We start from the raw sequence: 72,089 nt of genomic DNA, 5'->3' as shown, positions 1-72,089 counted from the left end.
GTTTCCAGCACCTTGCATATTTTTTTATCTTTAATTTTATTTTTGAAACTACAATTGAGACCTTGAGGCACCCACAAGAGTAGTCATTTTTGCTCCTTGAATTAAGATTGTGAAACAAAACTCAAAAGTTATTAATTTATTTGTTATTAACAATGGAACCAAAAATCGAGTAAAACAAATTTGCACATCCGGTGGGACATTGTCAATAAATAGTTGTTTTGTCAAAAAAATTTCAAACTTGCAAGAAGTTACGTAGTGGTAAAATTGTTTGATACTGGAAAAATAGCAACAATTGATACGTCAAATTTATCTGCACCATATTTTTTTACTTCCAGTGATGAAAGAGGAAAAGTAGTTGAAAATATTTCCATCTGTCACACCACAGAGACTACCTTATTGTCGGTGAGGCATGATGGCGTTGTCCATGCCCATCATGGGTTAAATGCATCTCTACAAACACTATGGGGTGACCTTCTAATGGCTTGCCATTGGGGTTTGTCCCCTCCAGAGTAACACAAGATTTGATTAATCATGTATACTCACAAATTGCAAACCATGCCTACTAAAACTCATGTGTCAGTTCTACCACGAAAAAATTTGCAACTTTAGGCTCACAAACTTTACTTGGTATATTGCCTACTCTTTCAAATGTGAGCACAAGGGATAATTATTCTTACATTACACAATACAAGTCTAGTTTTTTCTAATACATCAAATACATTTGCCATCAAAAAATCCTATGGTTATAGTTGATACATTGGCAGAATGTCATCAACAGATAAATGAAAATCATTATAATTTGGCTAATATATTGACTCGTCATATGACAAAAATACTTAATCCTTTTATTGAGTCAACAAATACTAAGTATGAGCAATTAATCTATAAAGTAAACCAAATTGTTAAAATAATTAGTATGAAGGAAAATCAAAATGATTTCATTGAAGTACAATGGAGAAATACAAAACAAAATTCTCCTGAACATGATATGCATTTGGGTAAAGAAGATTAAAATGATGGTAATATAATAAAAGATGATACTGAACTACAACAAAGTGTTAATAAATTTGTTGAACAAAATAATATTGGGGCAAGAGGTCAATCAAGTGGTTGAACAAATACTGAAAACATTGGGATTTAGAGTTGGATTTGCAAATCAATCTTAGTTTATGTCTCATTTTCCTAAAATTATCCAAGAAACTGAATTTCCTGAGGGATAAAATTTTTCTAAGTCATTAACTACATTCTCTGGGGAAGATGAAAAATTGTCAGTAGAACACATTGCTCGTTATACTGTCAAAATCAATAAGGTAGCGTCAAATGAGTATTTAAAGATGAAATTATTTCCCCCTCATTGACAAGAAATGCCTTTACATGGTTTTCTAACCTAAAACCAAATTCAATTCACTCTTAGATGCAGTTAGAAAGAGATTTTCATAAACAATTTTTTTGTAGTGAATTAAGAATATAATCCATTTAAGTGATTTGTTCTTGATTAAACGCAAGATAAAGGAATCAATTGATGAGTATTTAGCTAGATTCAGAAACATGAGAAATAGATGCTTTACTCTAGTTCCAGAATCTGAAGTTGTCAAAATGACCATAAATTGATTGAAATTTGAAATTAGGAAGAAGTTTGTAAACCAACAATATTATGACATGACTGAACTTGCTAAAAATATTAGACGAATTGAACTGTTGGAAGCTGAGAAAGAAAAAAGTATAAAGAGATGATAAAAGAAAGATTAAATGATCATCAAATGTCTACATCTCATTGAATAAACCATGTAAACGATGATCGGAAAAAAATTTCTGAAGTACAAGGTAAATAACTTTTCTACAAATAAGGGATAATTTATTACAAAAGATTATCTCATTTTCTTTGTTTTTCTATTGTCTTTCCATATTTTTCTCATTCTTAATTTTATTTTTTCTTTTCTCTCTTCTTTCTCTATTTCTCTATCTCTTTTTTCTTTCTTATTCACCATAATCTTTTTTTTCATTTTTTTTTCTCTGTTTCTCTATCTCTTTTTGTTTTCTTATTCATCCTAAGCTTCTTTGCTTTCTCTTTTTCATTTTTTTATCTTTTAAATTTCTACTTTTTTGTCTTTTAGTTCTAATTATTTTATTTATATTGTTATAGTTTTATTTTTAAAAAATAATATGCATTAAGTTTAAAATTATGAAAAAAAAATTTCTCATTAACATTTGGGTATGTAATTCATAAGTACAAAAGTCTAATTGACTTAGAAATTCTGTTGAGGCTATTGGTGCTTGGAGTCAAAACTATTAGAATGTTAGTGTGGAGATTTTATAGGATTAGAATTTTTATCAAATCTAATTGACACTTAGAGCTTAACATATAAAAGAAATTAAACGACTTCACGAAGTTAAGATTCTGTTACTTATGAAGTTAGAAAAATTGTGTCAATTAATAATGTCAATTGGAATAATGAAAGGGTATGTGTCAAAAACTCTCAACTAAAATGTCAAAAGTTAAGACAAAGGTCAATTGACATATATTTAATGTTGCCAAAAGTTAGAACATATACCATTTGATATGTTTAGAAGCTTCATATAGAAAGAACAAATTCCATTAACAGATAGATATTCAACTATCAATGTAAAAACTTTTATAGACTTAGGAATTTTGTTAAGTCTATTAATGGCTAGCATTTAATTTTTCAAGCAAATATGTGATAAAGGTATCAACTTAAAGGCACTTGACACTCTTAATGTCAATAGGTCAAAAGATAAGATAAATATTAATTGATACCCTCAACTTGTCAAAAGTAAGATAAATGTCAATAGGAGCTGTCAATAAATAACTAAGTTTTCACACTTTCAATCATTACATTATGTTAGGCAAAAAAAATATTATCTAAGAAGAAATTTTGAATAATGCAAGGAACGTTGTAACTGATACGATATTATTGGGCATATTTGGTCAAAGGCGTAATTGACAGAGGCAGCAATGCAAAGCGTCAAGGAAACAAGTGTGGAACGGTTATTAATTCGAATTTTGAAAACCGGCGAAGATATTTGATGAGGAAAAAATGATTCCACACAAACTCATCGACAAGTGTATCGGGTCGCATCAAGTAGTAAAACTCACAGAAGTGAGGTCGATCCCACAGGGATTGATGGATCAAACAATTTTAGTGAGGTAATTAGTCTAGTTAAGCTAACAGTGGTGAATTGGGTAAAATTGTATTCACATAATGTAAATTGCAGAAGGTATAAAGTGCATAAGGTAAATTGGCAAAAACTTAAAGAGCAAGAAACGTAAATTACAGCAAATGTAAAGGGAATTGGGTGCTGAAAAATTAAATGAAGCAGAAAATCAAAACTCAAAACAATTGCAGAAGATTAAAATTACGTGAAAGAAATTTGAAAGCAATAGGAACAGAAAGGTAAAATTGGCAGAAATGAAAATTGCAGAAGAGTAGAGATGCAGGAAATTGAAATTACAATAAAAGTGAACTGAATTCAATATAGATGAAATATGAAAATGCAGAAAAGGAAAAAGTGTATCAGAGAGCCTTCTATTCTACTCCTACTCCTACTCCTACTGCTGCCTACCACTAATGCATCCTACTGTCCGTGAAGCCTTTTCACTAGCTGTGAACCAAATCCTTTTTATAGGCATTCCTAAATTACAAATGAAATTGAAATTGAAAACAAATTACAATTCAAATAAAATTTCTATTCTAACTGTTTCTTGTGCTTTTGAGTGATGTCAATGGGCTTTGCTTGCTTTGAAGTTTCAATGGGCTTGGAATCAGATCAATTGAGCCAGAATTGCACTTCTAGGAGAGCGTAGCGTTCAAATAGAGAACGGAGCACTTTTATACCCACGCGTACGCGTCCTCTACGCGTGCGCGTCCTTTTTGCATTTTGTCCCATCCACGCATACGCGTCACCTATGCATACGCGTGACCTTCAGATTTTGAGCTTGTGACGCGTACGTGTGCTATACGCTTGCGCGTCCCTTGTAGCGCTTTCCAAACGAGCGTAGCGTTCGCAATATGAGCGCTCCCCACGCGTACACGTCCCCTACGCATACGCGTGGTTCTTCAGAAATGTCATATCAACGCGTGCGCATCATGTACGCGTGCGCGTCATGTATGCGTGCGCGACGGTCGCAAAACTTCAATTCCAACTTTAAATTTGCTCGAAAATGCTCATTCAGATAACTTAGCGCTCTCTTTGCAACTGAGTGCTGATCACATCCACGCGTACGCGTCATGCACGCGTACGCGTGGGTCTTCAAAATTCCTTGCCCGACGCGTGTGCGTTCTGTACACGTGCGCGTAGCGTTCTTGCACCAAGAGCGCTCTCCTTGTTTAAATCATGGGTCACGCTTTTAAAAGTGTGGCCTAAGGCTCCAAAGCATGCTCAAACTTCAAAATGTGTTCAGAATTCTTCTTTTGAGCTTATTTTGTACTTTCTGATTCTTTTTCTTCATCTTTTCACCTGTCATCAACCAAACAGATACATTAAAACCTTGGCATAATCATCAAATCTTGCATCATTCATATTATCAACTAAATCTTACAAGAAATCTAATGAAAATGCATAAAATTACCAATGTTTGATTGAATCAAGACAAGCATGAAATTCTCACTCAAACACTTACTTATGGCCTAAAAAATGCATGAAAACCAAGTAAAAACTAATGAAAAAGGCTTGTAAAACTAGCCTAAGATGACTTGTCATCATAACACCAAACTTAAATCTTGCTTGTCCCCAAGCAAGAAGTAAGACAGAATGAGAATGAATGAAGACAGAGAAGAGAAGAGTATAAGTCTTTATTTGGAAAACATTCAATACTGGTTAATGGGGTTTTCATGCATGGTATCTTAGAGATTTTTATTCTGTGGCTGAGACATCAATACTCCTTTAGATCCTTACTTGAATTACACAAAAAATGAGACTTGTTACTGCTTGGTCCTTAGCTTTTTTTTTCTTGTTCTCTTTCTTTTGATTGAGATTTATTGCTTAGCTGAGGCTTAATGCTTTGTGGTAAGACAGCTTTTTAGAGTAAGCTTTCAGCCAGCATTCCCGCCCCAGTTGGTTTTAAGATGCTAGGTGTTGAAACACCCCTATCACTACAAGAATTTGACAAATTAGCGACAAATTTTTGCGAGAAATATTTTTTGTCACTAATCCGTCACTAACTTGCGAGGAATTAGCGACGCACTAACGACAAAATTAATCAACGGTCACAAAATACCCGAACTTGAGAAAAATGACTGATTAGCGAGAGATTTACGAGTAAGTTTGTTTCTCACAGATTGACTTTTGTAGCTAAAAAAAGAGCGAGGAAAATTTCCTCGCTAATTTCTCACAAATTAATTAGCGAGTGACAATGTTCTAGCAAATCAGTCACTTAGGAGTTCAATCGAATAAAAGTAAAGTAGCGAGGGATATTATTGTCACTATTCCATCGCAAGTGTTTGATATACAATTAGCGAGAAACAATTCACACACTAGTTCGTCGCTAAATAAACTTTGTGTGAAAAACTCTAATTAGTGAGGAACAATGTCCCTAGCTAATCTATCACAAAGACTTGAAATGCATTCTGCGATGGACAAATTCCTAGCTAATTTGTCGCCAAAGTTTTTATTTTTAGCGAGCAATTCGTTTCTCGCTAATTTGTCGCATAATATTGTAAAATTAAAAATTAGGGTAGCGACAGAAACAGTCGTCGCTAACTCGTCGCAACGGATATATCATTCAACTAGGAAAGTGTTCCTTGCTAATTAGTCGCTAAAGTGGAAATACGGATATTGAGTGCCTATGACCTAAGTTGCAAGAAATTTGCAACCGTTTAACAACTGACACACTTCGTTCGCTGATTTCAAGTCGCTGATTAGCGGGCGAAATACATTTGTCGCTAAGTTGTCGCAAGTTTAATTTAGCTAGTGACTTGGCAACTGCAATCTTGTCACAAAGCAAAAGCTATATCCTACCTATTTTGTAGCAAATTACTCGCTAATCTCGTTGGAAATCCGTCGCAGAGTTATAACAAATCCAAAGTTGATCGAAAAAATTTTAGAAATAATTGGTCGCAATTGAGTCACTAATCAAAAGCTTATTTAGTGAGGAATTAGCGACCGTTTAGCAACCGATATACTTTTCTCATTTATTTCATGTTGCTACTAATTTGTCAGAAAAAATGTTAGTCCTTATTCTGTTCTTATTTCATGTTGCTACTAATCACTAACCTCTATATAAATTCATGAAAAATTTAAAATAAATTTGCCAAACACGCTAATGTAATTTGTCACAATTTTGTCACTAATCTAAAGCAATTTTAAACGAGAGAATAATTAAGGATTTGGATCCTTTAAAGTTTGAATTTTACTTTAGAGAGTAAAGTGTGATCTTCTACCCTTGAATAGTTTCTCTTTCATATTTATTCTTGGTTCCACTTATGAAATTAATGGTGAGAGATCACACTTTACTCTCTAAAGTGTAATTCAAATTTTAGAGGATCCAAATCCAATTATTAAAGTACCAAAATTGTGACTAATAATTAACTAGCTAATTTTTAATAATTAATAATTTATAATATTCTAGCAAGATGTAAATTCTAAAACATTTCAAACAATTCAAATCAAAAGCTTTTTCTTAATTTTTTTCCAATTAAACCACAAATTTGTTAATATATTATTATTGTTAAAAATTCTTCACTAATAAAAATCTTTACTACTTTTTTTTATACTGAACACGTACATTACGCATTAACTTCACTTCTTATATAGGATGTTCTATGTAATTTCTTTCTCCCATGGCTCTTATCATTTTTTTTTGTTTTTGATAAATTAGTTAGAAATGATTTCATTTATTCAAAAATTTTATTTTTAAAATATTAAAATAAACTAAATTAAATTTCTTTTAAATTAACCTTATTTAATTAAGACTTTTAAATAATTTTTTAATAAATTATACATAATTAAAATGTAAATAATTGTAAGATAATAAAAATAAAAAAAATTAATTTAAATAATTAAAATTTAAATTTAATTTTATGAAAAATAAAATAATTAAATAATTTTATATTTTAAATTAAAATAATTATTTTAACTCATTAATAAATTAATAAATAAATATTTGATATTTTTAAAATAATTTTAATATATTATAATATTATAATTATACTAAATTACTATTAAGAACTAGTTCTCTTAAAAATTTTTAAATTAATCACACCGTTCACAATTCTCTTTTCTAAAAGGATTTAAATTCTCTAAATTTTAAATTTTATTTTAAAAAATAAAATATAATTTTTTATCATTTATACATAAATAAAAAACAAAAAAAATATAAAAAAATCTATTCAAAAATAAAGAATAAGATTTTACCCTCTAAAATAAAAATTTAAAATTTAAAACATCTAAATTCCCCCCAAACACAACCCCACTCACTCCCAAATGAGTGAAATGCGTAGGCGCACTAGTAACCCTAACTCCCTCTTCACTCTCCAATCCTCAGCGCCGAAAATCCTCATCCCCTCATTTCTCACAGCATTAAAACTCCTCCCTCTCCTCCGCCATTGACTTCGCCGGACGGCACCAACCCTTGCTCGTGTCCCGCGACCCTTTCCTCTTCCCCCATTCCTCGTAGCACCTCTCTCTCTCTCCGTCGTCCTCCCTGGCAAGGCTCCACGCAGTAGCAGGCCAGCAACACGTCGTCGTTCTCCACACAGGCCATAGCAACTCTCCATCAGCAGTGCAGGACGCCGTCGTCCTCGTAGCGCCTCTCTCTTTCCGTGGTCCTCCCTGCACTTTGCCACTCCATCATCAACTCATCAAGAATGGAGAGTCAGGTTGGTTCTTCAATTTCTGATTCAATCTCTTCTTGCTATTTTTTGCTTCTTGATTTTCGATCTCTGTTCTTGCTATTATTTGTTGTTCTTGCTATTGTTTCTCTGTTCTTCATTGCACTACTGCTATTATTTGTTGTTGCTATTTCTTGCTATTAATTTGTTCTTGCTATTGATTTGTTGTTTTTCAGTGCTAGCTGCTGCCAGCCTGCTACTGTAATTTTTTTTAATTTGTTAATTGTTATTGATTTTAATTGATTTTAATTATTTGAGCGTGACTATATTCAATGATATTTTATCTGAGATGCTAAGAAACTTCTATATGGACAATGATTACAGAAAGCAGTGGGATAAGACCGTGTTTGAGTATAATCAACTGCAGGCTTATGAATCTAAGGGTGTTGAAGTTGGCCGTACAGTTAAGAAGATCCCACTTTTGAGGCCTAGAGAATATAAATATCTGCTACCATTCCTCTCTTGTCTCATATGGTTTGGCTTAATTTTTCCCTTACTTGAAAGATTATGGATGTTTGTGATTGTGACGAATCATTAACTAATCATAGAACTTGTTGCACGATTAATTCTTAATAAAGAGTGAATGGCATTCCTATTTGACTTTTATTTCACAAATAGATTTATAATTGTCCATAAAAGGTTAATTTATGATGATCCATTAAATTTAGGTAGAAACTACAATTATCTCTATGTAAAGTTAACAGATAAGAACCGCTAGATGATTTGATATATTTGACGAAATTGTCATCTAATAATCTTCAACTATCAATTTCACATGCAGACAACTGTATGCAAATTTTCACCTTAAAGTTAATGCATTTATCTATATTATTATGTAAACTTGTTGATTTTCAGTTTTGTCTTTAGCAAGTAATTGAAATAATTAGTTTATAATTTATAATATTGTAGTGAACGAATTCATTTTCTATTCCATGTGTTTAGCTTTAAAGAACTCAAAGTCGGTTAGAGTTTCTTTTAGAGGATTGTCCATGTGAGCAAAATCCATCTGATTTTTATGAAACAACAGATCAGCTTTTGGAACCTCTGCTCCTCTGTTATGAATCTCTGGTGCTTTCTCCTACTGCTACTTTTCATCCTATAATGAAATATCTTACCCCAAAAGCTTAAGCTATTGGTAGAGGTACATGATCATAAATGGTTATATATTTAATATGTAATCTCACAATAGTCTTTTTCTTGAGTTTTAAGCTTTGACAATACACATACCACATGTAACCTATGTTAAATTCAATTAATACTTAGAAGAATGAGAAACAATTTCTGTTATAGGCTTTGATACCATGCGTGAATTCTATCTCCTAAACGCTTAAGCTGTGGGGTAAGGACTCAAATAGTTATATATACCCTTCAAAGTTGTCCTTTCAAAGTTTTATTTTAACTCTCGATTTCCTCAGCAATCATGTGGACCTGCAGTGCTAGCTGATGGTCGACTAGCTGACTTAATTCGAAGAGTTTCTACCTTTGGAATGATGTTAATGAAGCTTGATTTTCATCAGGTATGAATAATATGTTGCTCATTTTTCCTTTTATGATCACATGTGCCCTGAAAATTAGATCTGTCATAGGAATCTACTAGACATTCTGAAACAGTTGATGCAATTACCAAGTACTTGAGAATGGGTACATACAGTGAGTGGAATGAAGAGAAAAAATTGGACTTCTTAACCAAAGAGTTGAAATGGAAAAGACCATTGGTTCCTCCTATTATAGAGGTGAGATAAATTGTTTTAAAAGTTGCTAGTCTAATGGATGGAGGATTTTTCTTAAGAGTAAGAACCTAAACGGTCCCTTTTATATTTTTGCTTCACAAATTAGTGAGTAATTAAAGAAAATTGATTGTTTAATTTCTCTCTTTTAAAATATTAAGCAAATGAGTCTCTTATAAAACAAAAGGATAAATTAATCTTTTAAAATTTTAAATAGTTTAATTAATTCCTCTACCAAATTATATTTTTACAAAATTATGGAGTAATCATTTTATTTGGAATTAATATGTTTAATTCTAAAATTTAGGAGTAGTTCATCAATTTTATTTCTATAAGAACTTATCACTATATCGGGTGCAAAACTTAACCATAAAATAATAAACTGTATTCTATTCACTTGTGGTTTGAGTATATGAACTAATTTCAAAGTCATGGAATTTTCTCTTTCTATTTTCTCGTGGAAACAAATATGATAGTAGGTATTTAGGATGTTGGAGAAAAGTTATATACACATATGTTAGGTATGTTTTAAACAGTTGTGAGGCGTGGACTACCCTTAATTGTGTATAGAAAGGACATATACACTGAATTTAGAATGTAAACTCATATTTGCTCATTATTTTAAAGTTAACTTTCGTCATTTTGTTGTACGGGACTAAGCGGTGGGGAGTAAAGAAGTAACAAGAATTTAAGTTGAATGTTTAAGTGATAAAATTGTTCTATTGAATAAGGACATACGAGATATGATCGGATTACAAAGGAATTGATTAGTAATTGAAAATGAGTTAAACAACACATGTATTTATATATCACACATATCCAAGATTCTATATCATCATCATCATCACTTTATGCCTTTTGTTTAATTTATACTAATTGTTTTGCACTTCTTTTTCTCTCTTGATAATAATTTCATATAATTTTCTCATCTTGTTTTCTTCTATTTGATTCTGTTGTTTATCTTGATTAATTTCTTTTGCATGCAAACAAAAATCACATGATGTTGTGTAGTGTAGTACAGTACTTTTGATTTTGACTATTGTTGGATTTTATGATTATGAATTTTTTTTCTTTTCTTTTTTGTTGAATTTCTTGCTACTTTTTTGGTGATCATCTTGTATGAAGCCATTTATGAAATTCTGTATCATGGGTTAGTTTGGTTAGTTCTGTGACTTCATGTATGGACAATTTTTTTTTTATTTTTCTATTGATTTGTGTTTTTTTTGTAATATGCAGAACTATGCAGAACTGATGAAGTAATCAACACTTAATTAATGGTTTCTCGGTAAATTTACTAAAAATGGGTCAGGTATTTTTCTTCATATTTCAGCTTGAAACAAAGAGGTTGTTATGGCTTATTGGCATTACATTTGCAGTATGTAAATTAAATTATTAGTTTTATTATAGAATTGTAATTTTTTAAATTATAATTATAGCATGTAAATAATTCATGTAAATTAATAAAAAAATCAATTCTTTTTATATTTCTTATTTTCTCCCTTCAAAAGTGTGGCTATGTCTCCTATTGGCACGCTTTCGAAGCGTGGCCAAAACCAACTCAATTGGCACGTTTCTAAAAGCGTTGTTGTATATCCACTTTTTGGCATGCTTTAAAAGCGTGGTGAAAAGATATCACTATATTTTTTTGCATTTTTGGCACGCTTTAAAAGTGTAGCAAAAGCCAATTTTTCTTGTAGTGTGAAATATTTATCAATTTGTTACTAGTTTAAAAGGAATTTGCAATGACATTTGCAATAGTATTGCAACTAATTAAATACATATTTTCTAGCAAATTAGCGACTACTTCGGAACTTTGCTTTCTCATTTAGATTGGCTTTGGCTTAGTGACAAAATTCCTACAAATTTAATTAAGGATTTTTAAAGATTAGCTATAGATTTGCTACAAATTGTGATAGATTTGCGATCGTATTAGCGAACAATTTGCGACGAGTTAGGTTCGGAAAAAATCGTCACTAATTAGCGTCAACTAAGCATTCCATTTTGTCTACGAAGTTAGTTTTGATTTAGCGATGAGTTTACTGCGCTAGAGTTTGACGCTAATTAGTGACTACGTGTTAGTCTATTTCTTCTATGGAATTAGCTTTTAATTTAGTGATGGATTTGCGACTATCTATTCGGTCCCTAAAAAACTTTTCCGATGAATTAGCGACTAATGTGTTTGCCTCACTGATCTGTGACTTGTAATTAGCGAGGAAAGTATTGGTTGCTAGACGGTAGCTAATCTGTCACAAATTATATTTTGCGTTAGATTAGTGATGATTTTCTGACTGTTTTTGTTGTAGCTAATCGGCCTTATTCTTGTAGTGTATGGGCTTACTTGCTCAAGCCTCTCCTTAGCACACACACATCACAGGCATTTAGCTTGTTTTGTTCTTTGGAAATTGATGCCCAGCACCTCTGGGTCACTAAATGCTTTGTCTCAAAGTAGGTCTTAATGGTGGACTTTCAGTTGGCAATCCCGGGTTAGTTAACCCAAGTTGCCGGGTAATGAAGCACCCCTTAGAACCTAGTTATCCAAGCTTATCTTTGTACAAGAACATCACAGCCTTATATCCAAATCTCAAGCCATTGGTGCCCAGCCTTGTTTATTTCTTTTTGTTTCTTTTTTTTCTTGTATTTTCTTTCTTTTATTATGGACCTCTTTCATTTGTCAAGTCTCATGAAATGTAACTCAAGTTCACATCACAAAGTCATGCCAACCTCTAACCTTATTCATAAATCAACTAATGAACCAGCACATACCACCACATAACCTTATTCTGTCTCATATTAAACCAGACTTTTACTCTTTCTCTGTTTCACAGTAATTTTTCTTTTATTCAAGCATGTGGAACAAAGCATATAATTCAAGTAAGATGAAAGTGAATCAAGCACTTAAACTAGCAAGCCACAACATCATGAAAAGAAACCGACAGTAAATAAATCTAATAGGACACTAATCAACAGGGCACATTTGCACTTTCAATTAGCATATTTAAGCTAAAGTCATTCAAAGAATAATACAACCTCTTGGAGTCCATTTGTTTCCTCTGTGTCATTATCATTGTTGGGTTCCATATCCTTCCTTTGTCCATCCACATGATGATGTATCTTTCCCTCCAAGAGATTGAATGACTTCCTACAAAGGATATTGAAAGTTGCTTATTTCCCAAGCACTTGAGAAACAGTTAGCATGCATGTATGCTTGTAATTCTCTGAACCTAAGTTGGTGTGGGAACACCAAACTTAGTTCCTTGCCTACTTCTATATGCAGCAGAATAAATACGTGCATGAAACATCAAGTACTTTTATTAAGAAAATAAACTATGAACTAGAAAACAAACTATGAACTAGAAAACAAACTAAAAACTAGAAACATAACAATTATTAAGTAGTTTCTCTGATTGTTTGGAGCCGATACTAGTCATGCTGAGGGTGCAATGTGTTCTTAATGAAATTTTTGGTTGAACACCAAACTTAGCATCCAACATTCACCCCTTAATTTCTTTGGTGTGCAACACCAAACTTAGCTCTTTGCAATACAGAGAAATCTACTTAACTCCTTTATTGAAATAAATAAGAAAGGAAAACTACTGACATGTAGCTGATGACTTTCTTCATCTTCTTCCAGCTTGTCAAGAGGAATGACCTCAAGGGTAAAGAGGAGCCAGTCAGTGCCCCCTTTCTTGGCCTCTTCCCAGCAAGCTTTCTTTTGTAAATGGCTTGATTGAGCTTGCTTGCTGGAATTTAAGGGTAAAGAGGATGCTTGTTCATTGGAATTGCTCATGTTTTGCTTAGATAGTTGAATTAGTTTGTTGCAATTTAAGATTACTTGCTTGTTAAGATTCCCATTTATTTTCATGCTCATAACTCACAACCCCGGATTTCTAACCAATGTTGAAGCACATGTTTGCCCATTCCTTGTGAGACGACCCGAGGTTTGAATACTTCGGTTATTTCTATTGGGGTTGAACTTGTGACAACCAAATCCCTCTCTAAATTTGACCCCCGAGGATTGTTGTTGGTAGAGCTATACTTGCAACGTAGTTTTATTAGAGAAAATCTTTACCAATACACCCTTGGGAGCCTGTCAAATTTTTGGCGCCGTTGCCGGGAAATGGTTGCAACATATGCCTTGATATTGGTTATGTGAATATGTGAATATTGTAGATATTTTACTTCTTTCAATACTTAGCTATAGTTTAGATTTCTTTTGCATTTGTGCTATGACTTTCAAGTTTCATGACTCGGTCTCAACCGAATTCTAGCTTAGCCAATTTTGATCCCGAGATCGAAAGAACTTTGTTACACACTCGGCAAGCTAGACAGCGGTTGGACTATACGCCTAGTACTTCGGCCTCTCTTGAGGAAAATACCGAATCACTAGACGTCACCAAGAATGACTTGGAGTCCACTACTTCCTATTCTTCTGTTGACACTACTAATACATATTTGCATCCTACAGGTGAGCCACACATGGCGGAGCCACACCGGATCACTTTGCATGAGCAAGGAGCTCCGGATATCATACTTCAACCATTGCAAGCAAGGTATCCTTACCTTGATCCAAACTTTGAGTTGAAGAGTAGCTTGATAAATTTACTTCCTAAGTATCATGAGTTACCAGGTCAAGACCCCATCCGACATTTGAAGGATTTTCAAGTTGCTTATTCTACGGCTCGAAGGCATGGAGCCGATGAGGTAGCTATCATGGTTTTTGCCTTCCCTTTCTCTCTTGAAGCGCAAGCAAAAACATGGTTCTACTCGCTAACGGGTGAGATTGTGACTAATTGGAATTTCTTGAGAAGAGAGTTTCTTGATAAGTTCTTCCCACCGGAGAAGACCGTCTACATCTGGAAAGAGATTTCGGTTATAATGCAAAGAGACCAAGAGATTTTGTACGAGTATTGGTCTTGGTTCAAGAGGCTATTGGAGTCATGTCCACACCACGGAATGACCACTCACTTGCTCATTAGCTACTTTACCGGAGGTCTTTGTGTGGAAGATAGAAGATTGCTCACCGCTTCTAGTGGCGGTTCGCTTTCGAAAAACAAGACGGAGGGAGAAGCTTGGAATTTGATAAAGGATGTTGCCGAAGCTACACAACACACAAGGGTGAGAAGTAATCCTCTCAAGGGTGTGGTAGAACCATCCCCCTCCGAAGCAAGTCTAACCAAGGCACTTGGGGATATGACCACCATCCTTACACAAATCCAAAGGGATCAAAAGGAGTACTACTCCATCCAAGTCGTCCAAGCCCCACCTCCGGTTGCTCAACTTGAAGGCCCTCCTAGAATTTGTGGTTTGTGCTCTAGCACCACACATTACACCGACCAATGCCATCAAATTCAAGAGGAACATGCCCTTGTGGTAGCCAATGTGAATTACAACAACTGTCCACCCTACCCTTCTCAAGGTCAAAACAACTACCATCAAGGTGGTAATCAACATCAATGGTGGAGAGATAATGCACAAGGAAGCAATCAAAACCAAAGGTGGAACAACTCTTCTTCTCATCACAACAACAACCAATCTTCATCCCAATACCACCATAACAACACCAACTACCAAGCCAACCAAGGCCACTCCAACCAAAACCAAAACAACTACACCAAGTACCAAGCACCACACCATAGACAACAAAATCAAAACCAAACTCCTCCATCTTCCAACAATCAAGTTGATGAGCTTAGAGCCGCTATGAAAAAACAAGATGAGAGCAACAAGGCTCAATTCGAGGCCTTGAATACTCAATTGGCCAACCTCACCAACAATGTTTTAAAGATGAACATGTCAAGCCAATCACCAACTCCCAATAACAACACCAATCAACCCTCAAGTTCCTCTATCCTTCCATCCCAACCCCAACCAAACCCAAGAGGTGGTCTCAACGCCATCACTCTACGGTCGGGGACTACATTAGAGAAGAGACCTCCAAGGGTCATGGGAGAAATTCATGAGGAAGAGGTAGTTGTTGAAGCTCCACATGAAGAAGAGGTGGTAGACAAAAGGCATGAGAAAGAAGGAGTAAACCTCAAGGAACCCAAGAGGAAAGCTATAGTGGATGAGTCAATTCTTATTCCATTTCCTTCCATAGTGAAGAAAGGCGAAGAAGACACTGGAGTTTGATTTGAACATGCTTCAAGTGTTCAAAAAAGTTGAGGTAACCATATCACTCCTTGATGCTATTCAACAAATTCCAAAGTATGCAAAATTTTTGAAAGACTTGTGTACACACAAGGATAGGATAGGAGAATTGGAGACATTATCCTTGGGTAGTTCAATTTCTTCCTTGATGGAACCTATTCCAAGAAAATGTGGTGACCCTGGACCGTGCTTAGTGTCTTGTTGTATTGATGGATACACTTTTCATGATTGTATGTGTAACTTGGGAGCTTGTGTAAGCATCATGCCACTTTCTATCTATGTGCGGTTGAATCTAGCTCCATTAAAGAAGTCGGCGGCGAGGTTTGCCTTAGCCGATAAGAGTGTGATCACAGTGATGGGGATAGCGGAAGATGCACTCGTGGCAATTAAGGATTTGGTTTTTCCGGTTGACTTTTACATCCTTGAAATGCCTCCAACAGAAAATAGAAGCTCCTCCTCCGTTCTACTTGGTAGACCCTTCCTCAAAACCTCCAAATTCAAGTTAGATGCCTTCACCAGTATATATTCCTTTGGGGTTGGAGACAAGACTATCAAGTTCAATTTAGAGGAAGCCATGAAACATCCTCCCGAAGAACATTTCGTGCTCCGATGTGATGTGATTGATGAAGTGGTAGCGGAAGTGCAAGAAGAAGACCATGACAAGTTGTGCTACCCCATTGTTGAGGAGACGGATGACCAAGAAGATGAACATGAAGAAGTTGTCGAGAATGAATCCCATGAGATTGATGAAAAAGAACCTCAACTTGAGATAAAAAGTGAATTGAAGCCCCTTCCATTTCATTTGAAGTATGCTTTCTTAGAGGATAACCAAAGCTTTCCGGTCATTATTGCTAGTGATCTCTCAAGTGAAGAAGAGGGAAAGCTCCTAGATGTTCTTAGAAAGTACAAGAAAGCAATAGGATGGAGCCTAGCGGATATTGTGGGAATTGACCCCCGCAAGTGCATGCATAGGATATTTCTCCAAGATGGAGCTAAGCCGGTTAGGCAACCGCAAAGGAGGCTCAACCCAACCATCCTCGATGTAGTGAAGAAAGAGGTCACCCGATTACTGGATACGGATATCATATACCCAATTTCCGACAGTGAGTGGGTGAGCCCAGTTCAAGTTGTCCCCAAGAAGTCGGGCATCACAACGATCGAGAAGGACGACGGTGAAATGGTCACTAAAAGAGTACAAAATGCATGGCGAGTATGTATTGACTACAGAAGATTGAACGCCACCACACGGAAGGACCATTACCCCTTACCCTTCATCGATCAGATGCTAGACCGCTTGGCAGGTAAATCTCACTACTGCTTTCTTGATGGATTTACTGGCTACTTCCAGATACATATTGCTCCTGAAGATCAGGAGAAGACCACGTTTACTTGTCCGTTTGGCACCTTTGCCTATAAAAGGATGCCATTTGGACTATGTAACGCACCCGCTACTTTTCAGCGGTGCATGACGAGTGTCTTCTCCGATCTAATGGAGAATTGCCTAGAAGTCTTTATGGATGACTTCAGCGTTTATGGTACTTCATTCGATTTTTATTTAGAGAGCTTGGCCAAGGTCCTAGCTAGATGTGTTGACACTAACCTTTTCTTAAATTTTGAAAAATGTCACTTTATGGTACAACAAGGTATAGTGTTACGACATGTAGTATCTCATGAAGGTATTTCTGTAGACCCGGCCAAGGTCGATGTTATCACCACTTTGCCTCACCCCTCATCCGTGAGGGAGGTCCGCTCGTTTTTGGGACATGCAGGATTTTATAGGCGCTTTATCAAGGACTTCAGCAAGATTGCTTTGCCATTGTCGTGCCTACTCCAAAAAGATGTGGATTTTGAGTTTGATGGTGAATATGTAAAAGCTTTTGAAGAGCTAAAGAGAGTTCTTACCACGGCACTAATTGTGCGAGGACCCAACTGGACGCTGCCATTTGAGATAATATGCGATGCGTCAAACCATGCTGTGGGTGCCGCGCTTGCACAGCGCGATGGTAAACTCCCTTATGTCATTGCTTACTCTTCTAAGACACTAGATGCGGCACAATCCAACTATAACACTACTGAAAAAGAACTCCTAGCTATTGTTCATGCTTTAGATAAATTCAGATCTTATTTTCTAGGTTCAAAGATAGTGGTATGCACGGATCATACAGCTTTAAAGTACTTATTGACAAAGAATGAGTCAAAGCCTAGACCCATACGTTGGATCTTGCTTTTGCAAGAATTCGACATTGAGATTAGGGACCGGAATGGATCTCAAAACCTGGTTGCGGATCATTTAAGCCGCATTGAGAACTTAAAAATTGATCCATTTCCAATCAATGACTCATTCCCATTGGATAGTTTGCATGCTGTGTCGGATAGCTTTCCTTGGTTTTCTCCAATGGCAAACTACTTGGTTGCAAGAATCTTCCCTCCCAACTTTTTGAAAAACCAAAGGGACAAGTTGAGGAGTGATTCCAAATACTATATTTGGGATGACCCTCACTTGTGGAAGAGGGGCGTAGACCAAGTAATTCGAAGATGTGTCCCGGAGTCTGAATTCCAACCAATTCTTGAAGCTTGTCATTCGTTCGAATGTGGTGGCCACTTTGGTCCACAAAAGACCGCTAAAAAAGTGTTGGATTGTGGATTCTGGTGGCCAACCTTATTCAAGGATGCTAACCGGTTATGTGTGTCTTGCCATCAGTGTCAGAAGTCAGGAAACGCATCCCAAAGGGATGAAATGCCTCAGCAACCTATGTTGTTCTGTGAGATATTTGATGTATGGGGCATTGACTTTATGGAACTGTTTTCCAACTCTAGTGGGTATCTGTATATTCTGTTAGCGGTTGACTACCTGTCAAAGTGGGTAGAGGTCGTACCTACCCGCCTTGATGACGCCAATGTCGTTGTTTCTTTCATTAGGAATCACATTGTATGCCGTTATGGGTCGCCACGAGCAATCGTGAGCGACCAAGGATCCCACTTTTGTAACAGGAAGGTAGAAGCATTGCTCAAGTGCTATGGAGTGTCGCATAAGGTTGCTACTACTTATCATCCGCAAACAAATGGACAAGCGGAAGTGTCCAACCAGAAAATCAAGAGAATCTTGGAGAAAGTGGTCAATCCACAAAGAAAGGATTGGAGCCTCCGGTTAGGAGATGCACTATGGGCGTATAGAATGGCCTACAAGACTCTGATAGGGATGAGTCCTTTCCAGATCGTCTACAGTAAGGCGTGCCACCTTTCGGTGGAGATTGAGCATCGAGCCTATCGGGCAGTAAAGCAGTGCAACATGGATTTAGCCAAGGCGGGTGAAGCTAGGAAGTTACAACTAGAAGAGCTTGAGTGTTTGAGGAACGAGTCATATGAGAATGCCTGAATTTACAAGGAAAAGACTAAGGTATTTCATGACCATCACATCCAGAAGAAGGACTTTCAAGAAGGTGATGAGGTCCTCCTCTACAACTCAAGGCTCCGATTTATGCCTGGCAAGCTCCATTCTAGATGGGAAGGACCTTTCAAAGTGAAGGAGATGAAGCTTTACGGGGTGGTGGAATTGTTTGATCCCAAGAGTGAAGCAACTTTCAAAGTGAATGGACATAGAGTGAAGAAGTATCATGGTTGCAAGCCCCCAAGAGAGCTAGAGGTGTACATATTGGAGGATGCACCAAGGAGAGAGGAAGCTTAAGAAAAGGACCGTCCAACTTAAGGACGTTAAAGAAAAGTGCTTGGTGGGAGGCACCCCACCGTAGTAAGATCTTTCTTGTTTATACCATCTTGTTCATATCTTTAGTTTCTTGTGAATTTTGATGATTGATTGAGTGCATAGGAATGCTAGCTTTGTTGCTTTTGTTGGATAGGTAGAATGTTCATATAGATAGGATGTGAAAAAGATAAAGAAAACAAAAATATTTCTTTGAAGAAGGGCACCGACGCGCCAGCGCACAGTGTGCGCGCACGCCAATGGCAAAACTCCACTCTTGGGCCAAATACCCGAGAGTCATGCCCACTTTGTGCCCAACTCGCGCCAGGCACCGACGCGTTCGCGTACATGCCGCCTGCGCGCACCCTTGCAATTCAACCATCGACACGCCAGCGCACGGTGCGCGCGTGCGCCGATGGAGATATGTGGACTCTCTGGTACAAAAACCAGAGAGTTGTGCCACAATTAGGCCAACCTTATGCCAAAACTGACGCGTCCGTGCAAGGTGCGCGTCCGTGCGCCTGCCTCACTGATTCACTCTGGTACAAAAACCAGAGACTTGAGCCAACTTTGTGCCACTTCTGTGCCTGAGGCACAACTCCCCTCGCGCGCGCACGCCACTGACGCGCACGCGTCTCCTGCTAGAATCCTCACCGACGCGCCAGCGCACCTTGCACGCGCGCGCCGGTTGTGCGAGTCAATTTTATACTTCGCGCCTTGCCCTGTTTTTCTTTCTCTCAAACCCTTCTCTTTCTTAGTTTCTTTTCCTTCTCCATCCATCATCTCCCTTCTCCTCTTCTTCTTCCCTACCCCCCCACCACTGTCTTCGGCCACTCACCGGCGACAACCAACTTTTCCGGTGGCACTACACCTCTCCCATTTTCTTTCTCATCTTCACAAAAGAAGATTCAACGTTGTTCCTTCATACTTTTCAAGGTTTCACTTCTTCTACTTCTCTTCTTTATTTTTTCTTGCATTATTTTCTCTAGTTAGATGCTTCTTATTGCTTTACTTAGTTTCTCTCTTACTTGCATGATGATGTTTCTTGCTTTTTGTTTGCTTACCTTTCCTTTTTCCTTATTTCTCCATGGATGTTGAATTTGAGCTTAATTTGTATTAATAGATCTTTTGTCATTCTTTTTCTTATCTTTCCCATTGTGTGATGTTTATGTGATGATTGATGTTCCATTTTGGGCTTAATTTGAGCTTCTTTTGCATTAATTGACGCTTGCTTCCTCACTGTGGAAGCTAGAGCTTGGGCCCAGATCCTATCCCACTATGTGCTACCTAGCACCCACAAGTCGTCCCTCATGGCAGACCTCGCCTTGTTTGTTTGGTGTGTTCTCACGGAGAAGCCGGTGAATATTCCGCTTCTTGTCAAGCAAGCGATGAGTCAAGTTCACGACCGGGGTAATTTGCCATTTCCAGCATTGGTGTATGACTTAGTTGCTGCTGCGGGTATTTCTTGGGAAGCCAAGGACAAAAAGATCATAGTTCCAGCTAAGGGCGATGTGGTCCCAAGCGGGAAATACCTACACCTTCCCATGAGCAAACCAAGCCTCGACATGGCCCCGCCACTTCTTTTTCTTTCTAGCTCATCATCACCACCACTGAGATCCACACATCAAAGGATAGAAGATCTTCACCGGAAGCTTGATAGATATGAGCGGCACAACCACCGCCGGTACACTTACATCAAGAAGCTTCTGCGTTGTGTTACCCCTAGCATAGAGGAACCCGAAATGTTCACATCCACCTCAAACCCAAGTGATGGGAGCTTTGATGATGGGGATAGTGAAGGTTCTAGTCCCGACCGTCCCTTGTGTATTATTCGTAGCACGGAGGACCGTGCTAATTTCTAAAGTGTGGAGAGGTCGTTCGACCGATCTCCATGGGTAACATTCTCTTCCCCTCAATACCCATGGATTTATCTTTTGCTTAGAAGTTAGTATATTGCATGTGTAGTTAGTTTTTCTTGTAAATACCCTTGCATGATAGTTAGTTTCTATAGAGTTACTTGGTCAAAACAATAACTTCCTTTTCAAGAAACTGTGTTCTGGGTGACCTACCAAAATTCTAAAAAAAATTTTTACAGTAAACTTGCTTTAAAAATGTATTTTGGAACATAGTGATTGAGCTAAGAACACAAGCATGAAAGTTTTGAGCCTATTGCATGGTTACATCTTTTAACCATTATTTCCATTCTTGTGTGCATATCTCTCTCTCTCTATGATTGTGATCCTTGCTTTGTCTGATTCTATATGTCCATTGCTTGGTGTATGAATGCATTTACATTATTGAAGCCATCATTTCAATAGTCACTTTTCCCAAATGGCCTTAACCCTTTTATCTACCGTTGCTAACCAATTTTGAGCCCATGATAAACCCTTTTGTTCTTAAATAGAGCACATAAACTACCCTAAGTGAAAAACCATGAATGTCTCTAAATTTTAATCCTTGATTAGCTTAGGTAAGTTAGGATGTGTGTCATTCAAATAGGAGGGTATACTTGGAAAATTCGGGTAGATATATAGGTGTATAATTATAGTGTAATTGAAAAATTCTAGAATTTGGGAATATACTCATGTGTTGAATGACGAAACTGTATGCAGTGAAATTTTTGTTCACAAAGAAACCCCAAGAAAAAGGGGATAAAAAATAAAATAAAATAAAAGAGAGAAAGCAATGAAAGGGGACAAAGATGCCCCAAGATAAAGTAACAAAAACAATGCATATGGGTGTGAATTGAAAAGAATACATGAGTATGAAAAAAGAGTAAAACTCAAGGGTGGCTAGGTAATATATTGTAGTTGTATAGGTTGTTCTATGTGTCTAGTGGATCCTAGGTTGATCAAGGACTCAAATTTTAAGCCCACGTGGCCATATACATCCTTACCTTCACCCTAGCCCCGTTACAACCCATGAATAAGACCTCATGATACTTGTAAGCATGCATTAAGTAATTGTCGACTGTTAGATGAAAGACAAATCTTGGAAAGCATGATAGGAGAAGATTGAGTGACGAACCCTATACACTTGAGCGAATAGAGCGGATACACTTCCGGTGAGGGTTCGATGCTCAATGCTTGTTTTCGGCTTTCACAAGCATTCGTTTAGCAAGTCATATGCATTCTATGGTGATGTTCAATTTGGTAGGATTCATAAATCACATACTATTTTCACCCTATATGCTCACATGTATTCTTGGAGGATAGATTTACTCTTGACCAAGTAGGTAGATGATTTTACATTAGTTGCATGCATCCATTTAGGTAGTTTGCATTTCATAAACCCTTTCCCATCATGATCTTTGGTCTTTTTGTTTTAAGCATGAGGACATGCTTGGTTTAAGTGTGGAGAGATTTGATAAACCCTGATTTTGTGGTTTATCTTGTGCTTATTTTGGGGGATTTTATCAATATTTCTCACACTTATTCGCAAGAAATGCATGGTTTTGTGTTCACTTCCCAATATTGCTCCATGATGGAAAACATGCTTATTTTGCTTTAAAATTGCCATATTTTAATCCTCTTCTATTGTCATTCGATGCCGTGATGTATTTGTTGAGTAATTTTAGAATTATAGGGTAGGAATGACTTAGAAGAGAGGGAGAAAGCATGTACAAAGAGGGAGGAACATGAAGAATTGAAATCTTGGGAAAAGCAGCATCAGCGCACCCGTGCACTCCACGCGGACGCGTGGATGGGATTGGCTGGAAGCAGCGCGCAAGGATGGACGCATCCGCGCGGATCAGAAGATTCCTATCGACGTGCACGCACACTTGGCGCGCACGCGTGGATCGCAAAAGCAATCGGCGCGCACGCACGCATGGCGCGCACACGTGGGAAGCTGCACGTGACCTCATTAAAGGAAATCGTGCCTGACGATTTTTGAGGCTCATCAGGCCCAATTTCAAGCTATTTCTGCATGGAAAAGACCCAAGGATGCTAGGGGGAAAGGGGGGATCAATCATTTTTACACTAAGACATAATTTTAGCTAGTTTTTGGTTCTTTGGTTATTCTAGAGAGAGAAACCCTTGTTCCTCTCTAGATTTAGTTTTAATTTGATCTTCCCTTGTTGATTTATGAATTGGATCTTGTTAATTACTAGTTTTAATTGTTCAATTTGAATTCCTTGTTACAATTTTGCTTATATCTAGTGATAGTTTTATGAATTCTTGTCAATTGTCATTTTATACCCATTTCATGAATGTTGTGAATCTTGACTTGTTGATGTTACATTGATGATTTCTATGTTTAATCTTGTTGTTTGGATGGTTGTATGTTGATAATTGTTAGTGGGTACTTGTAGATTTCAATTTAATTACTATTTTGAACATGTCTTTTGTTAATGCTTACCAAGTGTTCGATGAATTGTTTACTTTGATTATGTAGTAGTCTTCTTTACTCTTGGCCTAGGTCAAGGGAATTGGGTAAACTTGAGTCATTGGGTCTAATGGATTTGATGATTTGGGAGCCCTTAGTGGTCAATTTGATACTCATTGACGCCAACCCACTACTAATCCAATTAGTAGGTAGGTTGGGACTTATGGGTTGATGTGATCAAAGCCATTTGACGTACTTCAAGTCTAGGAGTAGATATCACGTACTTAAGACTTTGAGGATAGACTTAATGAGCTTGGTTCCTCATAATTGTCAAGATACGATTGTTAGACAAGGATCGTGACCCCAATTCCCATGCCTAGCCAAGAGTTGCTTTTATTATTCATATTTGAAAACCAATTTTCCCAAATTATTTTCTTTAGTTATAGTTACTTGCTTGGTTTATAATAGAATTAAGTGGAATGTTGCTTGTTCATTGGAATTGCTCATGTTTTGCTTAGATAGTTGAATTAGTTTGTTGCAATTTAAGATTACTTACTTGTTAAGATTCCCATTTATTTTCATGCTCATAACTCACAACCTCGGATTTCTAACCAATGTTGAAGCACATGTTTGTCCATTCCTTGTGAGACGACCCGAGGTTTGAATAATTCGGTTATTTCTATTGGGGTTGAACTTGTGACAACCAAATCCCTCTCTAAATTTGACCCCTGAGGATTGTTGTTGGTAGAGCTATACTTGCAACGTGGTTTTATTGGAGAAAATCTTTACTAATACACCCTTGGGAGCCTGTCATGGTTCAGGGGTTGGATTGCTTGTGGTTGACATCTTCCTTTTCCTTGATATGATCAATTGTAGCTTGGTCACAATCCTCTCTTCAGTGTTCAAGTTGGTTGCCTTCATTTCTTGGATTTCAAGACATGGTTGTTGTGTGATTGTTTGAGCATTATCTTTATCGAAAGCCTTTTGAATTGATGGTTCAATGAACCCTTCCTCTATGCAATTCTCTGCTTCACTTGAGTGTGGACTTTCCTGATTGGATTCCTCTCTTTCTTCTGTATGTTCTTCTATTAAATCCTTTGGGAATGAGTCTTCATGGTCCTCTATCACCTCAATTAGCCTCTGTGGATATGAAATCCTAGGCTCACATACCTCCACAACCTTCTTCTCCATTGAAGTTTCACTTGGTGCAAGAGCTTCTTCATCTTTCTCTTCCACTTCCTCCTTTGCACTCAACATCTGGATTAACAGCACTTCTATTGATACGAAAATAATAGGATAAACAAGACAATAATTGAAATTAAATAAAAAGATACATTGAAATTGAAATAAAAACAAAAAGATAGGTTGAAATTGAATACAAAAAGAATCACTCTACTTTCTATCCAATTTCTTGATGCAACAAGAAAGGGACTCCTCAACCTAACTTGTCAACGCCATAGTTTGGAAATTGAATCGAAGGGACTCCTCAACCTTCTACTCAATTCCCCGATGCAACAAGAGAGGGACTCCTCAACCTCAATTGTCCACACCATGGTTTCATCACGAAACCAAAAAGGGGTTTTCAAACCTCTAAAAATTCTATGCTACGACTACAATAGCTAAGGAGGTATTTATAACCTCTTATTAGGTTAAAACAAAGAAAAACCCTAAAGCCCATAAACATAAGGCCCAATCTAGTAATTAAATAAACAAAATTAAAATACATTAAATTAAATTATTCTAAAAATGTAAACTAATATCTTCTAAATAACACTTGAACTCTTCATATCACGAACATTTGAAGCACGTATCATCTATGAAAGAGGTTTGTTGATCTTCGCAAGATTTCTTCATCTCCTCTTCATATCTTTCAATCACAGATTCAAGCTTTTGTGTGGGTTGTGAGTTTTCATATTCCTTTGTCACCTCAAGTGGTCTCTATGGATATAAAATCCTTGGCTCATATACCTCCACCACCTCCTCCTCCATTGAGGTTTCATTTGACACAGGAGCCTCTTCATCTTGTTCTTCTACTTCCTCCTTCACAAATTGGTCTTCATCCTCAATACTTGGCACTCCTAAGTTTCTCCTTATTTTCTCTAAGCGCCCATCCATCTCCTTGAAGAAGGTTTCTGGTTCTTGTTCTTTCCAGGATTGTTTTTGTCTTTCTAAGAATTGTTCTTGTCTTTCCAAAAATTTCCTGGACCATTGAAGGTAATCCTTAGCTGCTAGCTCAAAAGATAAAGGTTGAGAGTAATCTTGTGGACATGGATATATTGTGGTGAAGTTATTTTGAGGGGTATGGAATGAATTTTGTGAATATTGAAATGAGTTTTCTGTGTGGTGAAATGAATTCTATGGTTGGAGAAATGAGTTGTATTGATTTTGGAGGAAACTTTGTGTTGAGGCATAGTCAAATGATGAAGAGTTTTCAAATGAGGAACTGGGGGGTGAGGTTGGACAATTTTGCATAGATGAATTGAAGGTATGCTCAAGTGATGATGGCTCTTGATAAGTGGAGTATGAATTGTCAAATGCTCTCTGATTTTAGTCCTCCCAACCACAACTTGAATAATTGTTGAATTCATCACAGTGTGGATTATTTTGTGACATTGGGGAGCAATCTTGCATGAATGTATTGACAGCACAATCAAATGATGATGCCTCTGGATGAATAGCATGTGGAGCATTAAAATCTCTTTGGTTTTGACCCTCCCAGCCACAATTTGTGTAGTTGTCATAGCAATATGAGTCATTTTGTGGCTCTAGGAGGTGTTCATACTCTATCATTCCTTGTTGATATTCCCATTCACCATTAGCATAATGACATGAATCATTTTGTGGTGTTGGGTAGTATCCCATGGAATTGTCTTGACCATTTTGTGTCCCTGAAGCATATCCCCACTGGTTGGATTGCTCATAATTTGTCATTTCTTAGTGATATTTCCAGCCATCATTAGGAAAATGACTTGAATCATATTGTGATGGTGGGCAATATCCCATGAAATTTGTTTGATCAAAAGGTGAGTTGAACTCCATTTAAATTTTGTAAAACACAATCACCAAAGAAAATTGAAATTCATGTCTCAGATGAGAATTTCTTAGTGAGGCAATAACACAAACACCTTAGTTATCAGTAGAAGATAGAAAATTAAAAGGACAAAAACAAAGAAAATACTTAATCTAGACTTATCACCCACTTAATCATTGTTGATCTAAATCAATCCCCGGCAACGGCGCTGGTGCACGAATTGTAAATCACACTTTTTACAACTCGTACCACTAACCAGCAAGTGCACTGGGTCGTCCAAGTAATACCTTACGTGAGTAAGGGTCGATCCCACGGAGATTGTTGGCTTGAAGCAAGCTATGGTTATCTTGTAACTCTTAGTCAGGAAGACAATAAAATAATTCACTTATCAAATCTGATTGCAAGGAATAACAGAGCATGAAATAAATACTTGTTATGCAGTAATGGAGAATGTGTTGGAGTTTTGGAGATGCTTTGTCTTCTGAATCTCTGCTTTCCTCTGCCTTCTTGTTCGCGCACGCACGTTCCTCCTATGGCAAGCTGTGTGTTGGTGGATCACCGTTGTCAATGGCTACCATCCATCCTTCCAGTGAAAAGGGTCCATGTGCGCTGTCACCGCACGGCTAATCATCTGCAGGTTCTCAATCGTACCGGAATAAGATTTACTATCCTTTTGCGTCTGTCACTACGCCCAGCACTCACGAGTTTGAAGCACGTCACAGTCATTCAATCCCAAAGTCCTACTCGGAATACCACAGACAAGGTTTAGACTTTCCGGACTCTCATGAATGCCGCCATCAATCTAGCTTATACCACGAAGATTCTGATTAAGAGATCCAAGAGATATTCATTCATTCTACGGTAGAACGGAAGTGGTTGTCAGGCACGCGTTCGTAGGGAAATGATGATGATTGTCACGTTCATCACATTCATGTTGAAGTGCGAATGAATATCTTAGATAGGAACACGCATATTTGAATAGAAAACATGAATACGTGCATTAATTCATCGAAACACAGCAGAGCTCCTCACCCCCAACAATGGAGTTTAGAGACTCATGCCGTCAAAGAGTACAAAGTTCAGATCTAAAATGTCATGAGATACAAAATAAATCTCTAAAAGTTGTTTAAATACTAAACTAGTAACCTAGGTTTACAGAAAATGAGTAAACTATGATAGATGGTGCAGAAATCCACTTCTGGGGCCCACTTGATATGTGCTGGGGCTGAGACCAAAGCTTCTCACGTGCATAGGGCTGTTTTGGGCGTTCAACGCCAGCTTTGGATCCTTTTCTGGCGTTGAACTCCAACTTGCAACTTGTTTCTGGCGCTGGACGCCAGAATTGGGCAGAGAGCTGGCGTTGAACGCCAGTTTACATCGTCTATCCTTGAGCAAAGTATGGACTATTATATATTTCTGGAAAGCCCTGGATGTCTACTTTCCAACGCAATTGGAAGCGCGCAATTTAGAGTTCTATAGCTCCAAAAAATACACTTTGAGTGCAGGGAGGTCAGAATCCAACAGCATCAGCAGTTCTTTTTCAGCCTGATTCAGATTTTTGCTCAGCTCCCTCAATTTCAGCCAGAAAATACTTGAAATTACAGAAAAACACACAAACTCATAGTAAAGTCCAGAAATATGAATTTTGCCTAGAAACTAATAAAAACATCCCTAAAAGTAACTAGTTCCTACTAAAAACATACTAAAAACAATGCCAAAAAGCGTATAAATTATCCGCTCATCACAACACCAAACTTAAATTGTTGCTTGTCCCCAAGTAACTGAAAATCAATTAGGATAAAAAAAGAGAATATACTATAAATTCCAAACTATCAATGAAACATAGCTCCAATCAGATGAGCGGGACTTGTAGCTTTTTGCCTCTTGAATAGTTTTGGCATCTCACTTTATCCATTGAAGTTCAGAATGATTGGCATCTATAGGAACTTAGAGTTCAGATAATGTTATTGATTCTCCTAGTTCAGTATAATGATTCTTGAACACAGCTACCTTATGAGTCTTGGCCGTGGCCCTAAGCACTTTGTTTTTCAGTATTACCACCGGATACATAAATGCCACAGACACATAATTGGGTGAACCTTTTCGGATTGTGACTCAGCTTTGCTAAAGTCCTCAATTAGAGGTGTCCAGGGTTCTTAAGCACACTCTTTTTTTTCTTTTTTTTTTTTTTTGAACCTTGACTTTAACCGCTCAGTCTCAAGTTTTCACTTGACACCTTCACGCCACAAGCACATGGTTAGGGACAGCTTGGTTTAGCCGCTTAGGCCAGGATTTTATTCCTTTAGGCCCTCCTATCCACTGATGCTCAAAGCCTTGGGATCCTCTTTATTTACCCTTGTCTTTTGGTTTTAAGGGTTATTGGCTTTTTTCTGCTTGCTTTTTCTTGCTTCAAGAATCATTTTTATGATTTTTCAGATTATCAAATAACATGTCTCCTTGTCATCATTCTTTCAAGAGCCAACATATTTAACATTCTAAAACAACAACTTCAAAAGACATATGCACTGTTCAAGCATTCATTCAGAAAACAAGAAGTATTGTCACCACATCAATATAATGAAACTAAGTTCAAGGATAAATTCGAAACTCATGTACTTCTTGTTCTTTTGAATTAAAACATTTTTCATTTAAGAGAGGTGATGGATTCATAGGACATTCATAACTTTAAGACATAGTTACTAAATACTAATGATCATGTAATGAGACACAAACATGGATAAGCACTTAACATAAAGAAAACAAAAAAAACAGAGTAAGTAAGAACAAGGAATGAGTCCACCTTAGTGATGATGGCATTTTCTTCTTGAGGAACCAATGATGTTCTTGAGCTCTTCTATGTCTCTTCCTTGCCTTTGTGGCTTGATCCTTAGTGATTTTTGGTATTTCTATCCTCAGTTGCTTCCAATAATTATGTGGAGGAAAGTGCATCCCCTGAGGTATCTCAGAGATCTCTTGATTTGCAGCCATATGTTCTACCACTGAGATATAGATCCTTTACATAATTGTTTTACCACACCAAACTTAGAATGTTGCTCGCCCTCGAGCAAAAGAAGAAGGAATAGATGAAGAAGAAGATGTGGAAAAAAAACTAAGATTATGAGGAGGGAAGGTGGGGATCCTGTGGGGTCCATAGATCCTTAGGTGTCAAGGCATTTACATCCCTGCACCAATTAGGCATGTAAAATGCCTTTGCATGCAATTCTGGCGTTTAAACGCCGAACTGATGCTTGTTTCTGGCGTTCAGCGCCAGCTCTTCTTTACTGTACATTTCTGGCGTCTGAACGCCAGGATGCTGCTTGTTTCTGGAGTTCAACGCCAGAAATATGCTCTGTTCTGGCGTTGAACGCCAGACAGATGCTCCTTACTGGCGTTTAAACGCCAGTGAGATCTTCCTCCAGGGTGTGATTTTTCTTCTGCTGTTTTTGATTCCGTTTTCAATTTTTATATTTATTTTGTGACTCCACATGATCATGAACCTAATAAAACATGAAAAACAATGAAAATGAAAATTAGATAAATAAAAATTGGGTTGTCTCCCAACAAGCGCTTCTTTAATGTCAATAGCTTGACCTTGCTGAGTTTTTAATCTAGCCTCAGCCTTGAGCACTCTTGCTCAACATTGCCTTCAAGATAGTGCTTGATTCTCTGTCCATTAACAATGAACTTCTTATCAGAATCAATATCTTGAAGCTCCACATAACCATATGGTGATACACTTGTAATCACATATGGTCCCCTCCACCGGGACTTCAGTTTCCCGGGGAATAGCCTGAGCCTAGAGTTAAACAACAGAACCTTTTGTCCTGGTTCAAAGATTCTAGATGACAGCTTTCTGTCATGCCACCTTTTTTATTTTTCTTTATAAAGCTTGGCATTTTCGAAAGCAGTGAATCTGAATTCCTCTAGCTCATTCAGCTGGAGCAATCTTTTTTCTCCAGCTAATTTGGCATCAAAGTTTAGGAATCTGGTTGCCCAGTAGGCTTTATGTTCCAGTTCCATGGGCAGGTGGCATGCCTTACCATACACCAGTTGGTATGGAGAAGTCCCTATAGGAGTCTTGAATGCTGTTCTGTAAGCCCACAGAGCATCATCCAAGCTTCGTGCCCAATCCTTTCTACGGGTACTTACAGTCCGTTCCAGGATTCTTTTTAGTTCTCTGTTAGAGACTTCAGCTTGCCCATTTGTCTGTGGATGATATGGAGTCGCCACCTTGTGGCGAATCCCATACCGGACCATGGCAGAGTAAAGCTGTTTGTTGCAGAAGTGAGTGCCCCCATCACTGATTAGTACTCTAGGGACACCAAACCTGCTAAAGATATGTTTCTGGAGGAACTTCAGCACTGTTTTAGTATCATTGGTGGGTGTGGCAATGGCCTCAACCCATTTTGATACATAGTCAACTGCCACCAGAATATAAGTGTTTGAGTATGATGGTGGGAAAGGTCCCATGAAGTCAATTCCCCATACGTCAAACAACTCAATCTCCAAGATTTCTTGTTGAGGCATGGCGTAACCATGAGGCAGATTACCAGCTCTTTGGCAACTGTCACAGTTACGTACAAACTCTTGGGAATCTCTAAAGAGTGTGGGCCAATAGAAGCCACATTGGAGAACCTTGGTGGCTGTTCGCTCACCTCCGAAATGGCCTCCATACTGAGATCCATGGCAATGCCATAGGATCCTCTGCGCTTCTTCTCTAGGCACACACCTACGGATCATTCCGTCTGCACATCTCTTAAAGAGATAAGGTTCATCCCACAAGTAGTACTTTGCATCAGTAATTAATTTCTTCTTTTGTTGCCTGTTGTACTCCTTGGGTATGAACCTTGCAGCTTTATAGTTTGCAATATCGGCAAACCATGGTGTTTCCTGAATGGCAAATAAATGCTCATCCGGAAAAGTCTCAGAGATCTCAAGAGAGGGGAGGGGCGTCCCTTCTACTGGCTCTATCCGGGACAGATGATCAGCCACTTGGTTCTCTGTCCCTTTTCTGTCTCTTATTTCTATATCAAACTCTTGCAGAAGCAACACCCATCTGATGAGCCTGGGTTTTGAATCCTGCTTTGTGAGTAGATATTTAAGAGCAGCATGGTCAGTATACACAATCACTTTTGATCTTACTAAGTATGATCTGAATTTGTCAATGGCATAAACCACTGCAAGCAATTCTTTTTCTGTGGTTGTGTAATTTTTCTGGGCATCATTTAAAACGCGGCTAGCATAATAAATGACGTGCAGAAGCTTGTCATGCCTCTGCCCCAGCACTGCACCAATGGTGTGATCACTGGCATCACACATTAGCTCAAATGGTAATGTCCAGTCTGGTGCGGAAATAACTGGTGCTATGACCAGCTTGGCTTTCAGCGTTTCAAACGCTGCAGACACTCTTTGTTAAACACAAATGGCATGTCAGCAGCTAGCAGATTGCTTAGAGGTTTTGCGATTTTTGAAAAATCCTTTATAAACCTCCTATAGAATCCTGCATGCCCCAGAAAGCTTCTGATTGCCTTGACATTGGCAGGTGGTGATAATTTCTCAATTACCTCTATTTTTTCTTGATCCACCTCTATTCCCTTGTTTGAGATTTTATGCCCAAGGACAATCCCTTCAGTCACCATGAAGTGACATTTTTCCCAGTTTAAAACTAGGTTGGTCTCTTGGCATCTCTTCAGAACAAGTTTCAGGTGATCAAGACAGGTGCTGAATGAGTCTCCATATACTGAGAAGTCATCCATGAAGACTTCCAGAAATTTTTCCACCATATCAGAGAAAATAGAGAGCATGCATCTCTGGAAGGTTGCAAGCGTATTACACAGCCCAAATGGTATCCTTCTATAAGCAAACACTCCAGATGGACATGTGAATGTTGTTTTCTCTTGATCCTGGGGATCTACTGCAATCTGGTTATAGCCTGAGTAGCCATCCAAAAAGTAGTAATAGTCATGACCTGCCAGTCTTTCTAGCATCTGGTCTATGAATGGTAAAGGAAAATGATCCTTTCTGGTGGCTGTATTGAGCCTTCTGTAGTCAATACACATGTGCCACCCTGTAACTGTTCTTGTAGGAACCAGTTCATTCTTTTCATTCTGAACCACTGTCATGCCTCCCTTTTTGGGGACAACTTGGACAGGGCTCACCCAGGGGCTGTCAGAAATAGGATAAATAATCCCAGCCTCTAGTAATTTGGTGACCTCTTTCTGCACCACTTCCTTCATGGCTGGATTTAGCTGCCTCTGTGGTTGAACCACTGGTTTAGCATTATCCTCCAATAAGATTTTGTGCATGCATCTAGCTGGGCTTATGCCCTTAAGGTCACCTATGGACTACCCAAGAGCTGTCTTGTGTGTCCTTAGCACTTGAATAAGTGCTTCCTCTTCCTGTGGATTTAGAGCAGAGCTTATGATTACTGGAAAAGTGTCACCTTCTCCCAGAAATACATATTTCAGGGATGGTGGTAATGGTTTGAGCTCGGGTTTAGGAGGTTTTTCCTTTTCCAGAGGAAATTTCAGAGGCTCTTCCATCTCCTCTGAATCCTCCAAATCAGGCTGAACATCTTTAAAGATGTCTTCCAACTCTGATTCGAGACTCTCAGCCATCTTGATCTCTTCTACCGAAGAGTCAATAAGATCAACTTTCATGCAGTCTTTTGATGTGTCTGGATGCTGCATGGCTTTGATAGCATTCAACTTAAACTCATCATCATTGACTCTCAGGGTTATTTCCCCTTGTTGGACATCAATGAGAGTTCGTCCAGTTGCTAGGAAGGGTCTTCCTAGAATGAGAGTAGCACTCTTGTGCTCCTCCATTTCCAGCACTACAAAGTCAGTGGGAAAGGCGAATGGCCCAACTCTGACGATCATGTCTTCAATCACGCCTGATGGGTATTTAATGGAGCCATCAGCAAGTTGGAGACATATCCGGGTTAGTTTAACTTCTTCAGTTAAACCAAGCTTTCTGATAGTGGATGCAGGTATTAGGTTGATGCTTGCCCCAAGATCACATAAAGCTGTCTTGGTGCAATTACCTTCTAATGTGCATGGTATTAGAAAACTCCCAGGGTCTTTAAGCTTTTTAGGAAAGCTTTTCAAAATGACTGCACTGCATTCTTCAGTGAGGAGAACTCTTTCAGTTTCTCTCCAATCCTTCTTATGACTCAAGATCTCTTTCATGAACTTGGCATAAGAAGGTATTTGCTCAAGTGCCTCTGCAAATGGAATCTTTATTTCAAGGGTCCTGAGATAATCTGCAAAGCGAGCAAATTGCTTATCCTACTCCTCTTTTCGGAGTTTTTGAGGATAAGGTATCTTGGCTTTATATTCCTCAACCTTAGTTGCTGTAGGTTTATTGCCTACAGAAGTGGTTGAAGAAGCCTTTTTAGAGGGGTTGTCATCAGCACTTGTGTGTGTCTGATCCCTCACTGGCAATGGATTGCCAGAGTTAGAAGCTGGAGTGACGTTAGACGCCAACTCCTTGTCAGTTCCTGGCGTCTGAACACCAGAACTGTGCCCATTTTGGGCGTTCAATGCCAGATCCTGCCCATTTTGGGCGTTCAACGCCAGATCTTTGCTTGTTTCTGGCGTTGAACCCAAGTCCTTGCTTGTTACTGGCGTTGAACGCCAGTCTTGGGCATGGTCTGGGCGTTCAGCGCCAGCCTTCCACCCAACTTCCGGCGTTTTAGCACCAGAATTACTTTTCCCTGGGCTCTTACTGTCCTTAGATGGATTTTGGGTGGTTTGCTCATTTCTTGGTTTCCTGCTGCCTTGAGGTGGGGTATTTAGTGCTTTCCCACTTCTTAATTGAACTGCTTGGCATTCTTCTGTTATTTGTCTTGACAGCTGCTGCTTTGTTTTCTTCAATTGTTCTTCCATGTTTATATTAGCCATCCTTGTCTCTTGTAGTTTATCCTTGAGTTCAGCTAACTGCTTTGTTAGAAAATCCAATTGATGATTGAATTCAGCAGCTTGCTCTGCAGGACTGAGTTCAGCAGTTACTGTTTTTGCCTCTTCTTTCATGGAAGAGTCACAGCTTAGGTACAGATGCTGATTTCTAGCAACTGTATCAATGAGCTCTTGAGCTTCTTCAATTGTCTTTCTCATGTGGATAGATCCACCAGCTGAGCAATCTAGAGACATCTGAGCTCCTTCTGCAAGCCCATAATAGAAGATGTCTAACTGAACCCACTCTGAAAATATTTCAGAGGGGCATTTTCGTAGCATCTCTCTGTATCTCTCCCAGACATCATAAAGAGATTCATTATCTCCTTGTTTAAAGCCTTGGATGTCCAGCCTTAGCTGTGTCATCCGTTTTGGAGGAAAGTATTGATTCAGGAATTTTTCTGTCAGCTGTTTCCATGTCCTTATGCTGGCCTTAGGTTGGTTATTTAACCACCTCTTAGCTTGGTCTTTTACAGCAAATAGAAACAGTAATAATCTGTAGACATCCTGATCTACTTCCTTATCATGTACTGTGTCAGCAATCTGTAAAAACTGTGCCAAAAACTCTGTAGGTTCTTCCTGTGGAAGACCGGAATACTGGCAACTTTGCTGCACCATGATAATGAGCTGAGGATTCAACTCAAAGCTACTGACTCCAATGGAGGGTATGCAGATACTACTCCCATATGAAGCAGTAGAGGGGTTAGCATATGACCCCAGAGTCCTCCTGGACTGTTCATTTCCACTTAGATCCATGATGGAGAAAGGGAGTTGTTGTAAAATAAAAAAATTTATTTTTATTTCTTTATTTATTTATTTAATTATTTTGAAAATAAAATAAATTAAAATAAAATAAATAAAAATAGGTGAAGATTTTCGAAAAAATGAAGGAAGAGAAAGTGGTCAGGAAGTTTTGAAAAAGATATGATTTGGAAAAGATTTTAAATTTTAAAAAAAAATCTGAATTTTAGAAATAAATTTCGAAAATTTGTTTTAGAAATAGAGAGAAAAGATATTTTTGAATTTAGTGAGGAAAGAGAAAAACAATAAAATAGCACAAGATTTAAAATTTTTAGATCTAATGCTCCTAGTTTTCGAAAATTTTGGAGGGAAAACACCAAGGAACACCAAACTTAAAAATTTTAAGATCAAGACACAAGGAAAACTCAATAACACTTTGAAGATTCACAAGAACACAAGAACATGAATAAGGAACACCAAACTTAAAATTTTTAGAAAACCAAAGAAAAATCAACAAGAAAACACCAAACTTAAAGTTTGGCACATGATTTAATCAAGGGAAAATTATTTTTGAAAAAGATTTTTAATAAAACTGGTGTCCAATCATCAAGAACATAAACCAATACTCTAGCCAATTTGGCAATAAATGTAACACTTGTTTTGAAGAAGGATATTTTTAACCAAGAACAATAATAAGAGACTCTAAACCAAAAAGAAAAATTTTTCCTAATCTAAGCAACAAAATAAACTGTCAGTTGTTCAAACACGAACAATCCCCGGCAACGGCGCCAAAAACTTGGTGCACGAATTGTAAATCACACTTTTTACAACTCGTGCCACTAACCAGCAAGTGCACTGGGTTGTCCAAGTAATACCTTACGTGAGTAAGGGTCGATCCCACGGAGATTGTTGGCTTGAAGCAAGCTATGGTTATCTTGTAACTCTTAGTCAGGAAGACAATAAAACAATTCACTTATCAAATCTGATTGCAAGGAATAACAAAGCATGAAATAAATACTTGTTATGCAGTAATGGAGAATGTGTTGGAGTTTTGGAGATGCTTTGTCTTCTGAATCTCTGCTTTCCTCTGCCTTCTTGTTCGCACACGCACGTTCCTCCTATGGCAAGCTGTGTGTTGGTGGATCACTGTTGTCAATGGCTACCATCCATCCTTCCAGTGAAAAGGGTTCAGGTGCGCTGTCACCACACGGCTAATCATCTGCAGGTTCTCAATCGTACCGGAATAGGATTTACTATCCTTTTGTGTCTGTCACTACGCCCAGCACTCACGAGTTTGAAGCACGTCACATTCATTCAATCCCAGAGTCCTACTCGGAATACCACAGACAAGGTTTAGACTTTCCGGACTCTCATGAATGCCGCCATCAGTCTAGCTTATACCACGAAGATTCTGATTAAGAGATCCAAGAGATATTCATTCATTCTACGGTAGAATGGAAGTGGTTGTCAGGCACGCGTTCGTGGGGCAATGATGATGATTGTCACGTTCATCACATTCATGTTGAAGTGCGAATGAATATCTTAGATAGGAACACGCATATTTGAATAGAAAACAGGAATACGTGCCTTAATTCATCGAGACACAGCAGAGCTCCTCACCCCCAACAATGGAGTTTAGAGACTCATGCCATCAAAGAGTACAAAGTTCAGATCTAAAATGTCATGAGATACAAAATAAATCTCTAAAAGTTGTTTAAATACTAAACTAGTAACCTAGGTTTACAGAAAATGAGTAAACTATGATAGATGGTGCAGAAATTTACTTCTGGGGCCCACTTGATGTGTGCTGAGGCTGAGACCAAAGCTTCTCACGTGCATAGGGCTGTTTTGGGCATTCAACGCCAGCTTTGGATCCTTTTCTGGCGTTGAACTCCAACTTGCAACTTGTTTCTGGCGCTGGACGCCAGAATTGGGCAGAGAGCTGGCGTTGAATGCCAGTTTACATCGTCTATCCTTGAGCAAAGTATAGACTATTATATACTTCTGAAAAGTCCTGGATGTCTACTTTCCAACGAAATTGGAAGCGCGCCATTTGGAGTTCTGTAGCCCCAAAAAATCCACTTTGAGTGCAGGGAGGTCAGAATCCAACAGCATCAGCAGTCCTTTTTCAGCCTGATTCAGATTTTTGCTCAGCTCCCTCAATTTCAGCCAGAAAATACCTGAAATTACAGAAAAATACACAAAATCATAGTAAAGTCCAGAAATATGAATTTTGCCTAGAAACTAATAAAAACATCCCTAAAAGTAACTAGTTCCTACTAAAAACATACTAAAAACAATGCCAAAAAGCGTATAAATTATCCGCTCATCAGGCGCCAAAAACTTGATGAGGAAAAAATGATTCCACACAAACTCACCGGCAAGTATACTGGGTTGCATCAAGTAGTAAAACTCACAGAGGTGAGGTCGATCCCACAGGGATTGATGGATCAAGCAACTTTAGTTAGGTGATTAGTCTAGTTAAGCTAACAGTCGTGAATTGGGTGAAATTGTATTGACAGAATGTAAAGTGCAGAAGGTATAAAGTGCAGAAGGTAAATTGGCAGAAACTTAAAGAGCAAGAAATATAAATTGCAGCAAATGTAAAGGGAATTGGGTGCTAGAAAATTAAATAAAGCAGTAAATCAGAACTCGGAATAATTGCAGAAGATTAAAATTGTGTGAAAGAAATTTGAAAGCAATAGGAACAGAAAGGTACAATTGGCAGAAATAAAAATTGCAGAAGAGTAGAGATGCAGGAAATTGAAATTGCAATAAAAGTGAACTGAATTCAATATAGCTGAAATATGAAAATGTAGAAAAGGAAAAAGTGTATCAGAGAGCCTTCTATTCTACTCCTACTCATACTCCTACTGCTGCCTACCACTAATGCAGCCTACTGTTCGTGAAGCCTTTTTCACTAACTGTGAACCAAAGCCTTTTTATAGGCATTCCTAAATTACAAATGAAATTGAAATTGAAAATAAATTACAATTCAAATGAAATTGCTATTTTAACTATTTCTTGTGCTTTGAGTGATGTCAATGGGCTTTACTTGCTTTGAAGTTTCAATGGGCTTGGAATCAGATCAATTGAGCTAGAATTGCACTTCTAGGAGAGGGTAGCGTTCAAATAGAGAACGGAGCGCTTTTATACCCACGCATACGCGTCCTCTACGCCTGCGCATCCTTTTTGCATTTTGCCCCATCCACGCGTACGCAACACCTACGCGTACATGTGACCTTCAGATTTTGAGCTTGTGACGCGTACGCGTGCCATACGCTTGGGCGTCCCTTGTAGCACTCTCCAAACGAGCGTAGCGTTCGCAATATCAGTGCTCCCCACGCGTACGCGTCCCTTATGCATACGCGTGGGTCTTCAAACATGCCACTTCCACGCGTACGCATCAGCCATGCGTACGCGTGGTTCTTCAGAAATGTCATTCGACGCGTGCGTGTCATGTACGCTGGGCGTCGGTCGCAAAACTTCAATTCCAACTTTAAATTTGCTCGAAAACGCTCATTCAGATAACTTAGCACTCTCTTTGCAATTGAGCGCTGATCACATCCACGCGTACGCGTCATGCACACGTACGCATGGGTCTTCAAAATTCCTTGCCCGACGCGTGTGCGTCTTGTACGCGTGCGTGTTGCGTTCTTGCACCAAGAGCACTCTCCTTATTTAAATCATGGGTTACGTTTTTAAAAGCGTGGCCTAAGGCTCCAAAGCGTGCTCAAACTTCAAAATGTGTCCAGAATTCTTATTTTGTACTTCCTGCTTCTTTTCCTTCTTCTTTTCACCTGTCATCAACCAAACAGATACATCAAAACCTTGGCATAATCATCAAATCTTGCATCATTCATATTATCAACTAAATCTTGCAAGAAATCTAATGAAAATGCATAAAATTATCAATGTTTGATTGAATCAAGACAAGCATGAAATTCTCACTCAAACACTTACTTATTGCCTAAAAATGCATGAAAACCAAGTAAAAACTAATGAAAAAGGCTTGTGAAACTAGCCTAAGATGACTTGTCGTCAATATTATAGAAGTAACTGTCAATTGACATTAGGTTAGTCTATAAATAGAGTTTTGGGCAAACATTGCAATCAGTTAAGTTCTTCTTGGAAATCCAAGAACATTCTCAACCTCCCTAACATCACAGAGTAAAATTGAGAATCTTAAGTAATTCTTCTAAAGTCTAAACTCAAACTTGTACTATATTTTCTATTTTTAATTAAAGTTCTTTATTACTTTTTATTTGTTTTTCTTCATCTTCTTCTTCCTTTTTCTTTTAATTTTTGCATTTTACTTTGCCTCCGGCGCTTTGTATGTTTTTTTTTATATTTAATTTTATTTTTGAAACTATAATTGAGACTTTGAGACACCCACAAGAGGATTCATTTTCGCTCTTTGAATTAAGATTGTGAAACAAAACTCAAAAGTTATTAATTTATTTGTTGTTAACAATAGAATAAAAAATTGAGTAAATATGCTAGGCGAAAGAAAATATTATCTAAAAAGAAAATTTGAATAATGCAAGGAAGGTTGTAACTGACATGATATTATTGGGCATACTTGGTCAAAGGCATAACTGATAGAGGTAGCAATGCAAAGCGTCAAAGAAACAATTGCGGGACGGTTATTTATCAGAATTTGAAAATCGGCAAAGATATTATAGAAGTAACTGTCAATTGACATTTGGTTAGTCTATAAATAGAGTTTTGGACAAATGTTGTAATCAATTTAGTTTTTTTTTTTGAAAAACACTTAGAAATCCTAAAATGCTCTCAGCTTCCCTGACATCACAGAGTGAAATTGAGAATCTTAAGTAATTTTTCTAAAATTTGATTTCAAACTTGTACTTTATTTTCTATTTTTAATTAAAGATCTTTATTACTTTTTATTTGTTCTTCTTCGTCTTCTTTTTACTTTCTCTTTTAATTTCTGCATTTCACTTTGTCTTTGGTACCTTGCATATTTTTTTTATCTTTAATTTTATTTTCAAAACTACAATTGAGACACCCACAAGAGTAGTTTTCGCTCCATGAATTAAGATTGTGAAACAAAATTCGAAAGTTGTTAATTTATGTGTTGTTAACAATTGAACAAAAAATTGAGTAAATATGTTAGGCAAAAGAAAATATTATCTAAGAAAAAAATTTGAATAACGAAAGGGAGGTTGTAAGTGTCACGATATTATTGGGTATACTTGGTCAAAAACGTAAGTGACAGAGGTAGCTATGCAAAGCGTCAAGGAAACAAGTGTGGGACGGTTATTAATTCGAATTTGAAAATTCACAAAGATATTATAGAAGTAGCTCTCAATTGACATTAGGTTAGTCTATACATTGTAATCAGTTCAGCTCTTCTTTGAAAACACTTAGAAATTCAAAAACACTCTCAGCCTCACTGGCATCACAGAGTAAAATTGAGAATCTTAAGTAATTTCTCTGAAGTCTAAATTCAAACTTGTACTTTATTTTTTATTTTTAATTAAAGTTATTTATTACTTTTTATTTTTTCTTCATCTTCTTCTTCCTTTCTCTTTTAATTTATGCATTTTATTTTGTCTTTGACACCTTGCATGTTTTTATTTTATCTTTAATTTTATTTTTAAAACTACAATTGAGACCTTGAGACACCCATAAGAAGAGCTATTTCTGCTCCTTGAATTAGGATTGTGAAATAAAATTCGAAAGTTGTTAATTTATTTGTTGTTAAAAAATTGATCTCATCGCCTACGAGAATTTCACCTGCTTAGCCATCATCGAGGCCCTTGGCAGTGCCCTCACCAACAAATACTCCGAGGGCCTCCCTGGCAACTGCTAATACAGCTGCAATGAGTACATGGTCGAGATTGAGAATCTCTGCCGCTCCGCTCATGCGCCCTCCATGCCTTCCACCTCGACCCTCAATCTTGGGGCATTAACGTCCAGCCTTACTCCGGGACCACACGAATTGCACCGCCTACACTGTCGCCTCCAGCCATATGACCGCATCATGGGGCTTGACCTCCCTTCCGGCGATCACTTTACCCACGGTTACTACACCTCCGGTGGGAAGAAGATCTCTGCAACTTCCATTTACTTTAAGGGTTTGCCTTACAAGGTGAATAACACCACTGGATACATTGATTATGATAGGATGGAGGAGAAGGCCTTGGATTTCAGGTTTTGGCTGGATTTGAGTTCGAATAAGCTGAGTGGGCCAGTTCCTTTTGCTCTTTTCGAACTTCTATCGCTGCAGTAATTAACGCTGTCTTTCAAAGAGTTTTTTCAGTGAAAAAAAATTCTGCAGGATTTGAGAAAAGCAGATTGATCACGGTAGACATAAGCAACAACAAGCTTAGGGGTACTTTGCCATGGTTCATGGCGTGGATGCCTCAGCTTTCAGCATTGTTGCTGGAGAAAAAGAAGAAGAATAAAAAGGAGGATGAAGAAGAAGGAGGAGGTAACATTTTTAGAAGGACCAAAAAATGTTAAGGTTAAATAAAGAAGGAGGGATTAAATCGGGTACAAATTGCAATCTGGCTAGCTAAACTAGCAATTGTAGACGCCAGTGCAGCACACTGTAGCCACGTCAATACTGAAATAGGTGACTCATAGTCGGAAATATGCCTAGGGACCATTATGATGTCCGGAGCTGAATTTGGGAGACTACTATGGTGCAATTGGAATTTCGAAGACCAAATTAGCTAATCTCATAAATCTCAGGAATCAGTATAGAGATTTACTCCATCATGGGAGCTAAAATGCCAAGACAAGCGGGCAAAGAAACCTGTTGTGGTTATTGGTAGCAGCAAAGAGCAAGACGTGATTTGCGTTTGCGCTTCTTCTTGTCCCATTTGTTCTCGAAGAACCTTTTCCACTCCAATTCTTCTAGCACTAGCTTTCATCACTTTCACGTGGAAATGGTTAATCAGCTCATCACTTCCGGTTTGTTCTTTTTCGCTTTCACCTCCATGTTGAACGCACTCGATTTCAACAAATGCATGTTCCGGCCGGTACACCATTTCCAACAATGAAAAAAACAAAGAAGTAAATTGTCACTATTTGCATTCTCACATGACGGAGATGATGCTGCCGCTGATTGCCTCACAACCACCAATATCGGAGACTATCGTGAAAGTGACGGTAACAACAAAGACAACAGCAGTTTAGATAGAGATAGTTGGGGATTGGCGAAGAAAGATGAGAAGGTCATTTTGTTTTTTAAGTGAATATTCATCTCGATTCTTGATAATTTTTTTTTAAGGACTACGAGACCTCCACAAAAAAATACCCAATTTTAGCCTTTACTTTTTAACATTGTGAGATTAATTAACCCCTACGTTAATGATTTATCTCTAAAACTTGCTTATGTGAGTTGTTAATTACTAATATATTCTCTATTTAATTTTTATAAATAAAAATAATTTAAAAATTACTAATATTTCTTAATTTTACACAGCAAATTTAATTAATATATTTAAAAAAAATAACAAAAATTATTTAAAAAAAAAACTAAACGGCCGTAACAATTATCCAAAATACGAGACTCCCAATAAAAAAACTATCAATCTTAATTGGTTCTTAACGAATAAATTAACAGTTTAACATTTTATATAGGTTTATTCAGTTAATACAAAAAAAAATATTAACAAAAAAATTAATTAATTTTACAGAAATAAAAATCAAAAGCCAAAAATAATATTTTTTTAGTTGTAAATCTAATTGTCTTACAAAATAATTGTTAGAGACATTTAGAATTTTTTTTTTTTTTCATTTAACGGTTCAACAATCTTGGATTCGACTTACGACGCTTTTTAATTTCTATATGAAAGGGAGGCTGGGGTTGAACCCGGTTATGGGAACGTGGGGTGCTGCACAAAGGGGTGGTGTCAGTTGTAAAGGAAATCGGACCGTGGGTGTAGGTCTGTGCAAGTCGGACCGTGCGACATGCAGCTGCACCACAACACGGACCCTGCGACATGTAGGTCACAACACCCATGGTCCATTTTGTGCCTCATTGGACACGCGTCGTCCAACCCTCGCTCCCCAAACGGTGCCCTGATTACCAACATAGTGCATGAAGTAGGCACACCCACCATCCGATAACTCACTTTTAGATTTCACTCTCAACCTTCAAACTCCATTCTTCTTCTTCATTCTTCTGCTGGTAGTGAGTGTCTTCGGTGAAAAATAAAAAAACTGCCAAAGAAATATAAAATTAAAGATGTTGATCGTGCTGAGCTTCATATTAGACACTATATCAGCCATTCTGATTATGTAAGTTTATTTAATATTTTGTTAAATTTTTATAATTTTAAATATTGTTCTTACAATTTAGTTGTTCCTGTTATTGTTAGGATCTGAGGTTAGAAATATACATAGAATGGTTAGAACTATTTTTTAAATTATTTTTATTTTTTTCCTGAATTTTTTTTATTATTTATTTTTTAAAATTGTTATTGTTATGGTCTGAATTTTTATTATTGTTGTTACATAGAATCTGAAAATTAAAAAGCGTTAGTTAGAATGATGTTATGTAAAACAAATACAGTTTTTTTTTTAATTTGTTTAATTATTTTTAATATATTTATTATTAGTGTTAGGAAGTGAAGTGAAAAATAGTATTTAGAAAATAAATTATAAAATGTAAAATAGGACTGGATCTTTAATAAAATTTTTTATAGAAGGTTTTTTTTTTAATTTTTTCAAGTTATAATTGTTAGAAAATTAAATATTATTGTGCGAACAGTAATTGAATGTAAGGAAAAAAAATGAATGCTTAGTATTAATTTTTATCTAATATTTAGTTTGATTTCATTAATTATAATCATAACTGTAGAAGTTAATTATTCATTATTGTTATTAGTAAATGAATTTAGAAAGATAATGAGGATGATTATTAGTAAATTTTAGAATTTATATATCTGTGTTTAACTTTACATAAGTACTAGTTAATAGATAATTAAAAATACAAATTATAATGTTATATATTATCAAAATTGGAATCTACTGGAAATAAATATATAATTCTAATGTTGTCATAGTCTCTGGAACTGATTAGGAATGTATTTATTAGTAGATGTCATTAATAGTTAAGTTGGAGAGATTTCAAGGATTAGTCAAATATTTGTTGTAAATATTTGTTTTACTTTGACTTAGTCAAATAATTTATGAATGTTTTGTGGTTTCAACTAATATGTGTTGTTGAGTTAGTTGTGCAACAATTTTGTTAATGATTTGATCTACTTAGAACTTTATTGCCGCCTAGTAGTAAGTTAGTAATGGTTAATTAGTTGACTAATAAGTTGTTATGTTTTTTGTAGAAATTAAGAATGGTGACATGTAATCATCCACTTCCTCCTGATCGGTACGACGATAGGGTTGAGGAGTATTTACGAGTTACTGGGTTTTATCATGCATCTCAGATAGGTGTAGTACAGTGCCAGAAAGCACTTGTGAATGATCTAATTGAACGGTGGCACCCAGATACACATACGTTTCATCTTCCCATTGGTGAATGTGCTGTAACTCTGGAAGACGTCGCTTTAATTCTTGGTCTTTCGACGGATGGTCTTCCAGTCACGGGGATGACAATGAGTAGTTTCGAAGCGTTGCAGGCTGAGTGTTTGGAACAATTTAGAGTTGCACCGTCTAAAGAACAGTGTAGAGGATGCTGCATAAAACTTACGTGGCTGCGCGACTTAAAAGAAAATTTACAGTTGATTGATGAGATAAGTATATGTAGGTATGTGAAGTGCCACATTATGTTGCTGATCGGGACGATCTTGTTTGGGGATAAATCTGGGGCAGCTGTCCACTGGAAGTTTCTACCATTGCTTCGTGACTTCGGCAGTATTGGACAGTATAGCTGGGGATCAGCATGCTTGGCACACCTTTACAGGGCATTATGTAGGGCATCTCGCTTTAACTGCAAGGAAATCGATGGTCCACTAACCCTTCCGCTCGTATGGGCTTGGATCCGACTGCCTTATCTATCTCCGCTACCTAGGAAACCACGCAGTTTTCTGCTAGCAAACAGGTAATATTATGTTACAATGTTTTCATTTCTTGATATTTAGAATTCAGTTGCACTAAATAAATATATCATATTAGGTGGCGTAACTGGGAGCGTGGTGACCGACGATATAGATATCTGACGCTAAGTCACTTTAGGAAGGCATTCGATGAACTTCAGGAAGGCCAGGTTAGTTTTCATTAAAGATGTATTACTTTCGGATTTAGTGTTTAGCTAAATTGATGAAGCATTGGTATTGTAAATGTGATGTGGGTTGGACTTATGAGTTTCATTTATGATTGGCAATTTGTGTGGGCTGCTTATTCTGTGGACCGTGTGGATCCGAATATAATTCCTCCTGAAATCTACATGCAGTCGGTTGTATGGAGCGCAACAGTGCCGTTGGTGTCATTCGAATGCATCGAGTGGCATGCCACCGATAGGATTAGGTGACAGTTCAATTTAATTCAGGGAGAACCTAATCAGGAACAGAATCTGGACAAGGCGTATGGAGAAGTCCCTACTGGTCCTAAGAATCTTAATTGGGTCACGGCACCGACTCATTCATATTGGGTGATGCATTGGACAAACAGGTATCATCACGTTCTTTCTGAGGTTCTGATGCCCTCACAATATCCATTGGAGTCTTACATGTACTGGTACCGAACAAAATTTGGGGACCGCTTATACTTGTTGAACCTTGTAGTAGAAGAAAATGATGAGGGTAATCAGGATTTGGATGAGGGTAATGAGGAGATGGACCGGGGTAATGAGGATATGGAAGAGGGTAGTCAGGATGCTGATGATGACAATGAGGATCAGGAGGCCCAATCGCCGCCACCACCTCCAAATCCGATTCCAGAAGAGCAACCTCAATCCTCATGCCAATATGTACCTTAGACACAGTTCACAACTACATTTCCAATGCATCAACAATTTTGGGGTATGCCACAGTATGAAACAGGAGAAGGAGGTTCTTTTAGTCAATTGCTTGGGTTCATGGCTGCAGATGCTGGACATTCACAATATCGCAATCAGCCTGATTTCACGGCAGGTAGGTATTCGTTGGATGCGAGGCTTCCATGCCATACCTCATCGGTTGCTTCTGGAGGATTCGTGTCTGTTGACTCTAGTAGAAGTAAAGGTGGGCGTGGAGTTCTTAATAGTCAAAATCCTAACCGTGTTTCCATGGTACCTATTGAAGAAGATGCTAACACACTCGAAGAGGACACCAATGCGTATCTAGTAGATGAATCGGATGACGAGGATGATATAGAGGAGTTCGATGAGGATGAGGAATCACGTAATGATGGTAAGATGATTCTGTATTTTGCTTTACATGTTCTATTAGTGACTCATTCTGTGTTCATAAATGGTATCTCCATCTGATTTGAGTAACTGATATGTGGTATCTCTCTTGTTTTGATTACCTAAAACCATAAATTTAATTTTTTTTATTAAATTGTATGCAGGTCATTGTGACACTCCGGATGACAAAGCAAAAGGTTACAATCTGAGGATTGATCCGCCACGTCATAGCGCTAATCGCTACACTCCATCCGTGTTCAAAAAGGCAGCTAAAAAATGCAAGAACTTTGTGAAGGATGTTAAGTGGGCAATGAGAAAGTAGTGGTGGTGTAATAAACTTATTTGTGTATTAATTATGTGGACTATGTTTAGCGTACTTTATATGTGTTGGATAGTTTGTATTAATGACCTGGATTGTTGTAAGATTACTTTGTATGTTCATAATATTTTATTATTAATGAACTTATTTATGTATTAATATCCTGGACTATGTATTAGTGTTGCAAAATTTTTCGAATAATTTACTAAGAATGACATATCAGATTAAGTCATTTTGGCAGTTGATGTCATATTACATAACGATACAGGTGGAGAATAATACTAGATTGTCCATTTTGATAATGCTACATAGAGCAGCTCATGTTACATAAAATAATTTCTTAACACAGGTGGACAACTCGTGATATTATATAATGATACATATGTATTATCATCCTAGACTGTGAACCTACTGAGTCTGTCCGCCGGCATTTGCACCACTGGACTGACGGCATCTGCTACGGCTGTGTCCCTCAGCTCCACAAAGCCTACATCGCCTAGGCCGACGTAACATACGCGTGTCCATCTCATTCAAGAAGCGCGTCATTCTGGGGCGACCTTTCGTCACTCGTCTCAGGAAAGGATTTGGTATGAACCGAGGTCCGTTGTAAGCAGGTCATGTAGTCGGATTACCTAGTGGCCTAAACCTTGCTCGGTACACCCGCCGAACTTGGTCCATCTTATACACATCATGCACATATAGTTGCCAGTCTAGTCGCTGGTTGGCACAATATGCGAACACATGTCGACAGGGGATTCTATCTACCTGGAACTCACCACAATCACATCGAAGGCCTCGTAGGTCGACTGCAAACTCAAGTCCACTAGGCATCTCACACACCTCAAAGACCTCATTCTGCCTGTCAAAGCAACTAACCTGTATGTTTCCAGATGCAACTTGGTTTGCATGTAACTTCGACGTCACGACATCAGAAAACACATGCCCAGCAGTAATCCGGGCTTCCGCCTCCGCTCTTTTTCGTGTGAACAACTCGTTAAGTCTGTAAAATGTTGCCTTCACAAGGGCAGTAACGGGTAGATTGCGAGCACCCTTCAATACTGAGTTTATGCATTCCACTAGATTCGTCGTCATATGACCCCATCGATATCCACCATCAAAAGCCAACGCGTACTATTCGCGGGGGGATTCGGTTTAACCAGTTAGTGTAGGCCTCGCCCCGTTCTTGTAAACGTTGGTATCGTACTTCATACTCCCGCACCGTCCTCGAATATCCTGTATGATAAAAAGATAGAAACAAAAATAAAGAGGCTAACACACTCATTGGCGGTAAATCTGTTAGTAAAATAATTAACTTTGCTAAGCGTTACCTAAATTGACGACCAGTTTCTGCAAGTATGGCGCCTTGAATTTCCTCAGAAAATTCGATTCTATATGCCTGATGCAAAACATATGGAAAGCTCTTGGAGGTGACCAAGCACCGTTACTCCTTTCCACAGCGGCATTTATGAATTCATGACGGTCGGATATCAGTCCCACACCATCTCGAGTGACAACATGCTGGCGAAGGTTACTAAGGAAAAAGTACCATGCATCAGAAGTCTCTCCCTTCACAATAGCAAAAGCAATTGGGACGATATTGTTGTTGCCATCTTGTGAAACTGTCACTAGTAGACAACCCTTGTACTTTCCGTACAAGTGTGTCCCATCCACCTGTACAACTGGCTTACAATGTCTGAATGCTCTAATGCAGGGGTAATAACTCCAAAAGACCCGATGCAATACCCGAATATCAGTCACCAAGTCGTCACCTTGATATGCAGGCATAGTCTCAAAATGAACAACAGCTGATAGCTCCTTATGACACATGGCCTCAAACCATATAGGCAAGGCTTCGTACGATGCTTCCCAGCCTCCAAATATTTTTTCCACTGCCTTTTGCTTAGCCAACCATGCTTTCCGATAACTAACGGTGTAGTTGAACTTCGATTGCACCTCTGCTATAACCGATTTTACCTTTAAGGCGGGATCAGCCTCAACCAACGGCTTTATTGCTTCTGCAATTGTATTCGAATCCAACTTCGAATGATCCTGAGAAATTGTTGCTCTGATACATGTGTGACTGCCATTATACCTCTTTATAACCCAACAGTACTTCCGGCTGATCATGCTAACCCGGATAAGCCAATCACACCCTGACCCATACTGTGTACACTTAGCATAAAATGTCAATGGTTCAGACTCATAGACCCGGTAGTCTACGCTTCTTCGTATGGTATACTCTTTTATCGCCTTAATAACAGTTTCTCTAGAACTGAATTCCATCCCAACAGCAAATTCACCATCTGCGACAAAAGGAATTTCTGCCACAAGGACAGCCATACAAAACATATTTAAAACACAAATATTGTAACATCGAAAATGAACGTAAACAATTTGTAATTGCATCAATTATAACATAACTCCAATTTATTTATATTTAACTAATTGACTTATCTACAATTACTGCAAATTTATTTTCCACTAATTTACTATCGGATATTAATTTCTATTTAACTAACTCGCTGGTTTACTATTTTACTAATTAACCCTAATTTATATTAATCTAATTTACTAACTTACTAGAATAAATACGAATAAATATATTTACTGAAGTTTTCTAACTTCACACGTAAATCCTAACTAATATTTAACTGATTTACAAATTTCTATATAATTTCTAACTAATATTCAACTAATTCAGTCACTTGCTAAAAAATTAACTTTCTTAAACTTAGATACACAAACACGTGAATAAAAATAAATACTAATTCAGTAAATTTTCACACTTTACTTAGCTAGTTGGTCCAACTATCAACATAAATTATTAAAATATTCTAATAGATATTATAAATATAGAGAATTACGTACCTGCACTGGTATAATCCGGAAACTCCGGAACATGCATGACTTCCAAATCCAAAACTCGCATGAATGATGGCTCCTCAAATGGCACTTCGTTTGCCAATGCATTTGCCACATCTGATACATCCGGAGCCATAGGTCTGCCACCTTGATCTCCATCTCCATCTGGACCAACAACTTCGTAGTTGCTTTCGAACTCTTCTTCGCTATCGCTATTGTAATCTTCCCGTAGAATATTCCGGTCGGCCTCAGATTGCTCGAACTCAACATACAACTCAATGAACGCGAGTTGACTCCGATTTTCAATGTACATTGAAAACATCTCGTGCATGCTCGCTTCGTCCGTTACATATTTGGTTTGAAACTGGACGAATCCACCAAACACCTGCACAGGGTATCTATATAGAATACAGGCTACACTTCTTGCCCTCTCAGACTGGATCTTTTCACAGATCACACCTTTGAGCTCTTCAAATGAGATTGTGAAAGGAATCACAACATCTAACGAATTTTCACAAACAAATCTTACTCCTTCAGATATTTGTAATAAAATCTGACCAAAATAATACACCTTCAATAAAACTCGGTCACTCATTTCTTTTAATCACATAAACAAAATCAAAAAGTTGAGAACTCGATCTGTAACTAATATGGGCGCTAAGTAATGAAGAAACAGAGAAGGAAAAACCAGAGGAAAGAACCGTTGAAGAAGAAGAAAACGCCAATAGGTCTCACCATCATTCAGACACTTTTGTTTAGAGTCCCCAACATGTCGGACCCTCCGATTAGGTATACTTCATTCAAAAAATTATTAAAATAACCTACTCGCACCCTCCGATTTCATTTAAATGCATTAAAAAAAATACCCTCTACTAGCAACTCGGAGGGTCCGATTAGGCGTCTCAGAGGATTCAAAAATTCATCCCCTTCAAATCGGACCAACCGATTTGTTGGTCCAAAGCTTAAACACAAACAAGTCGTAGGGTCCGTGTTGAAGCACCTGACACCAGAAAAAAGACTGCCCCACAAGTTGGTATTGCACCCCATCATGCCATATCCGGGAATGACACGCACCCTCATTCCATATCAATAAAATTGAGCCCAACTTACGACTGTAGTACCGAATACGAAGTTGAATGAGTCAATACCTTTTTCTCATGATTAAGGGGAAGGGTCAGTCAACATCAAATTCAAATTCAAATTCCTATAAAACATGGTCTCCTCCTCACCGTACTGAATGAGTGGGCTTCACCTGGGCTTTACTGCTTTAGTATGACAGTGTTTTACTTTACCATAATCCGAACTTTCCATTTCATTCCAAATACATCTTTAATTTCTTCTTACAACGAAGTTCTTTGCTTAAGCGAAAAAAGTCGAAAGATGTATGATCATCAATTAACACTTGATACTTCCCAGTCACTGGCAGGGAAGGTTTTTGACGACCGTGAAGCTTGATTTCCTTCATGCACTCCATAAGAGTTCTCTAGATTTCTTTGATTGACATGGACGTCCATGGTGAATCTTCTTGGAGGAAAGTCTAAAATCAACATTAAGCAATACATCTTTGGATCTTCCCATCTATGTCAAACCATTCACCCTAGATGATGATAGTGGGCAAGAGGCACACCTGCATTAATAACATCTTAGGGTGTTTTGTTGATAAGTAAAGATATAGCCAAAGCATATTCACTTCAGAAAGAACAAATTGAAGGAAAGGGATTTGATAAATGTAGAATTGTCGATGAAGGACACTACAAGCGGGAAGTTAAAGTGTACAATTCATTATGATATTGAATTTTATCAGTATACAGCCCATTCTGTCTAGGGGTGTGCATGGCCCGGCCCGGCCCGAAGACCCGACCTAGTCTCGAACACTTTAGGGACTATTTTGGTGTGATTTCACCGGGTCTAGGACCGGGTAAGGATCTCAAAAATAGACCTGATCATTATTTCGGGTCGGGTTTGGTCAATGATTCGGGTCACCCGAAGTCGGCCCGGTGGCCCGGTCATTATACACAATTAATATTTTGTGTTATTAGTGATGGATGATGGCTATTCTTATATGGAATTTAAGTATTGTAAACCTTAATATTTTTTGTTATTAGTTATTATAAGACTATAAGTTAATGTTTTATGTTTAAAATGCATAAGATTTTAGACTAATGCATAATATTGTGTTATTTATATTAATTTAAATATTTGGTATTATTAGACAATATTAGTATTGATTATGGTTATGCTTTAATTTTAGAGAAGAGTTGGTTCTTGTTATATTTTTCTAAGTGAATTTTATCATGTCAAATAATGGTTGGAGTCTTGGAAATTTGAATATTTTCACATGCTAGCTTATAAGAAGTTATCAAGGTAATGTAATGTTAACGGTCCAGTTTTCACCCGGTTTTTACCCGGTATAATCGTGTCTAATAAATAGGCTCTAATAAATAGGGTCACTGGCTCGGTATATATTTCGGGTCGGGTCTGGGTCACATTGAATCCAGTTTCACCCGGTCCATGCACACCCCTAATTCTGTCTTATGATAACTCGATAAGCTATCTTTATAAGGGATATAAACATTTACCATTCATGACTCATGATGGTTTGACTTTCCATCCTGCTTTTGAGATGCGACGAAGCTCCTGAGTTCGACCCTTCATATCACTGCAACTTCCCCCAATAATGTTAGGAACTAACGGTGCAAAACCTTGATTAACAAGATAAAGATATAGAAATGTAAAGGTACCTTTGAACAAGATAAAGAAAAAGATAGAACACAGGAAGTAGCACCAAGATCAATGCTCCAGCAGCCAGGCGGAAGAAACTACTTTGCTCCTGCAGAGAAAAATACCAGGTTTAATAAACAGCAGGCATGTCCTATATGATATGTGTTCACTCATCACTGTGATGATAAATTGGCTATATATAATCTTCAGAAATTGTTGCATGATGAACTGAAAATGGGAAAAAGGGAATGCCTAAACCTTTCCAGCAAAAAGGAAGATACTGTGATTGCAATCTTAGATGCTGATTTGAGCTAACCTTTTGCATGGAATTTTTTTAATGACATGACCCATAGCCCAATGTAGATCATCTACCCGACGAATTTTATAGATATCCCTTTATTGCTAAAAGTCAGCAATGACAAGTTTTTAACAAAAGATAAGCTAATTATACATTAACATTTTGAATTGGGCCATACCTTGCCTCCTCTAGAGAAGGGCTTCTGTTTCCCTGAGCAGGTGTGAGCATCACAAAACTGGTGTATAAACAATTCTGCCATCAAACCAAAAGAGCACTATAAGAAACACAGCTCAAATTTATTTTTGGGGGAATGGGTTAGAATAAACACCATAATGGTATAACGAGAGTAAACTAGGGGAACTAAAATTAAAAAACACAAGTATACCATGAAGACGGCTTGCTGATGGCCCCTGGCTTATGGAAAAGCAACTGTCAGCAAGACTCTGGACAAAATCTGGATATGAATTAGGTAGAACTAGGCCAAAATGACAAATAAATATAAAAAATAATAAAAAAATGAAAGCAACCTCACATAGGTGACGGTTTTTTGCGGCAGCTGCTGGATAACACTTAGTTCTAGAGAACTTGGAATTCATAACAGCATCACAATGCAATGCTCCACATAAATCAGCCAAGCAATTATCATGACTCTGTATTTAAATAAATCCAGAAGAGAGTATAAAAACATTTTCCAAGTAAAACTTTGATTAAATAGCAATGCAAGTAAGTCAAATGTCAACTCCACAAGCATGTATTGAATCTATTGAAATAACATTAGTTTTCTTTAAAATAACCAAAATACTCAGAGACAGCAAGGACAGAGACACAAAATGTCTCCATCTTGTGTTTGATTATAGTAGGCAAAACTCAAAAAACAAGAGACAGAGACATGTACGAAATACCAAAACTACTCTCTCTAATTAAAGAAGAAAAAAATATTCCTCCAACCTACACTTCCTCTCTTTCTCCCAGCAGCAATAACACTCGCACACACCATCAGATCTCAACCTCCTACATAGCCTCCATAACCTCTCCTCCTGCTGCCACTACTGCCAATCTCTCCTCTCTCTCTGCCTTCATCCCTTCTTTCCCAAACCCAAACCATTCCTCCAAAGTTCAAACTTGTCACTCTTAAACCATGCTTTTTTAATTTCATCTCCTCCATTTCCAATGTTCTGTTCAAAACTGTAATAGAGAAAGAAGAGAGATGGAGGAGTGGAAGAGTGGCGGTGGAGGAACAGTGAAAGAAGGTCAGGTGGAGGAGGAGGAGTAGGGAGTTGAGGAGTGGAGAAAGGGTAAATTCAGAATTATGAAAAGAATAGTGAAGGCATATTGGTCCAAAACATTTTATTAAGTTTGTGTCTCAGTTCCTGTCTCTCCTGTCCTTCCCCCATCCCAAGGACACAAATTTTTGTCCTTCCATATCTCAAATAAAAAACACCCTTATTCTCACATGGAGACAGAGATAGAGACAGCTAGGAATTTTATCTTGGGGAGGAGACAGGGGCCAGGGGGAGGGGGAAGGTATTTGTGGCCCCATCCAGCATCCCTTTCCGGCCATCATAGAGGGGAAACTCTGAATAATTCAAACTCAGACAGCATCATGTTCATTCATAGATTATTAAAAACTACAAATAAGTTAAGATATAAATAATAACAAAATAGAAACAGCTAATCAGGGTTTAAAAGTATGTGCTTAATATTGAGATTTAACATAGAAGCATTAACAGCGATGCTGTAACATTGATTCAAAATGAGCAATCAAGAACATAAAGTGATCAAGAGAATAGAATGTTATGATTTGAAGTGTCAGAACGATGAGCATATAGAGGCTCTACATACACAAAAGTGGGAGAGGCAATGGGTGTAAGAAAAAGTTATCAGACGATTGATGAAAGTAAAGATGAAAGCACGACTGCACATTGTGTGAACCAAACCCAATGAAGAAAGAAATAAGAATCAACGTACTACATTCAGAAGATTGGAGTGCCTGTTATCAAAATGCTGATCAAGAAATTTTTCTTCACGGAAAACTTTTCTACAATATCCACACCGCCAATCATGCCTGTCTACGAAAATTTTATGCTCCTCCTGATCCCTGAATATATCATTTTCAGGGTGAAGTCTACAGTTTCTTGAAAAATGATAGTTTTCTCGCTCAACAAACGGTGTCAAGTACTACAAAACATACACAAGAACCACAATCTTCGATGTCATTCAAAGTTTACACCACTTAATACAACAGGACATCATAAATTTATCATAATTTTCAAAAGGCATGTTTTGATACCTGTTCTATCACTTTCCGAGCTGCCCTACTTCTTTCTCTAGAGCAATGCACTTCACCAGCATGCTCTTGATCCTGTTCAAGATTTCTACAATAATAAAACATGCATGAATAGGTAGAAGCCATATAGAAGAACACTACCGAAAAGCCTATTCACTAATTTTTTTTTATGTGCTATAAGCTAAGGATCAAACTGCAAATGCATCCATTTGAGAATAAAGTTATATATCAATGGAACTATCTATGGAAGCCACTGACAACGAACAAAAAAAAAGGGTTTGAATCGATAACCATACCTTACAGTAGAAGATTTCTCTTCGTGAACCTGGAGCAAACGTCCCAAAAAGAACAAATGAAAGAAAAGAAACGTGTCAACTTTACAAATACTGGCAACGTAATTCAAGCTAAAATTAAAATTCTGGTCTTCAGGATTAGCATGTCATAAAGATTAGAAATAAATAGAATACGTAAGAAATCGTAATCTATAACAGAAGAAGAACCCTAGAAAATTTAAACCACTCCATTTTTCAAAATCCCCAGGCATCAATTCTCAGAGTTGAGGTATTTGTTTATATCAAATTTCTTACCTGTTTTGCGTGGTGTAAGAGAGGAGATGAAGAAACATACGCGATTTCATGAAAAGAGAAAGTTAAGATCACGAAAATGGAAACAATTGCAGTGAGCTTCTTCATATCTCACTCGGTCACTCTATGTTCAAACTTGTTCTGTTTATTACAGCAAAAATGGTGAACGAATTTTTTTTTTGGTTTCCAAGTATTTTCCAACCGGCGGATATGTTGTACATAGTTATGGATACTCCAAAAATCAAATTTGTTTTTGATTAATTAAATATTTAGGTCAAATTAATTAATTAAATTAGTTTTCCATGATAAAATCGATTATTAATCGGTTAAAAAATTTAGAGTGAATATCTAATTCAGTATAATTACTTATACTTCGAAGGAACAACAAAATTCTTAATAAAAAAAATATTTTTTTGATCTCAAATTTTTATTTTTATAGGACTGATTAGTTCTTGTATCAATAAAAAAAATATTATTTTTTACAGAAGTTAATCAGTTCTATCAAAAAAAATCAGGGACCGAAAAAAATATTTTTGTTTGTTAAGAATCTCGTTGTCTTTTGAAATAATTATTAGGGACCGTTTAAATTTTTTTTTTAAACCTATTTTTAATCAATTATTAAAATAAAAACTGATTTTAAAACAATAATCGATTTCTAAATAAAAACCAATTTTAAAATTTAAAAATTGTTTTTTACATTAAAACACCGTGTTTTTTTTTTTACGTAAAAACCTAAATTTTTATCCTTTTTTAATTAAATTTTTTAATCTAAAAATTAATTTTTTTAAATAATACGAATAATATTTATAAATAATAAAAAAAATTTTATTGCATAAATCAAACACTTCTATTTTTTTTTAACATCATTTGTATTTAAACAAGGCATACTTCACAATTTCTTTTATAAAATTAAGGTTGGAAAAGTAAATCTAATCTCTTTAGCAATTTTATATGTACTTTTTCTCTCATTAGACCATAGAACTTCCATTAACTTATTTTTCTTTGTAAAATCATCACATTTTTCATCATCCCTTCTTAACTGGCGCCACATTTGAGTTTGGACTTTCTAGTCATCTTCAAGCGCAATTGAACCCGGACCCACTGAACAAATAATGTCATTTGATAAAATCAAATCTGCACAAATATATATATATCACGCTTGTAACACCCTACTACACAGAGCCTTACGCTTAAGTCGTAAAGCAGGGGTGGCAAGGTATTACGACCTCTAAAAGAAAAGGATATGTACATAGATATAGTTGGATGAAATCATATCTAGGAGCCTTGAAGGATAAGCTATTCAAAAACGATAAACAGGAAATCGTGTGACACTCGCATGGATAATTGTAAAACGGACAGGAAAAATCCAAAGGGAGCTGAAAACACATATACATATCAAGGTTCCAAAACTTAGATAGCAAGCTCCAGACTCGACCTGCGAAGCTAAGGCCGGCCAGAGTATATGATTATATATATATATACAACCCAAAATAAAAGTCAAACCACAAAGTAAACCCCTGTATCTCCAAGTCGACCTCTAGGAGGGACAAAACACAAAATGTACATGTGGAGATTCTATAAACATGTATACATAGCCCAAAATAAAAATATGACAGTAAAAAAGGTAGTTCTTCGCTTGTAAAGAGGATACCCAGATGCTCAACGAGGTGTCTCTCGACCTGCATCTGAAAAACAACAACATAGTATGGAATGAGAACCGGAGGTTCTCAGTATGGTAAAGGTGCCTGCATAGTTAATGTAAAAGGTCTCAGGAGAGGCAGAGGCATTCTTAGAACTTCGACACTCAGATTTCAGCTTAAGAATTCAACTAAACCAGAAATTAGGTAAGTTGTCTAAGGTATTCAAGTCCTGAATCTAACTTTAACCGAATACTTCACATTCTGTCTCCTCAAATCCTCTGAATCACTGGTGGAACAACCCTCTCCCCTCACACCTTCGTCAAGAGGGATTTCTCAGAAAACATACACATACAGTTCAAGCAAGGAAAACACGGATAGAGAAGCATTTACAGCAAGTAGAACAAGTAGCGGATAAGCAGAATTAAACAGTTAAGCAAACCAAAACAATGCACACTCAAGCAAACAAACAAATGCATATGACGTATGCCTGTCCTATGGCTGATGAGTCTCATCTGTCGGTTATACAGCCAACCCGACATGTCCTGGTAGTTAACCATTGGACAGTCCCTCTGTGCGCGCATCCCCAAGCTCAATAATATTCTATGGAGTCAAACTCCAAGCTCAAATATAATATTCCATGGAGTCACACTCCAAGCTCAATAATATAGTATTCCATGGAGTTGAACTCCAAGCTCAATAATATTCCATGGAGTAAACTCCAAGCTCAAATATAATGTTCAATATTCGTATATATATGCATGTCCATGGGGGAATTCGGGGAGTTAAAGTACTCGGTCACATCTTTTGATAGAGGGTCAACAATTAGTCTCAAATACACAAGCCACATAATAATCTCTTTCCTTTTTAAAATAACATCTCAAATCAAAACTCCAATTCTTATAGAAATTCTAGCAGTATCTCCTCTAAAACTCGAATTTCTGCCAACCCTTCAAGGGTCCCAACTACCGAACCAAACACCTCTCAGTCATTCAAATCATTTCCAGTAACATTATTTCAAAATCAAACAAATACTAATATTAAATATTTTTCCAAAACCAACTAACTTCAACAACAAATTATTAACAACAGCTAAACCACACATTTTATACTATATACACAATCCATCAATTATTCATTCAGTTCATACCTATCTTAAGGTCTTCTAGCCTAAGATTCCACGTGACATTAAACATTAACTACGAGAAATCAAAAGCATACCTTCGTACGGAATCAAAATATTCGAAGCTCCGGAGAAACTTTCTGACTGAGCTATCGAAGAAGAAAATGTCCAGAATCGTCTATGCCTCCTAAAATTTCCGTTGGTCAAACCCAAAGAAAAGATGAGCTATGTCACTATCAACTTTCACTAATAAAAAATGGTGCCAATGTGTAGAAGAAGAGGTTACGAATACTCTTACCGGATTAAATTTTTTATTAGAGTTACGAATTGCAAAAAATCGAAACCGGAAGTTCGAAGAATTTACGTTCTTTCTTTTTTTCTCTTCATTATGCTATTCTCTCTCTTCTTTTCTTTTCTTACGGTATATATATATATATATATATATATATATATATATATATATATATATATATATATATATATATATATATATATATATATATATCCACTAAAGTTTATCATTATCCTTATGTATATATATAAAATAAAGAAAGCCTAAGGCGGCCTAAGGCGGTTTGCTTTCTTAAGTCATATATATATATATATATAAAATATGATTGAAGTATTAGGTTAAATAGTGAATAATAATAATAATAATACGGAACGAACTTTAGTGAATAATAATAATGTATATATATATATAATAATAATAACAATAATAATAATAATTTATATATAAAATTAATAATATATGAGTTACTAATTTAAATGACATTAGTAACTTAAAGGTGAAAGATATTTGGTGAAGCATTAGTAAAGTTAAGCTCAGCAAAGAGTACTGATATTTACTCATATCGGCGGATATCGAACTTGATAATAATGTTATTAACTAACTTTTATTTTTTTAAATTAAAATATCAATTACTCAAATTAAAATATACATATAAGTTTCATTACTTATAAGTTAATAGAATTATAGTTTTAATTATGTAAAATATTTCATCATAAAATATATATATAAGAATATGTATTTGATTGAATTCAAATAGTTATAAAATTAGTTCAATTACTGATAATAAAATAATTTCTAAAAATAGAGAACTCTAATTTATGAGATAAATTATAACTTATTTATATTTATATTTTTAAAACTGAGGGTCACTATATTCTACCCACCTTACAAAAATTTTTGCCCTCGAAAATTGATATAACATAGAAAAGATTCATACTAACGTAACTTCCCTTCTTAAACATGTCAAAGAAAAATAGAAAGATTTGACATGCTTAGTTTGTAAATCCAGGATATTCTTATGGCTTAAAAGTCTACGCAAAGCGAAAGATACAAGATAGACTCGATGCAGAAGGGTTACAAGGCAGGCTGGTATTAGAACGATGGGTTTATCATCCTTAATACTCGTTTTATTTAGCTCCTAAGTTCTGCTGATTCTAATGGTGTCACCTTTCGTAATTCAATCGAAACTGGTTCAGCCTTTGACACTAAATCTATCACAACTTACTCTTTCTCTTGACACATAACCGATTATCAATTACGGGTTCAACCTATGTCATGTCTCTTCCTTGTAACTTACCATATCTGGGTTTCAGGTAACTGTCCCGCACAACTCTCAACATTTCCGGTTCTTTATGTATAACTTTTATACTCAAAATAATTCAACCCACTATTGCTGTGCCACTCTTATTATTATTCTCCAATAATTTAGTCACTTTTTTAGGCTGACCAACTATCGTTCTGTCTCACCATTCGGAGATCTTTAGTCGATCGCTCATTTGAAAATCACAAGGCTCACAACTCGATAATGTACTACAATGAATGCTACGTGTTATTTACTATGCAAGGCAGTCAGAAATTTCGATTATCAGTTTGTGATTACCTCTAATCGGAGTATCTGCACTTCCAGCACCATCCGCTGTCATAGTGAACACGCGTCCCTGATGTTGTGCCTTTCCAGCTTCTTGATTCTTCTTCTTTTCTGGATAATTCCAAGACAAATGTCCAGCTTCACCACAGTAATAGCATACACATAAACCAGCCCTGCACGGAGTATTCGGGTGGTACTTTCCACACCTCCTACAAGTTAAATCATTCAGTGGGGTCTGAGCTTGCTTTCCTTTGACTCTTCCCTGGCTGTTATTATTACTGAATCTCTGGAAGTTATTCTGACCCAAATGTGGTTGTGGGGTGTAACCGCCTCTCTTAAAATCTTGTCCTCTAGGGGCGAAGTTCCTTCCCTGATCTCTCCTAACAAAAATTCGCTAATCACTCTTATCTGATGTCGCCTTTCTCAAACAATCCTCAACAACTCTACTTTTGTTTACCAGTTCCAAAAACACTCTGATATCCATTGGTGCAACGAAGCTCAGAATATCACTTCGAAGACCTCCCTCATACTTAATACATTTCCACTCAGCAAAATCTTCAGGCGCACCTTGACAAATACGAGAAAAGCGACATAACTCCTCAAACCTGCTAGTATACTCAGCAACAGTCATCTGTCCCTGCTTTAACTGCATCAATTCAAGTTCCTTGGCATTTATGGCTGAATTAGGAAAGTATTTCTTATAGAACTCTGTTCGAAAAACCTCCCAAGGAATCACAGCGCCATCTGGCTGCAGGATACGTCGTGTCCCCTGCCACCAATGCTGAGCCTCACCCTGCAGCTGATAAGTTCCAAACTCAACCCATTGCTCCTCAGGAACCTGCTGAGCCTGCAATGTCCGTTCCATAGCCTGAATCCAATTGTCTACATCAGTGGGATTTGAGGTTCTCCTAAAGGTCGGAGGGTGAAATTTCAGAAATGTAGCAAGTGTCATGGGACCGTCCTCATCATTATTGTTTCCGTGATTACCCTGGTTTATCTGATTACCCAGTGCCTCGGCTGTCGCCTGCATAGCCGCAGCCATATTTCCCAGGGCAGCCATGAAGTCTACTGCATTATTCCCTGCCAGGCCAGGAGTAACGGTGTCTATCCTACCTCTACCTCGGCCGCGACCGCGTCTGTGAGTCGACATCTGGTCCCTTCACACACTAAACAAGTGATATTAAGTTGATCAGTCTCAATATCGCAAGTCTAATGCTTCAAGTTCCAAATGCATGCTCATGAACGTTTATGCTACATATATCAATCAAATATCCTAATAGCACATACACACACCCAGAGTATGCCCAGAAGCATAATCAGTCCATCCCTCAGGCTCTATAGGAACGAACTGCTCTGATACCATATTGTAACACCCTACAACACAGAGCCTTACGCTTAAATCGTAAAGAAGAGGTGGAAAGATATTACGACCTCTAAAAGAAAATGATATGTACATAGATATAGTTGGATGAAATCATATCTAGGAGCCTTGAAGGATAAGCTATTCAAAAATGATAAACAGAAAATCGTGTCACACTCGCATGGATAATTGTAAAATGGACAGGAAAAATCAAAAGGGAGCTGAAAACATATATACATATCAGGGTTCCAAAACTTAGATAGCAAACTCCAGACTTGACCTGCGAAACTAAGGCCGGCCAGAGTATATGATTATATATATATATACAACCCAAAATAAAAGTTAAACCACAAAGTAAACCCCTGTATCTCCAAGTCGACCTCTAGGAGGGACAAAACACAAAATGTACATGTGGAGATTCTATAAACATGTATACATAGTCCAAAATAAAAATATGACCGTCAAAAAGGTAGTTCTTCGCTTGTAAGGAGGATACCCAGACGCTCAACGAGGTGTCTCTCGACCTGCATCTGAAAAATAACAACATAGTATGGAATGAGAACCGGAGGTTCTCAGTATGGTAAAGGTGCCTGCATAGTTAATGTAAAAGGTCTCGGGAGAGCCAGAGGCATTCCTAGAACTTCGACACTCAGATTTCAGCATAAGAATTCAACTAAACCAGAAATTAGGTAAGTTGTCTAAGGTATTCAAGTCCTGAATCTAACTTTAACCGAATACTTCACATTTTGTCTCCTCAAATCCTCTGAATCACTGGTGGAACAACCCTCTCCCCTCACACCTTCGTCAAGAGGGATTTCTCAGAAAACATACACATACAGTTCAAGTAAGGAAAACACAGATAGAGAAGCATTTACAGCAAGTAGAACAAGTAGCGGATAAGCAGAATTAAACAGTTAAACAAACTAAAACAATGCACACTCAAGCAAACAAACAAATGCATATGATGTATGCCTGTTCTATGGCTGATGAGTCTCATCTGTCGGTTATACAGCCAACCCGACATGTCCTGGTAGTTAACCATTGGACAGTCCCTCTGTGTGCGCATTTCCAAGCTCAATAACATTCCATGGAGTCAAACTCCAAGCTCAAATATAATATTCCATGGATTCACACTCCAAGCTCAATAATATAGTATTCCATGGAGTTGAACTCCAACCTCAATAATATTCCATGGAGTAAACTCCATGCTCAAATATAATGTTAAAGTACCCGGTCACATCTTGCGACAGAGGGTCAACAATTAGTCTCAAATACACAAGCCACATAATAATCTCTTTCCTTTTTAAAATAACATCTCAAATCAAAACTCCAATTCTTATAGAAATTCTAGCAGTATCTCCTCTAAAACTCGAATTTCTGCCAACCCTTCAAGGGTCCCAACTACCGAACCAAACACCTCTCAGTCATTCAAATCATTTCCAGTAACATTATTTCAAAATCAAACAAATATCAATATTAAATCTTTTTCCAAAACCAACTAACTTCAACAGCAAATTATTAACAACAGTTAAACCACACATTTTATACCATATACACAATCCATCAATTATTCATTCAGTTCATACCTATCTTAAGGTCTTCTAGCCTAAGATTTCACGTGACATTAAACATTAACTACGAGAAACCAAAACCATACCTTCGTACGGAATCAAAATATTCGAAGCTCTGGAGAAACTTTCTGACTGAGCTATCGAAGAAGAGAATGTCCAAAATCGTCTATGCCTCCTAAAATTCCCGTTGGCCAAACCCAAAGAAAAGATGAGCTATGTCACTGTCAACTTCCACTAATCAAAAATGGTGCCAGCGTGTAGAAGAAGAGGTTACGAATACTCTTACCGGATTAGATTTTTTATTGGAGTTACGGATTGTAAGAAATCAAAGCCGGAAGTTCAAAAAGATTTACGTTCTTTCTTTTTTACTCTTCGTTACGCTATTATCTCTCTGCTTTTCTTTTCTTACGGTATTCATAAATATATATATATATATATATATATATATATATATATATATATATATATATATTGAAGTATTAGGTTAAATAGTGAATAATAATAATAATACGTAATGAACTTTAGTGATATATATATATAATAACGATAATAATAATAATTTATATATAAAGTTAATAATATATGAGTTATTACTAATTTAAATGACATTAGTAACTTAAAGGTGAAAGGTATTTGGTGAAGCATTAGTAAAGTTAAGCTCAGCAAAGAGTATTGATATTTACTCATATCGGCGGATATCGAACTCGATAATAATATTATTAACTAACCTCTATTTTTTAAATTAAAATATCAATTACTCAAATTAAAATATACATATAAGTTTCATTACTTCTAAGTTAATGGAATTATAGTTTTAATTATGTAAAATATTTCATCATAAAATATATATATATATAAGAATATGTATTTGATTGAGTTCAAATAGTTATAAAATTAGTTCAATTACTGATAATAAAATAATTTCTAAAAATAGAGAATTCCAATTTATGAGATAAATTATAACTTATTTATATTTATATTTTTAAAACTGAGGGTCGCTACAATGCTAACTGACTATAAAAATCTATAAAATAAATATTAGAATCGATAAATTATCATATGAATTATCAAGCTAACTGACAGAGAACCGAAAGAAGAAGAGAACCGAAAAAACAAAAGAAGAAGAGAACCGAAAAAGAGAGATATTCCGGCGGCAAGAATGGGAGGTCGAGGTAGAGAGACAGAATCGCGAATTAAAGTGAAGACTCGAAGAGACAGAGATCTGACGAACCACCGACGACTCCGGCGAGAGGCAAAGGAGAATAACTGTTGACGATGGCATACAGAGGAGAACTGGAGAAGCGGCGAAGACTCGAAGAGCTTTGAAATTAGGTTTTTCTTTTAATTTGGTTTTGGTTTTGGTTAACTGGTTAAAAACTGGTTTTTTAATTTGGTTTTGGTTAACTAATTTGAAGAACTATGAATATGGTTTTTTAAATTATTTTGTTAAATTAGTTATCCAAAATGTGGTTATGATTTTTTAACCGGTTAGTCACATTTTGGTTTTTTTATATACACTCCTACCGGCGATTAGTCATTAGCCTAGCCGAGCTCCTTATATCTGGCCAATGAGTTGTTATATATACAAGATAAGATTTGAACTTCCGACACTTTTTTGTTCCAAAGTTAGTAGTGAGACTCGAATTCGAGACCTTTAGATGGGAATGGGGAGACTATGTCATTTGAGTTATAGCTCATTGGCAACCCCGACACTTATTTAAACAGAAATGGCAAACGAAATTAAAAACTAAAAAATGAAATTTATAGTGTAGAATTTTTATTTTATTTTATTTTTTCGGATGGATATCCATCTCAGTTTTGATAAATTTTTTTAAAGAACCACGAGATCCTCAATAAAAAATACCTTTCATAACTCTTGATATTTAACTTTGTGAGACTGAGTTTACTCTTCTGTCAATTATCTTTCTCTGAATCATGTTTATGTGACACATTAATTATTAATATATCTTACATTTAATTTTTATAAGTAAAAATAATTTAAAAATCACTAATATTTCTCAATTTTACACAATAAATTTAATCAATGTATTTGAAAAAAAAATAAAAAATAAAAAAATTAAATGGTCCTGACAATTATCCCCAAAACACAATGAGATTCTCAATAAAAAATATTTTAATCCTAATTGGCTCTTAAGTCTTAACAGATAAATCAACAATTTAACATGTCATGTAGGTTTATTCCATTAATACAAAGAAAAAATATTAATAGAGAGACTAATCAGTCTCATAGAAATAAAGATCAAGAGCTGGAAAGTGTATTTTTTTTTATTGAGAGTCCTGTTATCTTTTAAAGTAATTATCAGGAACCATTTAGAATTTTTTTTTAATAAGTCTCAGCCTAAGAGAAATATAAACATCAAGTCAGGTCCAATTTGGTAAATATATTTAGATAGACGTCTTTGTCTTTGTCTTTGTGATATTGAAAAGTATGATCATTCTTGCACCGAAAAAATTAGTAAAATACTAAAAATAAAAAATTAATTATTATTAAATTTATAATGTTTATCATATGTAAATTTTATTATCTTAATCTAAGAGTGATTAACGATCTTTATTTTAGAGAATCTTAAATGATAACGGATCTCTATGGGCCGCGATCCCTCCCACACCCCGTCTCTATTTACTAAAATGTGAGTCTCTATTTCATCCCACCACATGTCTCCGTTTATTTTTTCTCGCGGAAAAAGGCGGATTCCTGCAGGTAGTCATGGATAATTGAATATTATCAAGTTTTAAATTTGTTGTTAAAAAACATTAACAAAACCATAATAAAATTCTATATAATTCAACCAAATATATCAAATCAAACATAATTTAAACACAAATTTAACATAATAACATTGTTGAGTTAAGAAATTAACTAAATTAATTAATGATGACAAATATTATTTTATTGGACAAATTAAATAATTAGTGTTGATTATTTATGATTAAATGTTGTAGGCCAAAACTCATTGTTGCAACAGCCCAATTGGATGGAAAATAAAAACAAGGCTGGTAGGCTAAAATTCTTTGTTGCAGCAGCCCAACACAAAGCAAGCTAAATCTATTCTAGTGGGCCACAAAAATAATAGAAGCCCAAAGGTGATGAATAAAAAGCAAACGAGTTGCATGAATGGAAAGAACCGATCCAAACCCGATAGCAAGCTAATTCCTCCATTTTGCTTCCAAACCAACGTTCACTTTTTTCTGTCTCAGTCAGAACTCAGAAAAAGAGAGAGAGAAAGCTTAGTTCCTATGCTAGTCCCCGAAGAAGAAAGAAAGAGAAGGTTAAGCAAGAAAGGTTGAGGTCTAATCAACCAAATCAAGCTAAGGCAAAGGTCAAAGGTAACACATTTTCTATTGCATGCATATTGCTTTCTTCTCCTCTTTCCAACTCTCTGCCAGTCCGAAATGGGATACATGGAAAAGATGATCTCTGTTCAACACTGCTGTGTATCTACGGTAAAAAAATGTGTCTTGGGGATCAAGTAGTGTTTCAATGGCCAAGATCTGGGTTTACCATTAAAAATATTTTTTCCTGGTTGTCATGAGGCTTTTGGTCAAGAAAGAAGGTCAGAACCAAAGTTCCTATTTTGAGGATTAACGGAAAAAAGTGAGATGATGAGTTGGTGAAGCACACAGCTCAAGAGTTGACCTAGGAGAGAGGAACTCAGCAACATGTAAGGAGATACAAAAGAAGTTGGTTCACCATTCAGAAGCTAAGGAGAGATAACTAGTGTTTTTACAGTTCATGTTCTGAGAAGAGTTCTCTGAAGAAGTTCATCAACTTGGACAGTGCTTCCTAGTCAAAGGGGGCATTCCGCCAGAATGAGGAACTGATTCAGAGACAAGCAAATCTGGTTTATCACATAGCAAAGAGGCTGTTGAGGCATCAATCTCCTTCATGTTTTATAAATTGTAATTTTCTTTTTAATGTTTATCGCTCTGTAATTTTTTGAGGTAAAAGGCTGAATGAGAGAGTCATTGAAAAAGCCTAAGAGTAGAAAGAGGCAGAGAGATACACATGAGTGAAAAGCCTAGAATGATTTCAGATTTCTTTAGGTTAAGTCTGTGTCTTGTATCTTGTACCTGTGAGGTACCCCTTTCTTAGTTGGGTTAGCACTAAGAGTGAAGAGTTAGGTATTAGCATAACCAAGTCAAGTTAGGTTAGAACTTGAGAGTGAAAGGATTGTGTCAATCCTATGAAATTGGTGTATGTAATACTTTAACTATAGTGAAAATTCCACCACTGTTGTGGTGGAGACTGGACGTAGGTTGCATTGCACAAAGCAACCGAACCAGGATACATGATGGTGTCAGCTTTTTTCTTCCCTGCTCTCTTCTGTTTTCTGATATTCATGAGACAAAATAAAATTATCTCATAAATTTTCCGCTGCTGAGTTCAAACAGATTTAGATTGCAAGTTTGTTTTAAAAAGGTTATTACAGTAACTAAAAGAATGTCATAGATTCAACCCCCCTTCTCTAAGCCTTCTACAACCTTCAATTGGTATCAGGAGCCTTAGTCTCAAGAATCAAGCTTCACCGCTTGGAGCAAAGGTCCAATGGCAAACAACTTGGGCACAACCACAGTTGGCTACACTCTAACTGAAGGCCAGTCAAATAATAGGCATCCCTTCTTCAATGGAAAGAACTATGCCTACTGGAAAGAGAGGATGAGGATCTTCATTCAATCCATTGATTACAACATATGGAAGATTATTGTGAGCGGTCCCAAGATTCCAACAAAAACAAGTGTTGATGGAGTGGTGACTCTAAAAGAAGAAGCTGAATGGAATGATGACAACAAGAAGAAGATAGAGTTGAATGCTAAAGCCATCAACCTTCTTCACTGTGCTATTAGCTTTGAAGAGTACCGAAAGGTGTCGAGATGCAAGACAAGAAATCTGGGAGAAACTCCAGGTTATACACGAAGGCACTAAACAAGTCAAAGAAACGAAGATTGATATGCTGCGAAAAGAGTACGAGATGTTTAATATGAAGGATAGAAAAAGCATTGATGAAGTATTTGAGAGATTCTCAATCATAATCAACAACCTTGATGCTATGGGTACAAACTACTCAGAACAAATTCTAGTGAGAAAACTCCTTAAAAGCCTCACAAAGGAATGGGAAACTACTGCCACTATCCTAGCCGAGAGCAATAATCTAAGCCCTATAACATATGATGAGCTGAGAGGAAAATTCCTTACCTATGAAGCCACACACACAAACCCGGACTTAAAGAAAAAGAGAATAGCCCTCAAGTCAAAAATAGAATCAAAAGAGTGTGAGTCTAGTGATGGTATTTTAGATGATGAACTTGTGTTTTTTGTTAGGAGATTTAGAAGGATGATGAAGAACAAAGGCAAGTACAAGGATTCAAGCTCAAAGGAACACAATATGGACTTGAGCAAGGTGAATTGTCATCATTGCAAGGAGGCGGGACATTTTAAGCTCAACTGTTTGAAGCTCAAGAAGGAGGACAAAGGGAAGAAAGAAAAGAAGAGAGTGCTCATGGCATCTTGGGAGGAACTTGAGAATGACTCGAATGAGGAAGAAGATTCTGAAGGTGAAGATAAAATCTGCTTCATGGCTGGTAATGATCATCTTGATGAGATAAATTATTATGACTTGTCCATAGATGATTTACATGCTATAATTGATGATCTTACTCTAAATTCCTCAAAATTGTTGGATAAGTACACTAAATGCAAATCTGAAAAGGATATGTTGAAAGCTGAAAATGAATTTTTGAGAGAAAAGGTGAAAGAAACTGAACGTGCCTTGGATATTATTGAAGAAAACAGATTTCTAAAATCTGAATTTGAAAAACTAAAAGGAAAGCACATTGTGGATCCTTCTCAAGAGCTTATTGCTGAAAATGAAAGATTAAATGAAATGATTAAAAGGCTGAATGGTGACTTAGTAAAATTTGCTCAAAGTTCTAGTAACTTGGACAAATTACTTGCAAGTCAAAGACCATTGTTTGAAAAATCTGGTTTAGGTTATGTAACCAAGGAAAGTGCAGTTTTTAATGATTCCTCTATGAAATTTGTGGCTTCTTCATAAAAAACTAAATCCAATTCCAACAAACCTAGTCTTGGATATGCTCCCACACATGAGGAGGAGTTCGATGAATTTTACACTAGTGAAACTGAGCCATCATAAAAAACCGAATTTACATCAAATAGGTCAGGTTTGGGATATATTTTGAATGACGAGGTTGCTTTCAAAAATCCACCATTTTACAATAAAACCTCTCATTCGAAAAGTTCAAAGGATTTCAAAAATTCTGGTTGGAATGCTTTTGCAAAGAGCAATAATTATAAAAAGTTCAAATGAGCTGCTTCCCCTAACTAAATACTTGTGGTGTGAAGGTGTCAAGTGAAAAGCTTGAGACTGAGCAGTTAAAGTCATGATCCCAAAAGCAAAAAAGTGTGCCTAAGAACTCTGGACACCATTGTCTAGGACTTTAAGCAAAGCTAAAGTTGAATCCAAGGGTTCCCCCAGTTAAGTGTCTGTAGTGTTTATGTATCTGGTGGTAATACTGGAAAACAAAACGCTTAGGGTCACGGCTAGGCTAAAAAAGAAGCTATGTTCAAGAATCAAGAAAAGCTAAACTAAGAAAATCAATAATATCATCCGGACTCTGAATTCCTAAAGATGTCAATACTTCTGAGCTTCAAAGAAAAATGAGATGCCAAAACTATTTAGAAGTAAATAGCTACTAGCCCCGCTCATTAATGGAACTGAGCTTCATGGAAAACTCTGAGATTTATTGTCTCCTTCTCTTCTTTTTCATTCTACTCTGTTTTTGGTTGCTTGGAGACAAGAAGCAGTATAAGTTTGGTATTCTGATGAGCGGATATTTTATACACTTTTTAGTACTATTTTCTTAGTGTTTTTGGTTATGTTTCGTTAAGTTTTATCAAGTTTTAGTAGGTTTTAGTAGAAAAATCACTTTTTGTATGCTAATTTAATTTTTTGTGTTTTTTCTATGTTTTTAGGTGATTTTTGGGTGATTCTGGCAAGTTTTGGAAAAGTCTGATTCAGAGACAAAGAAAGGACTGCAGATGTTGTTAGATTCTGACCTCCGTGCATTCGAACGAGCATTTCTGGAGATACAAAGGTCCAATTGACGCGTTCTCAACTTATCTTTGGAAATGATGACCCAAAACGGGCGTTGAACGACCTACTGACCCCCTGCCTGGCGTTTGGACGTCCCAAGAGGACCAAGATTGCGTTTGGACGCCCAAAAGGGAGCAAGACTGGCGTCCAATGCCCCAAGAGGAGTCTCAGCACATGAATTCACCTGAAGCTTAGCCCAAACACTCATTAAGTGGGCCAAGAAGTGGATTTTCGCACCTCTAAGTCTAGTCTATCATATTTTTGTATTCTTTTCATTATTAGAATAGTATAAATAGAACAAAGATCACCCTTGTTAGAGATCTTTGGCTTTTTTGCACCTTTTCACTATTATTTTCTGTAAGCTATGAGCAACTAAACCTCCTAAGTTAGGGTTAGGAGCTTTGCTGATTCTCATGGATTAATAATATTACTGTTTCTATTTCAATATGTCTGATTCTATTCTCTTATGTATTTTCGTTCTTCAATCTTAATGAATCAGGGGTGAACCGTGACATTCATCCTTGTTCTACATGGGTTCCATGCGAGTTCTAATCCAGATAGCATTGAACTAAAGCTAGAGAATGCATTGCGGATTCCAAGAGAGTGCCTGGGCAACTTTGGATACGTGACATATAATCCCGTTGACCGTGGGTTAATGAGGTCTTCGTGGCGCTAAGGCTAGAGTCAGAAAAGCAACATTCTCTGATCCGAAAGATCCGACCTTGTCTGTGGTGTTTTCAGTAGGATCGCGAAGGGGAGTGGATTGCTTAGAGCTTCACCTTCTGCTATAGTGAGAAGCCATGAGTTAACTTGATGAGCGGACATGGGTTACTCGAATATGGTGGATTGCTATGGTTTAGATGAGATTAATTTGATGAGAGGACATGAGTTAGTCACTTACGGCTGCCATTGAATGAATCATTCGTTTTTGAAGTAGACAGTAAGAAAAGTAATCTGAAAAGAATACGCATCTTCGAAGCCTTAATTAAATCATTATCATTGTTTTCTTTACATCATTCTAGTATTTCTTTCTTTTACTATTCGTTTATGCCTTCAACAAACAACCATCTTTTCTAATCGCCTAACTAAGATTTTCAAGGTAGCCATTGCTTGCTTAATCCGACAATCCTCATGGGATTCGACCCTCACTCACCTAAGGTATTACTTGGACGACCCGGTGCACTTGCTGGTTCAGTTGTGCAGAGTTCAATTTCGCGCACCAGACAGCAAAAGGGAAGAGCATGAGCTTGTAAACTTCTGGGTTTACTCCATTAGTCTTGATAGTATCACAGATCTGTAGGAAGTCTGATATGAACTTGTTGGGGTCCTCCTGTGAGAGTCCATGAAACTGACAGTTCTGTTACACCAGAGTGACCAGTTGAGGTTTAAGTTCAAAGTTGTTAGCACCAATGGCAGGTATGAAGATGCCGCGCCTATAGAAGTCAGATGTGGGTGCAGTATAAGAGCCAAGGAATTTCCTTACATCTCCTCCTCCGTCTGGGTTGGCTACCATAGTTGTA

General features: G+C 37.0%; 3 protein-coding genes across 9 annotated transcripts; all 3 read right to left on the bottom strand.

Annotated features, from left to right (window-relative positions):
- Positions 1-38,255: 38,255 nt before the first annotated feature.
- On the bottom strand, positions 38,256-56,101 carry LOC112722202 (uncharacterized). Of its 7 annotated transcripts, none has more exons than XM_025773178.3 (10): positions 55,869-56,101; positions 55,578-55,606; positions 55,285-55,369; positions 54,963-55,172; positions 53,527-53,644; positions 53,380-53,448; positions 53,173-53,246; positions 52,717-52,805; positions 52,555-52,634; positions 38,256-39,274 (listed from the first exon to the last, which is right to left on the bottom strand). In XM_025773178.3, exons 1-9 carry the CDS (start codon positions 55,971-55,973, stop codon positions 52,565-52,567), a joined length of 849 nt encoding a protein of 282 aa, XP_025628963.1. In that variant the 5' UTR covers positions 55,974-56,101; the 3' UTR covers positions 38,256-39,274; positions 52,555-52,564. The 7 variants fall into 7 exon arrangements, with proteins under 7 accessions (XP_025628963.1, XP_025628964.1, XP_072063072.1 ...); XM_025773179.2 differs by lacking the exon at positions 38,256-39,274 and adding an exon at positions 51,101-51,602 and having other exon boundaries at positions 53,380-53,437; positions 53,522-53,644; XM_072206971.1 differs by lacking the exon at positions 38,256-39,274 and adding an exon at positions 51,101-51,602 and having other exon boundaries at positions 53,380-53,404; positions 53,522-53,644.
- On the bottom strand, positions 47,303-50,712 carry LOC112722201 (uncharacterized). The gene is made up of 3 exons (XM_025773173.3): positions 49,982-50,712; positions 48,442-49,434; positions 47,303-48,346 (listed from the first exon to the last, which is right to left on the bottom strand). Exons 1-3 carry the CDS (start codon positions 50,568-50,570, stop codon positions 48,228-48,230), a joined length of 1,701 nt encoding a protein of 566 aa, XP_025628958.1. The 5' UTR covers positions 50,571-50,712; the 3' UTR covers positions 47,303-48,227.
- On the bottom strand, positions 47,729-48,205 carry LOC114924668 (uncharacterized). The gene has a single exon (XM_029289929.1). It carries the CDS (start codon positions 48,203-48,205, stop codon positions 47,729-47,731), a length of 477 nt encoding a protein of 158 aa, XP_029145762.1.
- Positions 56,102-72,089: the final 15,988 nt, after the last annotated feature.

Source organism: Arachis hypogaea, chromosome 11, assembly GCF_003086295.3.
Source record: "Arachis hypogaea cultivar Tifrunner chromosome 11, arahy.Tifrunner.gnm2.J5K5, whole genome shotgun sequence".
Lineage (NCBI taxonomy): Eukaryota > Viridiplantae > Streptophyta > Magnoliopsida > Fabales > Fabaceae > Arachis > Arachis hypogaea.
Note: the sequence above shows the minus strand (reverse complement) of the source record. Positions and strands in the feature narration are given on the sequence as shown.

Coding starts and splice junctions, on each gene's coding strand:
- LOC114924668 (XM_029289929.1), bottom strand. CDS start 48,205: ATGACGACGAATCTAGTGGAATGCATAAACTCAGTATTGAAGGGTGCT.
- LOC112722201 (XM_025773173.3), bottom strand. CDS start 50,570: ATGAGTGACCGAGTTTTATTGAAGGTGTATTATTTTGGTCAGATTTTA. Junction 49,435..49,981: donor TCCGGATTATACCAGTGCAG/GTACGTAATTCT, acceptor TCCTTGTGGCAG/AAATTCCTTTTGTCGCAGAT. Junction 48,347..48,441: donor GAAACTGGTCGTCAATTTAG/GTAACGCTTAGC, acceptor TTTATCATACAG/GATATTCGAGGACGGTGCGG.
- LOC112722202 (XM_025773178.3), bottom strand. CDS start 55,973: ATGAAGAAGCTCACTGCAATTGTTTCCATTTTCGTGATCTTAACTTTC. Junction 53,449..53,526: donor CGCAAAAAACCGTCACCTAT/GTGAGGTTGCTT, acceptor ATTCATATCCAG/ATTTTGTCCAGAGTCTTGCT. Junction 52,806..53,172: donor CCTTCTCTAGAGGAGGCAAG/GTATGGCCCAAT, acceptor TTTTCTCTGCAG/GAGCAAAGTAGTTTCTTCCG.